Source organism: Puma concolor, chromosome D3 (genome assembly GCF_028749965.1).
Source record: "Puma concolor isolate L17-30 chromosome D3, mPumCon1.1.hap2, whole genome shotgun sequence".
Taxonomy (NCBI): domain Eukaryota; kingdom Metazoa; phylum Chordata; class Mammalia; order Carnivora; family Felidae; genus Puma; species Puma concolor.
In genome coordinates, this window is record NC_141678.1 from 79060701 (window position 1) to 79132789 (window position 72089).

General features: G+C 38.7%; 1 pseudogene; it reads left to right on the top strand.

Annotated features, from left to right (window-relative positions):
* Positions 1-9302: 9302 nt before the first annotated feature.
* On the top strand, positions 9303-40419 carry LOC112868154 (glutamate decarboxylase 1-like; annotated as a pseudogene).
* Positions 40420-72089: the final 31670 nt, after the last annotated feature.

Consider the following 72089-nt stretch of genomic DNA (forward strand, 5'->3'; position numbering starts at 1 on the left):
TGGTCTCATATTTCTTTTTTTCTTCTTTAATTTTTTTAGTGTTTATTTATTTTTGAGCAGGGAGAGGGGCAGAGAGAGAGGGAGACACAGAAAGCAGGCTGCAGGCTCCGAGCTGTCAGCACAGAGCCCGACACGGGGCTCGAACTCATGGATGGTGAGATCATGACCTGAGCTGAACCAACTAAGCCACCCAGGTGCCCCTCTGGTCTTATATTTCATTGCAACTTGTTTTGGCAAGGACAACCAATATTCTCTCTACTGCCAAATCCAACAGGCATTCCTTGCCCTTACAGTCTTACATGATTGGTTTTGGTTTTCTCTATATTTGCTTTAAACAATGAATTTTTTTTTTAGAAAAAAAAACTTAAAAAGAAGAAAACTACCTTTACTCACATGTTTATCATTTCTAACACTCTTCATTCTTTTGCATAGAGCCAAGTTTTTTAAAAAAAATCTTTTTATCATGTATATATAACCTGAAGAACATCCTTAATGTATCTTGCAGGACTATCAACAAATCCCCCTTTGTTTGTGATGGAGAAAGTGACATACAATTCTAGGTTTTAGTGCCTGCTTGTTTTCTTTCCGTACTTTAAAGAAACCTTTTCAAAAAAAAAAAAATAAAATTAAATAAATAAATAAATAAGAAGTCTTTTCATTGCTTTCTGACTTACACGATTTTCTGATGAGAAGTCTAGTCGTTATTAACATCAGTCCCCTGTACATAACGAATTTTTGCTTGGCTGTTGTAAATTTTTTAAATAACTGCTTTCAACAATTTGATATATGTTTTCTGGCATGGTTTTCTTTCTGTTTGTTCACCTTGGGGTTTGTTGAGCATTCTGGGATCTGTGGGTTTATAATGTTCATCGAATTTGGAATTTTTATAGCCATTATCTCTTCAAATATTTTCCTGTATCTCTTCTTTCTGGAACTCCAGTTAAGGATATGTTAAATTGCATTATTTTGCTGCACATATCATTAGAATTTAGGTCATCTTTTCTTCAGCATTTTTTTATCCTTTTGATTCAGCTTGGATAGTTTTTATTGACCTTGCTTCAAATTCATTAGTCTCGTCTTTTTTTTTCCTATAAGCTCTAATATTCTATTAGGCTGAGCTAGTGAACTTTTTATTCCAGATATCTTAGTTTTTCAGCCCTAGAAGTTCTATTTAACTTAGTTTTATTATTTCCATTTAGCTTTTTGTTATGTGCATGTCTTCTTTAAATTCTTGAATGTATTTGTAGCAGATATGTTTTAAAGTCCTTACCTGCTAATTTCATTATCTCTGTCATTTCTGGTTCTACTTGCTGATTTTTTTTCTAGGTTGCAAGTCACATTTTTTAAATACTTCTTTGTATATTTTGTCATTTTTATTGAATGCTGGACATTGTGAATTTTTTATTTTGAATATAGATGTCATCCTTCAAAGAGTGTCAAGTTTTGGGAAGTAGTTAACCTACCTGTGGGTCAGAGTTACTTTCAAGTCTTGTTTTTAAGCATTGTTAGGTCTCGAGTAGCCTCTTATTCTGGGGCTATTTTTTTTTTTTTTTTTAATTTTTTTTTTTCAACGTTTATTTATTTTTGGGACAGAGAGAGACAGAGCATGAACGGGGGAGGGGCAGAGAGAGAGGGAGACACAGAATCGGAAACAGGCTCCAGGCTCTGAGCCATCAGCCCAGAGCCTGACGCGGGGCTCGAACTCCCAGACCGCGAGATCGTGACCTGGCTGAAGTCGGACGCTTAACCGACTGCGCCACCCAGGCGCCCCCCTGGGGCTATTTTTTAAAGTAAGTAAGTCATACTCTGTCCAATCTAATAGGCAACAATTTTATAATTTTAATGATTAAAATACTGATAATGTATTATCAATTAATTTGTCAATTATTAAAATTTAAAGAATGTATTAAAGGCACATTTATGTGTCCTTCCTTGATTTCTTTTGAGATTGACAATTTTTTTTTTCATCTGCTTAATGTCCATTTTTTATTTTTTCCTTTTGTTTCTTGTTTGCAATCTTCATCACATCTTCATTTCCAACTTTGGTGATTTGACCTGGCTGGGAGGGACGGATTGATTCCAGGTCATATAACCTGATAAATACTGATAACCCTCAGTTCCTAAAAATACCGAAAAATTAATTGCTTTAATTATCAATTGTTCTATATATTTTTCATTCAGTTACTGGATTAAGTCGTCTCTAAATCACAATTATTTGTAATGAAGTAGATACTATTTAGCTGTTTTTTGGTTTACATCATTGGGATAACTTGAGATTTGCCTTGATTTTCCAAGACTCCTGTGAGTCAATTAGCACAGATGTTATTTATAGATCTGGTTCAAGCTAGGTTGTACTAAAACCTGTGAAATTCAACTTGGAATTATTTGTCCCTATTAAGTCCATATCCTAACGGCATTCTTCATAATGCAGGCTTTGAGAAAACGTGGGAAATTTTGAGGGAAAAAATACAAATTACATGTAGCAACAAATAGAATGTAGAGATACAAATGGCAATTCATTCCCTCAATGTAGAGAGACATTTAGAAATGCCTCAACTAAGGCAGATAATTGAAAGAATTAACGTTGAAAGCAAAGAATGAATACTGCTTTACATATTAATATTTTACATTCAGGGAAAAACATACATTACCTGAAAACAATTTCAGATTCTGATAACAACACACGGTCTATTTAGAAAGCCACCAGGTGGAAAGGAATAGTATGTTATGTTGTTTTAGAGAAATGAAGAGATTAAGGTTGGAAGATCTAGTTTTTGGCCTGGGGCCAAAACTCTGCTGTGACAGTTGCTGGTTGTACTTTTTGGGCAAACCCTTTTAAGTTTTCCATAGGTTTCTACGCTGTGGATATTTTGCTAGAATTATACATCTGTCTAAAGCAAATGGTGATTTGCAAAAACGAAACGAAACTCTTTTTTTCAACTTTAAAGATACGCTAATAAAAGAAAGCTATCCTGTAGTCTAGACACAATAACTACAAAGGAAAATGTATGGTTTCAAGTATGTTCTGTGATTTTTATCGTTTCTCCTTTCAATGTGTACAAACAAGAAGTTTGCAAGTGCTTGTGGGAAAATTAAGCTGAAATGGGAGATCAAAGAATCACATGAATGTAAAGACCAGATAATGCATGAGTGATTTTCTCTCTATACTTTGTGTATTTAGAATATCATGCTTCCTGGTATTGTCAGAAACAATTTCCCAAAGATGAAAAGAAATTTTCCCAGAAGAGAGCAGTGACTTATGAAAACACATGAAGTTAAACCTGACAAAGTAAACACATATCAATATGTCTCCGGGTGTTTATCGAGTTATCATGTCTTTGTGTTCCACGGCTTTAGCTATTTACTGTATCTTCAAATTTATCTCTACTTTTGAACCCATATAAACCAGAAATTGTGTGGAAAGAAAGGCTAATACATATGATCTAGGTGAAAGTGACAAATTAACCCTTCTTTGGATTTTTATAAATGTGTAAATAATTGAATGATATTAAGCACTGTGGAGGCATATAAGGAATTGAATGCTACTTTTTCTCATCTTCAAAGTTTACACAGTCTAAGAACTAGAGTATCCACATAGGTAAAGTTAAAAAAATAATAAAACACCAGATAACAATTGTCACAGTCTTCTATGTTTTACATGTTGAAATACCAAACATTTTTTATATCATCATCCAAATATATTTTTTTCAATTTTAGTAGTTAATAAATGCATAAATGTGGGCAAGGCATGTAACTTTTTGTGCTTCCGTTTCCTTATCTGAAAAATAGTGCTACAGTATCTGCACATGACCTAGATTGTTAATTCTCCCCAACATCCATCTCATCTTTGTTTTCGTAATGGTCAACGTCCTATGCTCTGCTCACCTCTTTCCTGCCTTATGTACAAAGTGCTAACAAGGAAGATGTCCATCCAGCAGGAGACTATAATTTCTACCCTAACTTCCACCTTTATGTGGCCATGGCAGCTCTCTGGTCACATGACTAAGTTCTGACCAATAGGACCTACACAAATTCTACATTGCACCTCAAGTGACAGTCTAATTTCTCTTACTTCCCTTCTCCAATCCCTTGGTGTAGAATTCAGATACAGTGCTAGCAAGCTAACTTTGTGGATGAAAAGTGGGCAAAAGCAATAATTTTCCCCTGTGCTGTCCAGTTAAGTGGCAACCAGCCACAGGTGGCTGTTCAGCACTTAAAATGTGGATCGAAGAAATGAATTTTTAATTTTGTTTGGCCTTAATTAAATTTAAAAATTGATACTCTAGTTATTGAAGAACTTTTAAGTATGTTTGAAAACATACATAAATTAATCTACCATTCTCAACTGAAACTTCCATGAAATCTAAGAATAGACCAAGTATTTCCCAATTAACATGTAATTAAAACACCCATTTAACATCTAATTGAGATTTGATGCATGTTTGAATTATAGTATTTTGGATATAATAGGTTAAACTGAATGAATTTTTAAAGTTAATTTCACCTGTTTCTTTTTGTTTTTTAAAACTATGATTAACAGAAAATTAAAAATTATACATGTGCCTCACATATGTTTCTATGAGAGAGCACTGATCTAGGCAATGGAAAAACCGCAAGATAGAAGGAAGTCAGGTCTTTGGACAACTTCATGGACAGGGTAAAACAATAGCTCTGAGCCATTTACCCATTTGGACTCTAGCAATAAATCTTCTAATTGGCTTAAGTCACTACTATTTTGGTTTCTATGAAAGCAGCCATATACTGTGTTAATTAATAAACTACTTCATAGAGTTTGGGGAGGATTAAATGAGCTAATCCTCATTAGAGGCTTAGAATAGATCATGCCACATGTTAAAGGTTCAATGCCTATAAATTATTACCGTTATTATATCTCTCAATTTCAATGAAATTTTCCACCCCCTTATAACTCTATATCATTTTATGTATTTATACAATATAGTGCCATCATCATTCAAATTCATGCATTTAAATTAGAATTCATATTGAAAAATTTGTCAGAAGGCATATGCTTCTGTTCTATAATCTGTTCATCTCAAAGATGATAAATAGCTCTTACTCAGTTTTACTAATATACTTAATAGTTCAACCACCAACCCGTCACCATTGTTTCTACAACCATAAGGAAGCACAGTCATGTCACAGTACATCTCAAACCATTCTCTGGTTTTCTGTTGCTCTAAGGATAAGCACTAAACACATTCATGTGCCCTTCCCACCTCCCCCAGGATTACTTCTCCCTGTTCATTTTTTGGGCCGTCCCATACTCTGGTTTTGCCTTATTTCTTCAGTTGGCATCTCAACATCTTGTGCATTTGTTTGACGCTTCCTTGAGTGTGTTCTCTTCCCTCATCACCTAGTTACATGATACTTACCCTTCATATTTCAGCTCACATATCATCCTCTTTAGAGAGTCTTAGATGGCCTTCTAAGTCTTCTGCTAAATATGCAGAGAGCACCTTGGTGGCACCTTCCTGTACCATCCTGTCCCATGCCTCTTCTAGAATCTATGATTATAATCTTTACCATAAATGTAGCACTTTTCCCATTATTAAAATATGATACTGTTTTCTGTCCATTACCCACTTTTCTCTTAAGTTGTAACTTCCTTAAGGGCAATACTGAATGTACATTTTGTATTTCCCCTCCCACATCAAGATGGAACTTTTTTTTTTTTTAATTTTTTTTTTTTTCAATGTTTATTTATTTTTGGGACAAAGAGAGACAGAGCATGAACGGGGGAGGGGCAGAGAGAGAGGGAGACACAGAATCAGAAACAGGCTCCAGGCTCTGAGCCATCAGCCCAGAGCCTGACGCGGGGCTCGAACTCACGGACCGTGAGATCGTGACCTGGCTGAAGTCGGACGCTTAACCGACTGCGCCACCCAGGCGCCCCAAGATGGAACTTTTTAATTATTATTATTATTATTTTAAATATAAGCTCTATGCCCAATGTAGGGCTTGAACGCATGACTCTGAGATCAAGAGTCGCTTGCTCCACCCACTGAGCCAGCCAGGTTCCCCAAGATAAAACTCCTAATAAACACATTAAACTGCCAAATAAACTATACAAAGTTGACCAATATTTGGTGTGATGATTCAGATAAAAATAAAGATCACTTCAGCTCAATGGTGGAGATAAGAAAATATATTTTTTTAGTGTTTATTTGTTTATTGAGAGAGAGAGAGAGAGGGAGGGAGCATATGCACAAGCAGGGGAGGGGCAGAGAGAAAGGGAGAGAATCCCAAGCAGGCTCTGTGCTGTCCATGGATTTAAAGGCAGGGCTCGATCCCATGAACCATGAGATCATGACCTGAGCCGAAATCAAGAGTCAGATGTTTAACCAACTGAGGCACCAGGTGCCCCAAGAAAATATTTATGGAGCTACTGAGATGTGAGTTGGACTTGCTAAGATAGAATTCAGGATAGGGGTTAAGAGAGTGGATTTAGAACAAGAATGGCTAGGATTGAATCCCGGCTCTGCCAGTTAGCTGTGTGATTCTTGGCAAATAATGTGACTTATCGGTGCTTTAGGTTCTTCATCTGTAAAATGGAGAAAGGAAAGAGCAGCAGTATCTTACAAGGTTTCAGGGAGAATTAGATGAGTCAATACAAACTTAGCTTAGAAGAGAGCTTAGAAGAGAGTATCAAGTACGTACTAAGTACTTGATAAATATGTGTCAAATGTGACCTTTGGATTAGAAGAAAGGGAGAAGGAAGGCATTTAAAACAGGTGACAGTTCACAAACCATAACACAGGGGCTTAAGAAAAGAGACTGACCTTCCTTTTGAGGTGCAGACAATTTCTGTAAATGAGTAGCAGGAGGTAAGGCAAAGAAAGGGTCAATGAAGGACTTGATAATATAATGGTTGGGAGGTCAGCGCACATTTCTGATCAGAGCAGTGGCATTCTTAAGATTGTTTCGTGTTTGTTTTTGCCTGTCAGCATTGCCAGAGGAAAGAGACATAAATAATTGTTGGAAGCACTTAAGAGGCCTTATCTCTTTTGATATCTTAAAGCCATGAGGAGGTATTAGTACGATGCCCACTTTATTGACGGTGAAACAGAGCAAGACAATAAGAACGTCAAAATCACAGGACTTCTATGAGGATTCAACGTATGAAAAATATTTAGCTCCATACAAAATACAGCAAGGGTCTGGTGAAAGAAATCTATAGGCTTTGATATCAGGATTGCTGTCAGTCAGAAGAGGGGAGTATCGCCCTCCTTTTCCTCCTTTTAGTCCTGTATCATGTCGTGTAATATAAGAAAGCTTTCACATGCTTTGTCAAGAAAAATTGTGAGTTTTTTTTTTTTTTTTAACGTTTTTATTTATTTTTGGGACAGAGAGAGACAGAGCATGAACGGGGGAGGGGCAGAGAGAGAGGGAGACACAGAATCGGAAACAGGCTCCAGGCTCTGAGCCATCAGCCCAGAGCCTGACGCGGGGCTCGAACTCCCAGACCGCCAGATCGTGACCTGGCTGAAGTCGGACGCTTAACCGACTGCGCCACCCAGGCGCCCCAAAATTGTGAGTTTTAATTTCTATGTGCCTGTGTTGTACAGACATATAAAATTAGTGGGAGGTGAAACAAACAACAACATGAATCTCCCACGTTGGGGAGGGCCAGTTCTATGCTCCTATGCTCAGCAGATCTATAAACGAAGACCTAATTGCCAAGAGCGAGGACGTGAAAGGAAAAAAAAATGAGTGATAGCTAGAGAGCACTTCATGGCTCGAAACCCATTTCCTCAGAACAGGGATTGTTTGAGTCTTTTTGAACATAGCGTACCGGTGGTTATTATGTGCGAGAGAGGACGGAGGAGGTGGCGAACTTCGGCGGGTGACCTTGGACTATGAGGGCTGTCTCACAGTGCAACCCCTGGGGCGCGCGTGGGTGGGTTTATTGACAGAGATGAGTGCCAGTTCAGGAGTCATGAGAAGGGTTCGTCTTTACAAGATGATGCCACAGTCTTCCTTAGTGGATGTCGCAACCCTATTAGAGCCAAGAAACTCTGCAGATGGTTGAAAGAAATGGAAGAGCAGCTCCTTGGGATTTATTTATTTTTTTATTTTCCCATTTCTATGCCACCTCTACAATCATCAGTTGATTCCTCTGGAAAGCAATGAAAGGAGGAAATGGTTTTCAAATCATCACACTTCTTTATTCTTGTTTGTTACAGCCTCTAAGTGAACTTCTTAATGAGGGAAAAGTTACAATAACTGGTTCAAGTTGGATTGGAAGTTGTAAATGGCTTTTAATAAGCCACAGTGTTTATTTCCATTATTAGAATAAATTAAGTCTTACTACTCTTTTTATAAATTGCACCCAAATGCCTAGGATAGAAACCAAGGTATGCCAGGTGATTTTCTTATGTGAATCATCAGTGTTTTCCTGCTTTTTCCTTAACATGCTCAAACTTGCTTAACAATGAAAAATAATGTTGACCAGCACATTATTCAAGAGCTGTAAATCCCACGGGATAATTGAACATTTGATAAATTCTGGAGGAAATGTGTTCTTGGAAATGGGGCTCAGATGTGATGATCATTACGTATTTTTGGATTGTTTAAAATGTTAAAAGTTTTGGGGGGACCTGGTGGCTCAGTCAGTTAAATGCTGACTTCAGCTCAGGTCATGATCTCGTGGTTCATGAGTTCAAGCCCCACAACAGGCTCTGTGCTGACAGCTCAGAGCCCGGAGCGTGCTTCAGATTCTGTGTCTCCCTCTCTCTCTGCCCCTCCCTTGCTCACTCTTTCTCTCTCTCTCTGAAAAACAAACATTAAAAAAGTTTTTTTTAATGAAATACAATGTTAACATTTTCAATCCAAAGGCAAAAAAGTAATACCTGTGTTAAAAGGGTGTGAATTGCATCATTAATATGACCATGCGTATTTTTCATTTTCTACCCTGTAATGTGGAGTACCTAATACTTTACCCTGAAGATAAAAGTTGTAATTGTCAAAAGGGAAGTTGAAACCCATTCCTTTTTTGACATGAAATCATACTTTAAAAAAGCCACAATGTTTAAACACAAATACACAACCATCATCTTTCATTTAATTCTCTAAACAAAAAAGAGCATTGTATCCCTGCCCTTTTTACAAATAATGAAATTGCCTCAGATTTCTGTGCCACCAATAAAAAGACTTTAAAAGAGTCTATATTATAAATTACAGCAGCTACACAACTTTAATGGTCAAGTTCTTCTCCATCACCTAAAAGCACCCTCTGGCTCCACATACTCTTTTAAAGCAGATACTATTTTTTTTCAAACAACATGGAGTGTGGAGATACCCTGGCAAGTAAGTTAAAATTTTGTGACAAGAAATGGGGATTCAATGGGAATTATTAACTGAAAGAGTGGGATTGGGGTGTTACTTACCAAAAAGTGCAGACTGTCAAACAAGTCTTACTTATCTTATATGATTATTAATAATGCATATTAATCATATACACGTATTTTCACAAAAATACATTAGCAATCTTTGTCTTACTTAACTATTTAAAACATTTTGTTTTGGGGCGCCTGGGTGGCGCAGTCGGTTAAGCGGCCGACTTCAGCCAGGTCACGATCTCGCGGTCCGTGAGTTCGAGCCCCGCATCGGGCTATGGGCTGATGGCTCGGAGCCTGGAGCCTGTTTCAGATTCTGTGTCTCCCTCTCTCTCTGCCCCTCCCCCGTTCATGCTCTGTCTCTCTCTGTCCCAAAAATAAATAAACGTTGAAAAAAAAAATTAAAACATTTTGTTTTGTTGAAATTTTGTTATTTTTTGTTATTAAATACAAATTTAACCGAGTTTTAGGTTGTAGATTCAATGTGTGTTGAGCTATTAATGGAGTCTAATTCTTATGTCAAATCTTTTGGTTTTTACATAGTTTCTTTATAAACATTTGTAATACTATTCCATGTATAGAATCTTTTTAAGTTCACTTTTTCTTGTGGTTTATGTTTCCTCTAATTCTTTGAAAGGAGTTATGTTTCTAAAACTTTGATTACTTTAGAATTTATTTATATTAATATGTATTATTCACCGTGTATAGCAGTGAACCTTTCGAAAAGCAATTTTCCTCTAGAAAAAATATTTTGCAAACAATTAACCTAATATGTGTCTACCGGGCCAACGTGTAATATGAAAATTTGTTTTTAGGTACACTGCATGCTTTGCAAATTGTCTCATGTTTCTGTCATTGCTGTCTTATACAGTTTTTTCATGATCAGGATTTTATTCTTTATGGAAAAAGCCATAATAGAACATTTTTATCTATCATACATAAACACATAAAAATGTTTAAACATTATATCAATGCTTAAAAACTAAACTGAATTATTTTTGCTGCAGTATTCAAAACTTCAGTCTGAAATATTTGGGGAGAGCTTATTTTATTTTAAGAAAAATCCATTAGAACTGGAAGAAATTAATACTACTAAGCTTATAAAAGCAAAACTATAAAATTTAGCTAGAAACCATTTTCTGATTACGTCATGTTTTCTCCACATCTAGCTACAAGTAAACAGCTTGATATTATGAATTCTAGTCTATACTTTCTTTTTTCTTCCACATTGTCCAGAACATTAAAAGATACCTAAGAATGGCTTGTTTGCTTGATTGGATGTTTGGTTCAATATTTTTATTGAAGAGAACCTCAGGACATACTATTTTTAAATTTAATCTTTAAAGGATAACTTAATGGTCTTTGGATTCAAACATCTGTCTATCAATTCTAGTTCCACTATATAAGCTCTTTTTTTTTTTGTTAATCATAATAGCATTTCTATCATAACCCTATGTTATGAGGACTGAATAGAATAATATATGTGAGATTTCTGGGCCATCATATGAGTTCAAAAAGTATCAATTATTACTACTACTTAACTTCTTTAAATCTGTTTATCTGTGGGGCCCCTGGGTGGCTCAGTGGGTTAAGCATCCAACTTCAGCTCAGGTCATGATCTCATGGTTCGTGGGTTCGAGCCCCGCGTCGGGCTCTGTGCTGACAGCTCAGAGCCTGGAGCCTGCTTCAATTCTGTGTCTCCCTCTGTCCCTCCCCCACCTGTGCTTTGTCTCTTCTCTCTGTCTCTCAAAAATAAGTAAAATTTAAAAAGATTAAATAAATCTGTTTATCCACATACTGAGAAAAATGTGCTTATATTGTAGGACTATTGTGAGGATTGAAATGTGTGCAAGGCACATAGGGCTCTTAATATATAGTAGACATTGTTACATACAGTTAAAAATGTTAATAGCAGGGGCGCCTGGGTGGCTCAGTCGGTTAAGCCTCCGACTTCGGCTCAGGTCATGATCTAGCGGTCCGTGAGTTCGAGCCCCGCGTCGGGCTCTGTGCTGACAGCTCAGAACCTGGAGCATGTTTCAGATTCTGTGTCTCCCTCTCTCTGACCCTCCCCTGTTCATGCTCTCTCTCTGTCTCAAAAATAAATAAATGTTAAAAAAAAAATTTAAAAAAATGTTAATAGCAGGATCTTATTATGAAATAAGAATCATTACTTACAACTAAACCATGAGAGGTCTTAAGTACTAAATTCCTAATCCTGTACACTAAATCGATATGAAACTAACAATCACAAATTGTATCATTGGTTCTCTATATGGTTATAAAAGAGCCTCACATGATTTCAGTAGTATTTCTGCTTCTCCCCAGTTTATAGCTACCTACCAGAGATCATGTGTGAATATAAATAAGAATTTCAATCGTTAAGCATTTCTTGGAAGCGTCTGTGTGGCTACAGATAAAAGCAGTAAATACATATTTTCAGCATGTTTTAATAATCAAAAACCATTTAATTTTTTAACTTAAAGAACAGCTGAGAAAAAAATCTGGTCGTGCTTTTCAATCAACTGAGAAAAATGTGACAGAAGGGGCTCACACTGAGGAAGTAATGATTAATTTATCAAATGCTTATGCTTCAGGTATGGATGTCATTAACAAATGTTATGTTTCATTTTTTAATAAAAATGTTATGTCATTTACATATTTATTGAAACCATTGTAAGGTCCTTAAGATTTGATGCTTTAACTTACTTTTAAAAGTGCAACTACCTGGGGCACCTGGGTGGCTCAGTCAGTTGAGTGACCGACTTCGGCTCAGGTCATGATCCTGAGGCTCCTAAGTTCAAGCCCCGCGAGGGGCTGCTCCGAGCCTGGAGCCTGCTTCAGATTCTGTGTCCGCATCTCTCTCTGCCCCTCCCCTGCTCTCTCCCTCTCAAAAATAAATAAACATTAAACAATATTCAAAAAGTGCAATTACCAGTTCATTTGTTTGACAAGGCAACGATAAGGTCCATCTAGGGGATCTTGAAGGTTCAATTACTCCAATGGTGTGGATCTAAAATGACTTTTTTGGGGCGCCTGGGTGGCGCAGTCGGTTAAGCGACCGACTTCAGCCAGGTCACGATCTCGCGGTCCGGGAGTTCGAGCCCCGCGTCGGGCTCTGGGCTGATGGCTCAGAGCCTGGAGCCTGTTTCCGATTCTGTGTCTCCCTCTCTCTCTCTGCCCCTCCCCCGTTCATGCTCTGTCTCTCTCTGTCCCAAAAATAAATAAATGTTAAAAAAAAAAATAAATAAATAAAATGACTTTTTTTTTTTTTTTTTTTTTTTTTTTTGGTGAAAATTGTTATCCAGTGAAACTTGGAATGAAGATTCTGAGTAAGATTTGAACACATGCTACTTGTTACTTCACATGGCCTTTTAATGTCTTTAATGTCCAATGATCAAAACTCTACGCCCATGGTGATTTTCCTTGGCATTCTAGTTACTGACCTGGCTTTTCATCTCTTTTTTTGCTCTAGGTTTGTTGCCATCCAAGGATGGTAAAGATTTAACTCAATGTTTTCTGCTGCAAGTGGTAAATATTCTTCTGCATTACATCAAAAAAATGTTTGATGCTAAGAGTAAAATGCTAGGCTTTCATCATCCTCACCAACTCTTGAAGGTTCGGATGGGCTTAACCTAGAGCTGTCTGGCCACCCTGAATCTTTGGAGCAGTTACTTGTTGACTGCACGGATACCTTAAAATATGGTGTTAAAACAGGTAATTTTCAAATCAATGCACCTGAACTGGAGACTGAATGAATGGCCTTGAGTTTTTGTGTGTGTTGGAAAATGGTCCCATTTTACTCATTTTTACTTAAAACATTCATCTAGTTTGTTTTCAAATTGGTGTTATCACATATAAACTGTTTAGTAGTTAACAAAGAAAAGTAAATACAGTGGTTTGGGCTTGAAGCATTATATTCCAATGGCAATTAAACATACAATTTTAACTTACTTATTTTCATTTGCCCATATTCATTATTAATGCCCAATTGACTATCCTTCTACATCAATAAAATATATAGCAATAAAATTATATATATATATATATATATATATATATATATATATATATATAATCCTATATGTTAGATATATATGTAGAGATATATATCTACATCCTATATGTTAGAAATTATGTTTTCTGATTAATTTATTGTAACTTTATTCTTAACCACTTAACACAATGATATGTCCCGGGGCTAACAATGTTTGACTAGGCTCTATGGACCCCTTTCTCTAAAATCTTAAATGTATACTAAATAACGTATTTGAAACAACACAATCTTTGGAAAGAGACACACACAAAAAAGCGTCCAAATACAACCTGTATCGCTGGGTTTATTACTCACTTCTTATTATGTGATCTTTGAAAATACTTCATGTGTTAATAATTGAAAGTTATTTGTGTATACTGACTTGCCTTGTATTTGATAGAGGTTAAACAGATACTTAAAATAATGTATTTTTGACATCACAGAAACTTTAAGCATCACGCATGTTTTATCTTCAGACCAAACTGATCAAGCGTGCCAAGAAACAAAAATAATTTCTATTTGAGAATGCTCATTTCTGCATTAATTTTAATAACAAAAATAAAAAGGTGCCTCATTTTCACATTTATCTTGTAGAACCTGGATTTTCTTTGACAGAACACTATGCAGTATTGCCATTTAAAGTCCTGGGAGGGGCACCTTGGTGTCAGTCAGTTAAGTTTCTGGCTCTTGATCTTGGCTCAGGTCATGATCTCATGGTTGTTAGATCAAGCCCTGCATCTGGTTCTGTGCTGGGCATGGAAGCTGCATAAGATTCTCTCTCTCTTCCTCGCCCCTCCCTGACTCGTGCGCATACATGTGCTCTCTCTCTCAAAAAAATTAATTAACAATTTTAAAAACTATACAAAAAAAAATCCTAAGAAAGTCATGGATGATTTCTCACAGAATTTTAGTTATTACAAAAAGACATACCACATGGGGAGCCTTGGTGGCTCAGTCAGTTAAGCGATTGACTTTGGCTCAGGCCATGATCTTGTGGTTTACAAGTTCAAGCCCCGCATGGGGCTCTGAGCTGTCAGCACAGAGCCTGGAGCCTGCTTCGGATTCTGTGTCTCCTTCTCTCCCTGCCCTCCCCTGCTTGCGCTCTCTCTCTCTCTCTCTCTCTCTCTCTCAAAATTAAATAAAAACATTTTAAAAAATGCAAAAACAATAAAAAGACATAACACAAAATAATATGCTCAATATGATTTCAATTATATTTAATTGTATTTTAAACTGTGTGAAACTGAACATATATACATGCACATGCATAAAACTACCTGTTCACAATAAATACGTTCTTAAGTTATATCTTCCAAGTGTTATAAATATTGTAAGTGTTTGGATAGCTAAGTAGATATTTTCTCTGCATATATGCATAAAAATTACTGTCCTGTATGTAATGTTTTCTGTTCTATCCATTTCTGTAACGTGTAATATATTTACAACTGGAAAAATATTAAATAAGACAAAAAGAAAGCTTCCTAGGATTGTGAAATAAAAGGCATGTGTCAAGACTGAGTTCAACTGTGTAAATGTGAAGTTGAAATAATTTTTAGTTAGAAATAAACATAGCAAAAGGAAGTTCTGAAAAATAGCAAGGCAATTGAAGCACCGTGACAGCTTTAAATCAAGTTCTTCATCCTTCCCTTACCCAGCAAGGCAAAGGCAGAGGAATCTCCAGGGACCCATTCTCCCCGTGTTTGCATTTCCCAGTATCAAGCACAGAGGGAAAAGCAAAGATACTAAAAAAGGGAAAAGTCAATAGTAAAAAGAAACATTTCGTAACACAGCCCAACTTCCAAACCTTCCATTCCTTCCAATTTAATGAACATTTATTAAGCCCCTACTTTTAAAACTAACTACGCGGGCATAGGGGCTCCGCAAGTAGGGGTAAGTGACTAGAGGGGAAGGAGACTCACAAAGAGTTGTGATGCTGGTCATTGTTAAGACACGTTGTCAAAGAAGTGCAAAGAACAATCTATTTTAGAGCTCAGGAGGAGATTAATTTGTTTTAATGTGTATTTATTTTGCGGGAGAGAAAAAGAGAAAGAGAAAGAGTGCGGGAGGTCAGGGAGAGAGGGAGAGAGAGAATCCCAAGCACACTCCACACTGTCAGCACAGAGTTCAACGTGGGGCTCATTCCCACGAACCGTGAGATCATGACCTGAGTCAAAATCTAGAGTCCCATGAGTAACTGACTGAGCCACCCAGGTTCCCCAGGAAGAGATTAAGTTAAACTGAATTGAATATAGAATGTTCAATTTGGTATCTAATGTTTGATGTCCTTTTTTTATATATAAGTTTATTTGTTTTTGAGAGAGACAGAGACAGCACGAGTGGGGAGTTGTGCAGACAGAGAGGGAGAAAGAGAGAGCCCCAAGCAGGCTCCGCCCTGTCAGCACAGAGCCCAACGTGAGGCTCGAACTCACGAAACTGTGAGACCATGACCTGAGCTGAAAACAAGAGTCAGGTGCTTGCTTAACCGACTCAGCCACCCAGGCGCCCCCTGATGTTCTTTATTAATACAAATCTTCAAAAATTCTTTGTAAAAAGGACCTGATATTTTGTCCAAAAACACTGAAGCAGCTTTTGAGAAAAAAATTATTTAATCTTTCGGGTGGCGCCTTCCCCACTCACTGGGGTAGTTTTTTGCATCCCGCCCTTGGTCTTTCTACTTCAGACACAGGATAGGTTCCTCACCCTCAAGCTTACCAGCTCGTTCTCAATTCAATGACTTGACTTCTCCCAAGCTGCTCTTCATACCTGTATTGGGTCTCATTCACTCTTTGGAAGCAAACTTTTGATCTGACCTGAAAGATCACTTCCTCCAAGAAGCCTTCCCTAGAGATTAGCTTGCCTGCTCTCCTGATTGTCTTAGGCTCCCTAGGAATGGTCTTAAAACATCCTGATCTCTTCTTCTGTGCTTTCTACAATTGCAGTTAAACACATTTGTGTCATTTATTTGATGAATACCTTTTTCTTCCACTGGTCAGTAAGATCCACACGGTAGTGCCTTGTTTACTACTGTGTCCCCAAAGCTGAGCACTGTCCCTGCATGTGATAGTTCTCAGCAATATTTATTGAATGAAATAATTAGTTTATGTGTGCTCGATCGATGAATACCTGTTAACTGAGAAACTGCTCTGAAATTGAACCACTCTTTAGCCCTATGTTTTTATTTTGGCTCATTTGTAATTTTGTCTTTTTTCTAGGCCATCCTCGCTTTTTCAACCAGCTGTCCAGTGGGCTAGATGTGGTCGGACTTGCTGGGGCATGGTTGACAGCCACTGCCAATACCAACACGTGAGCATTCTCCAGGGCCTAAGGAGTGTGAGAGCCGGAGACGTGCGTAAGGAAGAGTGAAGATCGAGGTTGTACATTTTGCTGGATACGATGCTTGCCGTAACAAATACAAGTAGTTGGTACCCTGAGGGAAACGCAAAGAAGCTGCTGTCCATTCCCCGGGTAATATGTTTGAGAGTTGCTCAGTCCTCTGGACAGCCTCTAGAAACTCTCAGGATCTGAGTTCCCCGGTAAGTAGTACAGGTCAGTTGGTCAGCCTGGGTTACTAGTGTGCAGACCATGAGTGAGTTCAGTTCTGGGGTTGGAATCATTGACACGCTACCCCAAACAGCCCATAGCACATGTAGCCAGATACACACCCAAGTATTTGGGAAGTTGCCTGAATATAAATTAGAACCTGAATCTGATCAAAGCCTGAAGAAAGTAAACTTTTAAAGGAAATCTAAATCCAGCTCCAACGTGATTCGTTAAAAATTCGATCTTTGGGGCGCCTGGGTGGCTCAGTTGGTTAGGCGTCCGGCTTCGGTTCAGGTCATGGCCTCACAGTCCATGGGTTCGAGCCCCACATCTGGCTCTGCGCTGACAGCTCAGAGCCTGGAGTCTGCATTGGATTCTGTGTCTCCCTCTCTCTCTGTCCCTCCCCCACTGGCGCTGTCTCTCTTTCTCTCAAAAATAAGCGTTAAAAGAAATTGGACCTTTGCCACAACAAAACTATTGTCCATACAAACATTAGATCTACTGCTAATGTGTTCTGAAGGGAAGTTAATTTTAGGGGAATATTTTTCAAGGTTAAAAGGATAGGGAAATGATTGGGTATGAAATTGAAAGGAATAGTCTGTGTCAAATGTTAATATAATTTAACTAGCAATCAAAAGGGAGAGCTGGTAGGAATTTAAACTTTAAAACCAAGAACTAAATGTTTATGAGGAGAGACTGCTTCGGTATGTGGAACAACTAAGGCTTGCTTTAACTGTTTAGTTATCATTTGGGTTTTAATGGTGCATAGTTAGGGGTAGTAATCAGCATTTTGTAGATATGAAATGCAAACATAAATGGCTTACACAAATGACTGCTATTTTTAATTTTCATTGCTTGATTATGGTCCTTAAAACATGCATAGGGTAATATGCTACTTAAAAAAAATTTATTGCTTGGGGCGCCTGGGTGGCTCAGTTGGTTAAGCGTCTGACTCTTGATTTTGACCCAGGTCATGATTTCACCATTTGTGAGTTCGAGCCCCACATCAGGCTCTGTGCTGACAGCACTGAGCCTGCTTGGGATTCTCTCTCTCTCTCTCTCTCTCTCTCTTTCTCTCTCTGCTCCTCCCCCACTCGTATGTGTGCACACTCTCTCTCAGAATAAATAAACTTTAAAAAGAGCAACTTTATCTTTTGAGAGAATGTTTCTTTGTTATGTAGATTATTACATAAACTCAATTTATACATTTTCCTCCATTGTTTAGAATCCCATTGTTGTGAGACTTAATCATTCTCTAAGTGAAGAAAATAGAGATTCTTGATGGAAGCAGAAAAAGAGTAGAAAGAACACATGAGAGGTGGAAGGAGAGAGGTTAACAATAAGGGGAGAGAAAGGATTTCAGACAGCCTTCTTTACCTTCAGGGTGTCTTCATTTTTAATGAATGAAGATCTTTTACCCTAATCTGGGATAGCATAAAGCCTGTGAGGTGGAAATAAGGAGAACCCGATTTCAGTCCTAATTCTACCACCTACAATGCTGGGAGGTTTAGTGCGTCTCTGTTGTCTGAAAATAATAATGCCCTACTCCATTGAGCCGAGGTAGGATCAGAAAGGCAATGTGCGTGTGTGTTGAAATTGGCATAACAAATGCTGGCAGAAATGAAGCCTTGTTGAAATCCCAGTGTGTGAGATTTGCTTCTTGTTTCTCTTAGAACTAGAATCTTAATTCCCATAGGCAATGTGTTTCCTTACTGGGTCTCTGTGCACAGCCCCTGGGCAAGAGCCTGTGTGTTACTACTTTTTTTTAGGCCGGGCCATCTGAGAAGAGGGGTTGAGGGAAGACGAAGGGAATCAGCATGGGACTGAAGAGCAACGTGAGGGAAATTATAGACCTGGCTACCCCTTAAGTATCAGCAGAAGCGAATGCTTCATCTCCTGGGGGGGGGGGGAGGGGGGGTAGTGCCCTTATAAATGACTGCTTCAAAGGGCAGTCCATCTGTAGGGAACAGAGGAAAGAAAAGATTGTCAACCAGGTCTCTTATGGCCAAAGGACTGCACTGTGGGATGTTAACTTCCCCATGGTTGGGCATTCTTGGGACTCCCAGAAGATTCCATGACTTGTCATGCATGCCTGGATGCAAAAAGAGACCCCGGGGCTGGAAGTCATTGCCTGCCTTGCAGGTGGGAGGCGATTCTCTGTTGGGCTGTGGGTGTATCTGAGTGAAAGTGGTCACAGCAATGGCTGGGCCTGAATATTCTCCAAAGGCTTTAGAGACAGAGCAAGCTGAGACCATCTGAAATGGCACATAAATGGAGTCTGAGACTGGTAGCTCTCTATAAGAACACCTACAAGGGTCTTTAAAAGGTGTTTGAGGACAAAGAAAAGAATTCCTTGGAAATAACTGAAGCTACTCTTTGATTTCAGAACCAACATAAGTACCTCATTGCTTACTGTATATGGTATGTATAGAGAAAAACTTACAGCTTTCTTTTTGTGGAAGGGACTCTAATATCAGTGTGACTCAGAGAAGAGTCCCCATCGCCATGCTCTCTGAATTCTTGTTCATGGGGCCATATTGTTCTTGCCTTGAACTATCTACTTGCTTCGAGCTGTTACTGAAAACAGAATAGTTTTTAGCCCCCCCCCCCCCTTTTTTTGGTGTGCTTGCCCAAAGTACAATTCTTAGGTAGAAAATCTTTTCCCAGAAAAGATTTCCCCAGAAAATCTTTTTGAGAAAAGGCTTTTTTCTATTTCATGTTCTGCAAAACACTGTAGCTCTAGATCTCTTTTTAACTTGCCATAGATATCTATCTATCTATCTATCTATCTATCTATCTATCTATCTATAAGTGGGCATTTTCTGGCTCTAACAGTAATGTGTATATTCAAAATTCCTTTTAGTGGGAGAGAAATTCCCAGCTACTGCACAATACAATGGAATCCATGATCCTTTCTTTGTAGCACTAATATACTCTTAATCTGGAAGGGGCAATTTGAAGCATACAAATTGTAACTATTTCTTGTACAGTCTGCTATAGAATACAAAAAATTGTATATAACCTTATCTAGCACATGACTTTATCCTTTTCCATTTTATACAATTCACAGTCGAATTTCTATATATGTAATATAGGGTTACATATGAAATAGCTCCGGTATTTACTATCATGGAGACGATTTTTCTTAAGAAAATGTATGGAATTATTGGCTGGGGAGAAACAGAAGCAGATGGAATATTTGCACCTGGTAAGAAAAAGCAAGACATCATTTTTCTGAGCTAAATGAAACATATATTCAGAGACGCTCAAAGTATATTTGAACTAATGCTATTATTTTTAAGAGATTCGTAAGTCATTGTGTTAGCTACAGTTGCCAGCAAAATTTCCACAAATCTAAAAGTTATGAATTGTGTGATATTTCTCTCAACACTTTCAAGGAAAGATATTTTTGAAATCACGTCAGTGATTTGGCAACACTTTAGTTTCAGAAAGCACTCAAGTTGTCATGATTTTAGTGACCATTTCTGATTTTTGAAATTGGGTTAACAATCACTATTTCTCTTCTAGGAGGAAGTATCTCTAACCTGTATGGTATATTAGTAGCTCGTTATAAGCAATATCCAGAGATAAAAAGACAAGTCATGACCACACTTCCGTGTTGTGTGTTATTTGTTTCTGAACAAGTAAGTATCAAGTCTAGATTCTTCCATCTTTTAAGAATCTTCTGAGGTAAACTGTAAAGTTATTGAAAGATGGAGAATATTAGCTTCGCTCTAACATTATAGAGATTCAGTAATCTCTGTATCTGTGTCTGCCTATTGATATTGGAAAGACTAAAAAACAACTTTCTGTCAACATAGGCTCTAGCCTATAGCAGTACAGATAATTCAAGATTAAAATTTAATTTCAAAATATGAGAAACTAACAAAAATGTGATTATAAATATAAAGCATTCTGCTATCTTTACCAAAAAAAAAAAAAAATCAAACTATGAACATTTTAAAGACTTGATTTGGGGCGCCTGGGTGGCGCAGTCGGTTAAGCGTCCGACTTCAGCCAGGTCATGATCTCGCGGTCCGTGAGTTCAAGCCCCGCGTCAGGCTCTGGGCTGATGGCTCGGAGCCTGGAGCCTGTTTCCGATTCTGTGTCTCCCTCTCTCTCTGCCCCTCCCCCGTTCATGCTCTGTCTCTCTCTGTCCCAAAAATAAATAAACGTTGGAAAAAAAAAAAAAAAGACTTCATTTAGTGATTCCCTGTATCATTGAATGAAGAGAACAAGAATGTGATTGATATCTTATTTTTCCAGTGAGGGTCAAAGGAATTAGTAAAAAAGAAAGGCTCATTTTTGTAGACCAGGACCTCAGCCAAATGTTTCAGATATTGACAATGTATCCACTGATGTCTCCTTTGGTTTTAATGTTCCAATCTTGTGCTCCTTTAAAAACAAATTGATTCATCCCTTTAATAAATCTGGTTGCTTTTTTCTTTTCTGCCTAGCAACAGCTGTGAGATTAAAATGTAATAGCAGTCGCACTTTGAGAATTCTACCTAAAAGGACCTGGAAACGCAGGGTTTTCTTTGAAATGTTTCTGTGTTTGCAATATGCTTCTATGACCAAATTCAAACTGGCATTGTATATATGCATATTATCGAGTTGGAGACCACTGATGCATATTTAATGATATTACTATAAAACTTCATGTCACTTAAGATGCTTGTTTGCAAATGTCTTTTTCATCATTTGACATATAATTTTTATATATAATGAGTAAATATGCCGAAACTCCACAATGTAGATTAAAAAAAAATCCATTTCCTATTTAATTGGTGCATCCTCTGTTGAGATGAAGCTGAGTTAGGGGTTTACGTTTGCGCATTTTGTTTCCTTTCATATGTCTAGCCTTTTCCTGGCAGCTAAAAACAACCAGGTCCGAGTTTGTGTCTGAGCTGCTGATACCTTACATCAGGCAGAATGATACAGGGAAATAGCAGTTACCTAGAAGGCAAGAAATTATAAAGTTGGTGTCAAAGTCAAAATCAAGAGTTGCAGGCATCAGAAGAATCCAGGCATTTCTCCAAGCCTCACGCCTTACAAAAAGGTCTGTAATGCAACAGTTACAGCTATCTGGAACACATAAGGTTTTTATTACTGGAGAATATTAACACCAGATCTACATCGGACATGATTTTTTATGTATATGGAGAACTAGCATATTCAAACTCCCACTGCATGTAAAGTGTGTTCTGTCCTCGTGCCTTCTCAAAGAGGCGTCACAACCTTCTTCACCTGAAAAACTGTCACGACCAGGGTCTGGAAATACGCCTTGAGACCTGTACGTGTGTATATACGTGTATATGTGCACAAACTCATTCAAAGCTATGTGTATAAGCCCCCAAATGCTCTAGTGTAAATGATCATTTAATGCAGAGAAGTTAATGACTTTCCTATTTCCATTTTTGCCCAAGGGTCATTATTCAGTAAAAAAAGCTGAAGCTATTCTTGGTATTGGAACTGACAACGTAATTGAAGTAAAATGTGATGAAAGATATGTTTCTAACACGTTTTCAAAAATTTTTTATTGTCATTATGCTTCACAGATTAAACAATAATCTATAGGTTTCCTATTCCAATTTTTAGCAAGAATACTCCCCCAGGTTAGTTTTAACAAATTTTAACTGCAGCAATTATGAAAGAAGCACCAAAGTCATCTTATCCTACTCTTAAAATTTCTTTACTAAATATAGTCTATACAAGTGGGACTGTCACATATCTTCCCTGTTTTAAGTATATTGAATTATGTGTACTATAAATAAACATAAAAATATAATAATGTTTGTAGATAAAAATTCAACTGCCTTAGCAATCTACAAAGCAAAAATACATTTACATTTTCTTTGAATACCACCTTAAAACATAAATAATATTATAAATATTGCATATATTCTGGATGATCATTTTTATGCATGTCAAACTTATTCATACATCAATTCTATGTTGTGTTCTGTAACTTGCTTTAATTTTTTTTTTTTTGTTTGTTTTGGGAATGTCTTAGAAATCTTAAAAAAAATTTTTTTTTAATTTTTATATATTTTTGAGAGAGAGAGAGAGAAAGAGAGAGCGAGCAAGCGAGCTAGCGAGCACAAGCGGGGAGGGACACAGAGAGAAGGAGACACAGAATCCGAAGCAGGCTTCAGGCTCTGAGCTGTCAGCACAGAGCCCGATGCGGGGCTCGAGCTCACAAACCATGAGACCATGACCTGAACTGAAGTCGGGCACTTAAATAACTGAGCCACCCAGGTGCCCCTGTCTTAGAAATCTTATCCCTTTCCTTATTCTCTTTTCAATAACTTTGGAGTTTTCCATTTTATGTATGTAACATAATTTTATAAATCTTATTTTTAAAGAAATTGAAGGGTTTCCCCCTAGATTTTAATATGTAAGAACAGTGATTAAATTGATATGATTATATAAATATATTTGAGAGTCTGTGTTTGAATATCTCACATGAATTCCTAGAAACTAAATTATTGGTTCAAAGAACATCTGCATTTACAATTTCATAAAATTTTTCATTTGCTTTTAAAACATTTTAGAGTCAATTGATACTCTTATCTGCATATTATCAATGTGAATATTATCAATACCTTTATAATTGAAAATTCTGATAGACAAAAATGTTTTGTTGTTTGAAACAATGGCTATTTTTTTTTAAAAATTTAATGTTTATTTATTTTTTGAGAGAGACAGAGACAGAGTGCAAGCAGGGGAGGGGCAGAGCAGGGGGCGGGGACAGAGGATACAAATCAGGCCCTGTGCTAACAGCAGAGAGCCTGATGTGGGGCTTGAACCCACAAGCATGAGATCATGACATGAGCTGAAGTCGGATGCCCAACCAACTGAGTCACCCAGGTGCCCCCGCCAAGCATTCTTGAATTCACCGTGATATTTAACATTGGTTTTTTGGGACTGAACATTTACCGAATATCTGTTTACTCACATATAAATACCTCACTAAAAACTAATTATTTTAGCCTTGCATATCATTTATTCTTCTTGTTGGTAGAATGGGTTTATTTGCTCATAATAAATCGACATATATTTGTATTTTTAAGGGGAAAGATGATTCCAGCTGAGTTAGAGAAAAATATATTACAAGCTAAGAAAAAGACCACAAATGTACCAAGTGTTTGAAAAGAGTCCAGACCTCTATCAATATTCAACCTACAATTTAAAACATCATTTTGAAGAAATAGTTAAACCTGACTAAAAATTTGTTTTTAGCGTTTATTTATGATTGACAGAGAGACACAGAGCGTGAGCAGGGGAGGGGTAGAGAGAGGGAGAGACACAGAATCTGAGGTCGGCTCTAGGCTCTGAGCTGTCAGCACAGAGCCCGACATGGGGCTCGAACTCACGAACTGTGAGATCATGACCTGAGACGAAGTCAGTTGCTCAACCGAGTGAGCCACCCAGGCACCCCTAAAGCTGACTTTAAATCAAAAGAAGGTTTAGCCCATTACTCTAAATAAACATTTTTAAATTAATACCTACTAAGGAAATCACAATTTTTTAAAAGTTTACTTATTTATTTATTTTTGAGAGAACAAGTGGGGGAGGGGCAGAGAGAGAGAGAGGGAGACAGAGAATCCCAAGCAGGCTCCCCACTGTCAACAAAGAACCTGACACAGGGCTCCAACTCATCAACTGTGAGATCATGACCTGAGCAAAAATCAAGAATTGGATTCTTAAACAACTGACCCACCTAGGCATCCTAAGGAAATCACAATTTTTGATGCTATTAACTTCGTTCAATGATTTGGGGCAAACCTTTCTTTGGCTTTGATAAGAGATGGACAAATTTAAAGTGACACGGTATGTTAGATTTGTTCATTTTTCTGTGGTCTTGCCAAATTTGATGCCAACTTTTCTTTATCTGTCTCTGGAAATTATACAGAAGGTGTTGGAACTCATTAGAAACCTAAAACTTTACTATGTCACGAATAGACAAATGATAATTCATAAGAGGAAATTTTAAAGTGCATTGTTCTTATAAGTAACATAATGATAGCCAAGTTTATAATTATCTAACATAGCAATTAGAGCTTCATCAACGTTTGAAATAAATTTAACATGGGAAAATGCCACTGATGCTATTTAAAAAGAAATAATTCATATAAGAACACATATCCTTTGTATCTGTAGGCAGCTTGCGGGGGGGGAGGGGGTGGATTGCTGTTGTTCAGAAACCGCTCCCATAAACTCAGTGGCATTGAAAGGTGAGACCCATGCCATTTTTTGTGAAAATCAAAATAACATATGCAGGATTCTGTTCTCTTTCATTAGACTCTAAGCACTAATTGGAGCTGTTTTATCACCTAGGGCCAACTCTGCGACCTGGAATCCACATAAACTCATGGGCGTCCCCCTTCAGTGCTCTGCTATCCTGATCCGGGAAAAAGTAAATGCTTTCTATTTTTAAGTAGAGCTATCGTGGATATCTTGGTAATGACTAGCTTCGCTGTGAATGTTTAAAACCAAAATAATTATGGCCTCACCGAATTAACACAGTGCAGCACAATTTGCCCTACTAAAGAAAACGGATCCTTCCTCCTTAATCTTTAAGTAGCAGCCACCGGGTAGTGGAGGTGCCACAAAACCAAAGAGTTGTAAACACAGGTGGTAACCCAGTGTGTGGATAAGATCTGGGCCGACACAATGGACAGTGATGATGTCTACAGAGGACTTGATCATTCATGCCCCACTTATTAAAAATGCCATGAACAAACAAAATATCTCTTAGGGATCAAATTTGGCCCACGGGCCCATTTGGCATCTCGGATTATAGGGCCAGAAATATGGCTCATTTTAAATGTAGAGAACGATGAATAACTGCAATATATTTTCAGCATAGAAAGCACAAATTTATGGGTTGCATGACATGATTTTCTGCTTATATGTTTTTGCATTTTATCTCCATCAATAGTAAATGCAAGGCTACACAAAGAGATAAGCCCATGATCTCCTCCAAGGAGAGATACAATTATAAAATTCAACCTGGGAATCCTTGTCTCCATGTAGTTGTCAGAAATGCAAATGCATTTTATGTAGTTTCATTTATAACTTTGTTTTCTTTCTCCCTGACTCACAAGCAATTCAAAGAGTTTGGATTAAAAAACAAAAAAAGTGTCTGTGTTCCTATTACAAACCGCCTTCACTAGCACGCCTCACTTTTTATTTTTTTTTAATTTATTTTTATTTGTTTTTCAAAAGTATTTAAATTCCAGTAAGTTAACATACAGTGTAATATTATTTTCAATTAGTGTGCAATATAGTGATTCAACACTTCATACAACAGCCGGTGCTTATCACAAATGTGGCCCATCACCTATTTAACCCGTCCCTCCCATCACCTATTTAACCCGTCCCTCCCCCCCCCACTTCCTCTCTGGTAACCGTCAGTTTTTCTCTATAGTTAAGTCTGTTTCTTGGTTTGCCTCTCTCTCAAGCATAAAAAAGGATGAAATCTTGCCATTTGCAACGACAGAGACGGAACTAGAGAGTATTATGCTAAGCAAAGAAGTCAGTCAGAGAAAGACAAATTTCACTCATATGTGGAATTTAAGAAACTCCCTCACCCTTGAGTACTCAGCGCTCACTTTATCTCTTCGGAGAGAATCTTTACTGTCTCCTAGTCTGGAAGGTTCTCAGCAACGCAGACTGGAACTTTTAGCTCTGCTTTAGATTCTGTTCAGCTGGCCACATGGCAGCAATATTCCTTCAATATCCCATCAATAAAATGGCAGCTCACCCATGTTTGAAGCCTGCAGATTAACAGGCTACTCACTCCTGAGTGTCCAGTACCCGGAAATTCTAGTTTGCCTTGCATATGTCTTCTTTAAGAAGTGTCTGAGTTTGCTCCCCCTTCCTACCGCTAACAGGTGTGTTTTCAACGTTCAGATTTCTGATACCTTTATGTTTAGGACTCAAATACCAGTATTTTTCAGTCTTCCCCGATTTCTCCACCCATAGTGAGTATGTTGAAATAATCCATTTTATTCTATTATTACATGTTGTGTGTTCCTCAGAGAAGTCAAGTTGTTGTTTTCTTGTTTTATACTTCTTTTTTGCCTTTTCCTGAAGATAGATAGATGGTCGCTAGAGGTAGAGCAGAACCCCCAAACTACTCAAACTACCCCCAGACTTACTGTTTTTAAGGTCATTGCTGGAAAATAAGCCTATTTTAGTGTAGCTTTAAATTAAGAGGGACATTTGATTTTTATCTTTTAAACCATTTGAGTGTCTCAGGTTGTACATAACGCCATTTTGACTCATGCCTTAATGAGCAGTGTAAACCAAGTATATTCAGTATTAATGAATACATTTTCTGATGCTGAAAAGGCACCTATAGACACTATAAGTATATATATTTTCCTGTAATTGTACACGAAATACAATTAAAACTAATTTCCAATATCTTTTACTTCATTGTTGAAGGGGAAGGCAATGCCATTTGTTTTGAAATGAAGTGCTAATCATGTCAGTCTCTTTCATTCATAAGGACATTTTCACGGTGCAAAATTGAAACCCATTCAGTGGCTTCTCATTGCTTTTTGGATGGGATTAAAATCCCTGACATGATCCCCAAGGCCTGGGTGGTACATACCCTTCTCTGCTCTCCCATTCACCTTCTGCTTTCCTCTGCCTTTTGCCCTTGAGATCATTTGACTTGCCCTTACTTCCAAGAAGGAGTCATGTAGCCATGCAGCTTCTCACATATGACCTTGGCATGAGTTTTTCCTTCTGTCTATCGGGGTCTGGTTCTGCTTATGTCTCCCACACCCTCCCCCAACATCTTTCTTGTTTAGCTCTTACTGAACTCAAAAATGACTTTTACCCAGAAGACTTCACTTCCTCGACCTTCAGACTAAGTGAAATCCTTGATCCTTAGAATATTAGAATATTAGAATATTCTCTTATAACACCCTGAAACTCCTCCATAGCATTTATCCTGGGTACAACTTCACATTCACATATGCCCCATTGTGTTTAGTACCTAACTCTGCCCTTACCCCACCCAACCTCATGCAACCCAGATTGTAAAGTCAGCGGGGTAGAGGATTTTCACCTTTGCTTACCTCACACCCACTGACCCGGCAGCGCGTGTCAGATTGTAGGTAAATATGACTAACTATAGCTTAATCGTCACATCAGAATAGATAAAACTTAAATATTGATTATATGGTTTTAAAGTTTTTTAAATATTTTTTCCCATATTGTTCATATAAATCTATAAAGTATTTTTTTAACTTTTTTTTTTTTTTTTTTTTTGAGACAGAGAGAGACAGAGCATGAACAGGGGAGGGGCAGAGAGAGGGAGACACAGAATCGGAAGCAGGCTCCAGGCTCTGAGCCATCAGCCCAGAGCCCGACGCGGGGCTCGAACTCACGGACTGCGAGATCATGACCTGAGCTGAAGTCGGACGCTCAACCGACTGAGCCACCCAGGCGTCCCTAAATCTATAAAGTATTTGAAATAGTTTCCAACTCTTGCCAAACATAACATTGAAAGGGGAGTTTGAAGTAGACTAGAGAGAAAATATTTACATGTGTAAATAGGACACTTAAGATATAAAAACACAATGTACTCTTTTTTAAGGTATCATTTCTATTCCTTTTCCCCCAAATACTTCAATTTTTACCATCACATTGTGCTCCTTTCCCTAGATCCACAAGCCTATTCTAAGGAAAAAAAAACAGAAAACAAAAAAAGTGTGAGATTTCTCCTTTGAAGTTGGGTTTCCACCAACTTCCAGAGAAATTGCCCTTTTGTCAGATCCCAGATTCATCACTATTTGGATATATGACCTTAAAAATTGCTTAATATGTTAAAGTATCAGTTTCCTCAATCTATAAAATTGATACAACAATAGGACCCATGCTATGAGTTTTCTGTGAGGCTCAAATGATGTGATATTTGTGAAGTGCCCAGTATGTAACAAACACATAATAAATCTATTGTTATTTGCTTCTTGCACAAAAGTTACGCTTGATGTGCCTTTAAACGGTCCCCTGTCAGTGCACACAGATTTAGCCTCGCTTGTGCTGTTACAACACACACCCTTTGAGAAAAGCCTCTCTTTGCTGGGTGACGGGAAACATTTCTTTGCTCTAGTGATTACTTTTTAACCATCCGAAGCAAATGTGTCTCCATCCTTCAACACTGAAGAGGAACATTTTCAACATCTTTTATGTGAGAAGCACAAAATTAAGTGAGTGGATTACTTTATTCTCTACCTACCGAGACTAACAGGGCAGTGTGCTGACTGGCACCTATCGGCTGATTCATGGGATAGTTTCGTTCAAGTGAACGAGGCCCTCAATTCTCATTCAGACGTAATAATAGGAAATAATCTCAAAAGAGCAAAACATCGAGGCCTTTGAGAAAAGTTCAAGAAAAATGGATAAATGTTGTGTTAATCCAATTATACCACTTGTTGTTCCAGATAAACCCAAAGAACAACAGGATATACCAAAATCCTAGAACAGTAACATATTTGTTTAATATAAAATAAACAAAATCCTATTTAAAAGTGCACACACTGAGTAACGTATAGAATTGTTGGGTCACTGTCTTCTACACCTGAAACCAATAGAACACTGTATGTTAAGTATACTGGAGTCAAGACACAAAAACTTAATACAATTTAAAAAATAAAATTAAAAAAACGAAGGTAACACAGAGTACATGTAATTGAAATAAATAATGGTGGTTTCTTACTGAGAGGTATATAACCTACGTGTCGACATATTATTCCTTTTTTCGGGTCTTCTGGAAGCATGCAACGAGATGCACGCTGCTTATCTTTTCCAGATAAACTCTACAATGTTGACTTTGACACTGGGGATAAAACTATTCAGTGTGGCTGACATGTTGATGTCTTTAAGCGATGGTTGATGTGGAAAGCAAAGGTAGGAGTTTGTCATACCTTGTATTAGGTCCTGTTCATTTGGATGAAGAGTATAGACTATTCCTTTTTTTTTTTTTTAGAGTTCTATTTGGGTGTCTTTTCCAAAGTTTTATATTTTTCCACACATCTCTCAAGAAAAGCGCTATATTTCTAACTGCAGATGACAAGCTTGGCTTCTCAGGTATAAATTCTAATGGGGGTGGAAAAAAATTTGGTATGTTCCATCATTATTATACGCTCTACCAAACCATGGGAATAAAAATCTATCAGGAATATAAACTTGTCCACAACTTAAAAAAAAAAAAAAACTTTTTTTTCCCCCTCTACTAATTGGAAGTGTTAATAGTCAAGTAAACTTGAAGTCAATATAGATTCTTAGAGGTGAACCCTTATTTATCACACAGACGTACACTCTACCTTATAGTCAAGGTCAGCAGATAGTCTCTCCAAAGATGATAACAACAGCAGGACGTGTTCTGTGCCTTTCTCCTGCCCTTTGTTTATAAGCTTTAATTTAAATAATTGGCATGCTTTTAGAAGCTATTTCTATCATTCCAGTCCCAGTGCCCCATAGAAAGATGGACACTGGGTTCTGTGTAGGTGAAAGCTTTGACGTGAACTACCATCATCTATAATATCTTACCAACCCCTTCGACCTAATTTGAAGGTTTGGTTTTGGTTTTCGGTCAGAAATATACCACCACAAAACCAGAGACACCACTTTTTGTACAAGTCACCCGGCAATGACCTGACGTCTAGTCAACACTCTGACTCAAGATTACCAGTAACTCGGGGAGACACTCGGTCATTAGTTCGTCTTGGGAGTTTCACCAATAATTTTTATTATTCAAAGATATGCATTCTGTAAGTTCTTTTCCTGAAGATTTTTAAATAGCCAATTTGGAAATTTTGTTAAACTTGCTTTAAAAAATATTCCAAGGTCAAATTTTAACAAACACAAAGCTCCAAATTTTGTGTCGATCTCCCAGGCACCAATAATCCAAATATCACTCAATCTGATTCGGTAAAGATTTTATTTATATAAATATTTTCATGAACTTCCTGAACTCTGTAAGAGGTTGCCAGTTCTGCGATAGCTTAGCTGTCAGTCACAGCAAATACGGTGGCTTAGCTTAAATGGGCATATACACGTAGATATTTGCTATCAGGTCTATTCTTGAAGTCACAAATGCTCAGTATGTATCACAACTTTAAAAAAATGATACATTTAAGGGATTATGCAAAGGATCATACAGTGTATCTATTCCTTTATAAAGTAAAGAAGTGGCATTCAAACTTTTTAACACAATCCACGCTAAGAAATACATTTTATGTTGTGGCCCAATAACATGTTCACAGACACATAATTAAAACAAGTTTCGGAAAAACACCTTCTCATATATGAAATCCTCTAATGTTTTCTATTTCACTCTATCTCGTTGAAAGAAAAGCTGGTGTGACCCACTTAACTGGTTCTATTACCCACAAATGGCCTAAGACGTGCAGTTCAAAAGGCACAGATAAGCTCCTTTGGCCTGGATGGAGCCAGACCATCGGAGAATTGTGTACTTGAACCATCTCCTTTGGCCCTCTATAAAATAGACGTGCCCAATGAATTTTTAATAACCGTATTTATTTACTTCATCCCTCCTGTAAACACAAGGTTTCCCGGTCAGAGGAAGATCAACTGTTTACTTAGAGAATATCTCAGTGTCAGGTTCCCACACCCTGTTTCCACCTCAGGACAACATGGTGAGGCCATGGCACATCACCCTACAGGTGCAAAGGAGATTTATTTCCCAGGAGAGGGATTCTGCAATCAGGCAACTGGAATCGTACACGTGAGCTGGCATACCCACTCTGAGAGAGAGGAAGGGAGGGAGAGAGAGAAAGGAAAGGAAAGAGAGTTTATGTCTACTCCTGAATGTTATGGAATCTTCTTTCCGTGTTGGAAAGAAAGTGTCTATCCCATTCAGCCCCAGAACGAAAGCATTTGACTCCTGGAGAGATAAGAAAGCTTTTATTACCCTTTCAATGGGAGCAGATGATTATATAAAACTCAGTATACACTGGAATGGAAATGCTTTTCCAATAGGAAAACATGTCTCACACTGGAAATCAAGTTCAGGAAATATCCGTGGCAGGTTTGAAAGGGACGAGTTGACTTGCAAGTCTGAAAAATTCTGTTTTGTCCTCCTTTGCTCTAATTACACAATGGATACTTCACTGATGGTAGAAAGAGGAACCATAGTTAATGAAATTCATATTTTGTATAAGTAAAATTAATTACATAAAACTGTGATAATTTATAAAAGTAAGAAGAAAATCATAATAATACAAGATTCTACAGACGTTGACTATATGTGCAAAAGCAAATATAATGTGAAAGCTTCTTTTTACATGGATTTTCTACATGGGTTGAACTGGTTTTGGATTCATAAAATCAATGTGTTTTGGCCAGGAGAATGTTATCGGGAGATTAATTGTCCAAAAGCCCCATCTGCTTCTCTTAAATTCATAATTACATCTGCCCTGGGGCTGTTTTCCAAAGTTTTTTCCCAGCCAGTGACTGAGCATGTCAGGGATTCTAAGGCATTCATTCCATTCCTGAGAAGCACAAGACTCTTCCGACAGCTGACTTAGTGCAAGGCCTCCCGGTGGCCTTTCTGGATTTTCTTACTGTCTTCCACACAGGTATTTTCACTAGTCAGATCCTAGCACCTTTAATCTCTTCATGATGTCTGCATTTTGGAGAACATGGGCTAACAGAATCCAATCAAACTTAAACTAGAAGTGCCATTGTCTTTTATTATTATTATTATTATTAGTTTAATGTTTATTCACTTTTTGAGAGACAGAGACATAGTGTGAGCAGGGCAGGGGCAGAGAGAGAGAGGGAGACACAGAATCCCAAGCAGGCTCCAGGCTCTGTGCTGACAGCAGAGAGCCCAACGTGGGGCTTGAACTCACAAACCGTGAGACATGACCTGAGCCAAAGTCAGATACTTAACCAACTGAGCCACCCAGGCGCTCCTGCCATTGTCTCTAATATTCAATCTTTGCAGATTTTTTTTTACAGAACTTAAAGATGCATTTGCAATATGGACACATACCATGATATTTTTTAATGTCCATTCAATATGCATGATTGCCACCAAAAGTTCTAAATGGAAAATTCTTGGAGATTAGTAAACACTATGGCAACCACTTCCGTGATCCTGGGCCCATTTCTTCAGAATCAAAAGTAGGAGGGGCACCTGGGTGTCTCAGTCAATTGAGCATCTGACTTCGGCTCGGGTCATGATCTCATGGCTCATGGGTTCGCGCCCTGCGTCAGGCTCAGAGCCTGGAGTCTGCTTCCGATTCTGTGTGTGTGTCTCTCTCTGCCCCTCCCCTGCTCATGCTCTCTCTCTCTCTCCAAAATAATAAGCAAACATAAAAAACAATTTTAGGGGCGCCTGGGTGGCTCAGTGGCTTAAGCGTCCGACTTCAGCTCAGCTCAGGTCATGATCTCACGGTTCGTGAGTTCCAGCCCCGCATCGGGCTCTGTGCTGACAGCTGGAGCCTGGAGCTTGCTTCGGATTCTGTCTCCCTCTCTCTCTGCCCCTCCTCTGCTTGTGCTCTGTCTCTATCTCTCTCAAAAATAAACATTAAAAAATTTTTAATTTTTTTGAAAAGTAGGAACATTCTTCATCAATAATTTCTATTAACTTTTCTGCAAGCTTTTCTTCTCTCCTTTTGAACTGTTTATAGCTTCCCCCTGAACCAAATTGCCCTCCGCGAAAAATCTCTTGCATAATAGCAGATGATGAAGTGGTTATCACAAGAAATTAGCCCATTGATACTTAATCATTCCTATTCTTACACATTTCAAATGCTAACAATGTCTTTTCCAAATGAATGTTTGCTTAAAATTGTGAGAGTTGTTGGTTCTAACTACATATTCATATAATTAAATTTTGTACATATATGTGTATATATAAATATACATATTATACATATGTACATATTACACACAATATACATATATATTTCCTGTAGAGAAAGGCACTGAAGGCATCGAAAAGGACAAGGAGTGAAAGAAACAAATTCTGCGGGAAGCAAGTTTTGGTTTCAACATAAAGTGTGGCCTCTTGGGGCTCTTAGCACCCCTCTTACTCAGTTGTGTTTACCTTGCACTTGCATCGAGAGTCCCAGAGCTCCCACATACCATAGGACCAGTGGGGTTCTGTGCTCATGGGACATTGCAAATACTGTGTGTGAAGGGGATGGCAGACACGGAAGTTCCATGTGTCTCCTTAGCTCACATGCACGACCCATTGTCTCCTAGGGACCCTTGACTTACTTTACTTTCAAATACAAGTCCAAGGTAAAATGTTAAAGAATTTCAGGACAGCAATGGCGGAGAATGAAATTAAGCACCAAACCCTTCTGGAGCGTAGGGCCTGGGTGACTGCACAGGTTGTAGGCCCATGAAGCCAGCTCTGATTCCAAAGGCTTATGTGTTGAGAATCCGCTAGAATAACTGTGAATGCATACACTCAACTTGGGCAGTAGGTGTAAGGGCCAAAGCAAAGAGATGAGTGAGGAAGCAATTTGAATAATGTGGGAGAGAATGACCGGGCCGGCAGAGCGGCACTGGGTAGGTTAAGGTTTATTAGATTCTAATTACATTTTGAAGGTAAACATAATGAAATTTGCCAAAACATTAGATGTGGGGTATGAGAAAAAGGGGATGATCAAATATATGAGAGCTTTAATGCTTTGGGTCTTAGTAACTGGGAGATCAAATTGACATATTATCGAGACTGGGAAGACTTTGGGAAGAACAAATTTGCGTAGAAAGATCAGGAGTTGACATGTCATTTTGAGATGTTCATTAGTCATCTCAGTGGAGATTTGAATAAGCCGTTGAATATATATGTCTGAGGTTCAGAGATAAGGTCTCAGATGAAAACAAGTGGGAGAGTCACCCCCTGTATAGTGCTTAGTGCCACGAGACAAGCGGAAGTAACCACAGGCAAGCAGGTGGATGGAGACACAGACTGAGCAAGGTTTCTGTGCCTCGACTGCTCACTATATAGGGTTCTTCTAAGAGTAAGTTAAAACAAGTGTATAAAGCACTAAACTACATGCCTGGGATGGAGCAGAAGTTCAACAGCTGTTGACTTTTTTTGAGTTTGTTTATTCTGAGAGAGAGAAAGAGAGAGAGAGAGAATGAGCAGGGGAGGGGCAGAGAGAGAGAGGGAGAGAGGATCCCAAGCAGGCTCCACAATGTCAGCACAGAGCCAGATGAGGGGCTTTGTCTCACGAACGTGAGATCATGACCTGAGCCGAAGTCAGATGCTTAACCGACTGAGCCACCCAGGTGCCCCTGTTAATTTTTAAATACATTCTGCCTGTAAGTATGCCAAGGGCTTTATTTGTAGTATTTTCCCATTCCTTATTACATTACATATCATTTTTTTAATAAATTTTTTTTAACGTTTATTTATTTTTGAGACAGAGAGAGACAGAGCATGAACGGGGGAGGGTCAGAGAGAGGGTGACACAGAATCTGAAACAGGCTCCAGGCTCTGAGCTGTCAGCACAGAGCCCGATGCGAGGCTCGAACTCACGGACCGCGAGATCATGGCCTGAGCCGAAGTCGGCCGCCTAACTGACTGAGCCACCCAGGCGCCCCTACATATCATTTTTTAAAATTTGCTCTACATAGTAGACAGATGAAAATTACATGTCAAAATATTTAGAGAACACTTGTAGATCTAGGCAACTGAAGTGTAGAAAGCTAAGTAACTGGCCTTAAGTTCATGGACGGTAGGGCATCAAAGTGGGATGATGATCTGGAAATAAAAAGGAAGCGATAATGGAGGACACCTACTGGTAGTAAGATGATAATCACATTATTTATTTAAATAAGTACATTTAATTAATGTAAATCAATTTCAATGTAACTTAAAGGGATTTACATGAATGGAAACTTTATTTTGATTTTTTTTAAATTACAGGGAACCTGTGGCTTTAAGGCACAGATCAACTGACACATGGAACTTGCAAAATACTTCTGTAAGGTTTTAAAGAAAAAAGATAACTTTAAGCTCGTGTTTGATGCAGAGGTAAAGATGCCTTTTTTAAAGTTTTTGATAGTTGAATGGATTTATACTTTGCTTGCTGAGTATTCTTACCTGAATCTTACCTGAGATCATTTTAAAAGTATACTTAGCAATTATCATAAGTATGTTGTTTTATCTAAATGGAAATCATTTAGGTTTTAAAACCTTTCTCATATAAGTTCTATGTCTTACAAGCCAAGGGTCCAAAAGACTTATCTGGTGATTATATTCAATATTTTCATTTTTAGGACAATTAAAACTATTTGGTTATAATTGCTTTTCTGATTTCTCTGGCACAGAATAAGAGTAATGTAATTGTTCCTAGCTTTTTTCTTGTATGTTACAATACGCAGTTGGGTTTCTGGACAATAGATGATATGAGAGAAAGTGGACTTTAAATTATGATAATCTTTGGTAGATCATTATCAAGACACTAAGGGGACGTTAATGAAAAAACAGATTTTTGCCAGCATTATGGCCATTTTCCTCTCTAAGTCCTAATCAACCATCCATTGGCTTTAAGTCATGTGAGTAAGAGCAAATGTTTAGAAACAAACGTGCTTGGTCTGTCTTCAAAATTGTCTCCCTCTGACAAAACTATGATCTTAATTTCTGTGAGTCTCTTGCAGTCTTACGTGGAAATTGGAAGCAAAGAAGTCTGTTTGTTTTTAATACTACACATCCTCTAATAGTTTATTTCCTCTCCAAAATAAGCTTAAATTTAAGTCAAGTATTCTTATGTTTTTAATCTATGTGAAAGGCGTCCAGACATTGAAGCCGGAAAACTTGAATTCATCTTGAAGGGCTAGCAGAGGTTAATTACATCTGTTAAAGATTTTGGAAACGAAAAGCCTCCTATCTGTCCCCACAGCCACTGCTTTAGTGAAGTCTTCTCCATTCTCTCCTGACTTACTATAACAGTCTAGGATTCTAATATCTAATATTCCTCTCTCTTCACTTGTTCTCTCCTCTAATCCACTGTCCACATCGCAACCCAAAGGATCTTTCTCAAATATGAAACTGGAACTATCATTGTTTAGTTAAAATCTTTTGAGGAATGGTCATGGAACAGATGACTGAAGATCTCTGAGAGAACTGATAGACCAGGTGAGAATGATCTAACTAGATAGGAAAATCATCTAGAATTGTGGTATGAGGGCTTTTTGAAAAAGAGAGCAAGAATCTGAGAGAGACTGGGCACTCTGTGAGGACAGTGACGATTTCTGTTGTCTCTGTCTAGTGCCTGATGTCTACTGGGCCCTTAAAAACTATTTTTAAATATATTAACAATGAAATTCATTAAAATACCCCTGAAATACTTAAGGAATTAAGTAGAATTTTAAGGATATTTATAAAATCTTTATGTTTGGTTTAGCCTGAGTTCACCAATGTCTGCTTCTGGTATTTCCCACCAAGACTTAAACACATCCCAGAAGGTTTTGAAAGAGATCAAGAACTCCAAAAGGTAAATGTGTGTGTGTGTGTGTGTGTGTGTGTGTGTGTGTGTGTTGCTTTTAATTTTAATAATGCCTTTTAAATAATGTGTCTGCCTCCTTAGTTTGATTGGTTAGTATAAGTGGTCATGTGGTCCCAAGCCACTGATTTAATACTTGTATAGAGATGAGCTTAATCTCAACATATCAGCCATTTTGCAAATTAATCCAGTCATAATTTATATAATTGAAAAATATTAATTAAGTTCTCAATATGCAACAGGCTGAGTTTCCTACCCTTTGCTTAATCCATTCATCGGTTAATGTATGTCAGGTGTTCTAATAGGAGTTAGAGGTATAAAACGAAATGGACAGAATCCCCATCCTAAATTGGCTAGAAAGCTTAGTAGGAGAAAAGACAAGAATAAAAATAATAACAATTCCTAACAGCAACAGAAGAGGTAGTTGGAGAAGTATTACAAAATTTGAGATACTTCTCATAAGGTCATCTGAGCAAGAATGTAACATTTTAGTAGAGAACGATGAACGATAATAGCTGAAAAAACAAATCCAAACGAATATCATAACAAGGGGGATTTTGTTCTTTACTTTAATGATATATGTTAAAATGAAGACGATCACCATTATATGTAACTTACCACATATATTTGTTGTAAGTTTTCAACCCATCTTAAGCAGACATCACATAAGCATGTTTTATTTTGAGTTATACTAACATCACAACCACTTCTCCTGGGTTAATGTGAGGTGCCCTAGGATAAACTGAACACTATCTGATATCAGGGTTTAAGGGCTTCAACTTTAAAAAAAAAAGATGCTTATTTCTGTTCAGAGAGAAAGCACGTGCAAGTGGGGGAAGGGCAGAGAGAGAGGGAGAGAGATAATCCTCTAAAGATTTTTCTTTAATGTTTATTTATTTTTGAGAAAGAGACAGAGCACGAGTGGGAGTGGGGCAGAGAGGGAGGGAGACATGGAATCTGAAGCAGGCTCCAGCTCTGAGCTGTCAGCACAGAGCCCGACGTAGGGCTCGAACTCACAAAGCGCGGGATCGTGACCTGAGCTGAAGTCGGACACTTAACCGACTGAGCCCCCCCAGGCATGCAGAGAGAGAGAGAGAGAGAGAGAGTCTTAAACAGGCCCCGTGCTCATCTTGGAGCCCAACGTGGGGCTCAATCCCATGACCACGAGATCCTGACCTGAGCTGAAATCAAGTCTGGTGCTCAATAGACTGAGCCACCCAGGCACCCCAAGACCTTCAACTTTTTATATCATCAAAATTCCCCTGGGTTTGTGGGTTGTCAATTAAGCATCTGACTTTGGTTAAGGTCATGATCTCACTGTTCATGGGCTTGAACCCTGCGTCGGGCTCTCCGCTGTCATCAGGGAACCCTATTCAGATCCTCTGTCTCCTTCTCTGTCTGCCCCTCTCCTGCTCCCTGTCTCTCAAAATTAAATATTTAAAAAGAGAACTCACGGGACTTGTAAGCCCTAAGTGAAATTAAATATTTTTTTGGTTTTGTTTTTTGCTTCTCATATACCCCTTATTTAAATATTTTAGTTTGAGGCAGGTATTAAGCGAAGCTCTTCATTCTTGCTTTTCTAGATATGTGTGATCTTCCACTCGGGCAATTACTACTGATCGAGAACTAGTGAGGCACGTATTTACACAGACTTGCAAGTGGGCTCCTGAGGTACACACAGCTCGTTTAGCAGACAGGTGACCCTCCTAGGGCTCTGTACATGTTCCTGGATGGAAGGCAAGGAGGAGACCATGAGACGATTCTTTAAATTATTGCAGGCAATCACTAATATCTATTATTTTATGATCATCTTGCTTGATTAAAATATTAAATAGGGAAGGACATTACACGAACTGTCTGATTATATATATATAATATATATATATAAATATATATATATAAATTATATATGATTATATATATTATATATATATTATATATATATAATTATATATATAATATATATATAATATATAATATAATAATACCAAACATATATATATATATATATATATATATATATATATATATATGTTTGCCTCTGCACTGCCAGTATATTAGACTTATGGGGAGGTTAAGTCACGGATGGCATCTGTAGCATTTCAAAAGTAAACTGTGTGCGGAAGCCGAAGTTACTAGCAGAGGGGCAGGTTAAGTAGTTAGAGAATGCCCTCTTCTGACTTTCCCGACTGTCAGTGCTACTTTGCCCTATAATAACAACGTAAGAGTGTATTAATGTGGTCCACCGCCACACGCATGCTATCGTCTGAGGAGCCATACAAGACAATGACACTGACAGAATTTGTTTCCGTGCAATTTACGAAGAAACTATGCTTTGCTGCAAAACAGTGACCTTGCAGAAAAACTCGAGACGTGGTACAATCCTTCAAATGATGAAAGTCATAATACCAAAATATGCTACTATTTTTCCGTTTCCTACTTCATCTCACCTCTTTCTCAGGTACTTCTATTCGAATTGCCATATAAATGTAAGCAAAAATGTCACACCACCTTTTTTAATGCATTCTAGCACACATCATTTTATGAGTTTGGTCATTGTGAATCACGGAGTAATGAGAGTCACAATATGAATATAGAACATGTTAGAGTTTTGTTTTTTGTTTTTTTCTGTGCTAAGCCTCTTCTTAAAAATTATCCCTGATAGTTTAAATTGCCTGCAGTTTACTTGGAACTAATGATAGTCATGTAGCCATCTAGAATGTGGGAGGGCGTATACTTATAAAACCACCTTTTAATAATATTTACATTTACACACAGATTGCTCCAAAGACGGTTGATAGAGAAAGGCACAGCCATGATAAGCTACCAGCCATGCGGAGACAAAGTAAATTTTTTTCGAATGGTCTTTTCCAACCCTGCCACCAGACGAGCAGATGTTGACTATCTTATTGATGCCATTGAAAGGCTTGGAAAGGATTTATGAGACTTCAGTGTGAGCTTGAATACAAGTGTTAACAGCAACTTTAAAAAAATCTTTTGCTGAAGATAACAAGAAAGGAATACCACAAATGTATCCTCTCTTTTAGAACTTTTGATTCTCTTTTATCCTTTGCTACTAAGATGATGAAAGGGAAGCCGGTTCACTGAAGATCACAGATGACTGATAGATAGATAGATAGATAGATACATTCAAGTTTGTTGATATATTTGTATTTTCATTAGTTCAGTCAAAACTATTGAAATTCTCTTGGGGTGTTTACAGCACACTAGTAAGTAAGAAAGACAAAAGAAATCCCTCCTCTTGTAAAGAAAGACATTCCATTGTGGACATTCCGTACCTTAGCATGTATTTACATGCTTGAAGTAATTGGATAAAGCCTTCCTGAATGGAAGTCATTTTCAATATCATGTGGTAGTATTCTGTCTCTGTAAAAAATAAAATGAAACATACCATGTTTCTTTCCCCTTTTCAAACAAATCAGGTGAATAAAATGGTCTCTATTTTGGAGCCGAGAGTCAGGAATGACAGAGGCTGAGATATCTCCCTTTTGATCCTTGCCTTTTTATTTAGAAGGGACTGTGGGTCTACCATGTTTCTGTGCAATAATTTAATTCATTTTTTTTACGCAACACCATTTAAAAAAAATATTTATTTTTGAGAGAGCGCAAAGAGGGGAGGGGCAGAGAGAGGGGGGCAGAGGATCTGAAGAGGGCTCTGCGCTGACAAGCTGAGAGCAGCAAGCTAATGTGGGGCTTGAACTCACGAACTGAGAGATCATGACCTGAGCTGAAGTCGGACGCTCAACCAACTGAGCCACCCAGGTGTCCCTCTGCAACACCATTTTTAATGTCTTTAAAGATCAATTGCAGCTCATCTTTTACAGTTCTCCAAAAGTGTATCAGCCATATTTCATAAAATGGAATCAGGCAGCTCCATATTGATGATATCATTAGCGTTTTTCAGCTCCATTTTTGAGATAATAATAGCTAACATTAATTGAGCACTTACTGTATATCAGATGGTATGCTACGCATTTCAACTTGCCCAGTCTCATTTAGTTCTCCATTAATGCTATGGTTTAAGTGATTTATTATCTCCAATTCACAAATGAGAAGACAGAGATTTAAAGAGTTTAAATAATGTGTTTAACATCATGCTGCTGCTAAGTAATGAAACCAAAATTTGAAGCTAGGTAGTAGGTCTCTTCTCAAGTGTGCGTGACGAAGAATCTGGCAAATGCCTTGCTGCAATTAACATTCACTACCGACCAGTCGAACGCTTTGTCAAATCACTTGACTTAAGCAGTTCTCTTTGCTCTTCTCTGAAGGAATAATAATGATGCCCGTGCTACAGGTTTTCATCAGAATAAAATGGTTATGTTAAATATTTTTTAAAATCGTGTTAGATTTTTTCTTTTACAAAGTGTACATGTATCAAACCACCGTGATGTACACTTGAAATATCTTATGATTTTGTCAATCATACCACAATAAAGCTGAAAAAATAAAAAGATTTTCTCAATATAGAAAGAAAAATCAAAAGATTCTGTAACTTCAAAGGAAGCTGAAAACTTAAAACTTCATATCACGTACTGGGAAAAGTGGAGGAAAATACAGGGTTGAATCTGGAGAAAAATATAAAGAGGGAAAAAGCTTAATGTTGTATATATGTAACTCCTTCTTTATAGCCTGTTGACAGTTTGCTTTCCTCCAGTAGACAAAGAAGAAGCTGGACCCAGTAAGAGACCCATAGCCTTGGTTGCGTATAGGCTCGGTGCATAATTAATGTTTGCATGGCATATCTGATTTTTTACTATGTCAAATAGAACCAGAGATTTAAAAATATATACTAAGTAAAAATAAAGTTCCATAACATTGTTTGTCTCTTCATTAATCATTCAGGGTTTCAATCAAATACTGTCATGTTTCTTTATTACAGAGGACATTGTACCCTTCTGGTTTCCAAGCTGTGTAGTGTTCATGCAAGTGAAATGTGTAAGAACTTCTATATTTTAGAAATAAAAACACATGAATTGAGATAGATATTCTTTTCAATTGTTTTTCTACCAAATAAATAAGACAATTCAGTCCAAAGTTTTTCTCAGAGGAAACATAAAATTGATTATGCTACAAACTTTGATAGGCTGTGTCTTTGTGACATATAGGGGATGGCAGTTTAATTATCTAAGTGCAATGTATCCCTTGATAAGAATTACTGCTCTAGACAGGAGGGTTTGTTCCAAATGTGATCTGGTTTGTCAGGCTTGGAAACATAAATCTGCTTCTTCCCTATGCATTATGCATGATTGCCTATCATTACATAAAGGTTATCAAAGAGAGATTCAACTTTTCCTTATCAAAAGTGTACCTCAAATTTCTTTGTCCCTGTATTCACGATTGTAGACACTGGTTTTGTTTCTTTTTAATTTTTTTTAAATGTTTATTTATTTTTGAGAGAGAGAGAGAGAGAGAGAGAGAGAGTAAGCTGAGGAGCTGTCAGCACAGAGCCTGACATGGGGCTGGAACTCACAAACTGTGAGATCTTGACCTGAGCCGAAGTCGGATGCTTAACTGACTAAGCCACCCAGGTGCCCCTGGTTTTATTTCTTAATAAACACTTGAAAATAAGAACATAGTAAATCATAATACTATTTCAATATAATATGCACATCGTGCAGGTTATATGAAAAGTTAGAACAGTGCTTTCTTCTAATATCAATTCTATGAACTAAGCAAATATCTTTTGTAGAGTTTCTAGAAATCTACAGTCTGATTTATTCAGTAGTGCCCTGTTAATAACAACTAACCTAGTAAGAATTGTTCTATCTATTATTTTGAGGTATGCAGCATTTTTGATGATTTGGATATCTATTTTACACCGTGTTGAAAACTTGTGACATTTAAATTAAAGAAAGGATGACATTCATTAACCTATGTCACCCCCAACCTCCTTGACCTTGGATTATTTTTTATTTTATGGCCTATCAAAATTATTTTAGTCACAGAACACTTAACCATTTTTCCCACAGCTATGTTCCCTCAAACAAGCATCTGGCATTAGCCTTGAATTACATGAAATAATGTGTGACTTTGCCTTCCATAACTTACAGAAATTTTATAGAAAGAGCCCCTTTCTTGCTGCTAAGAGATTTAGTTGAACATGAAATTTGTTTTTTTATTTATTATTTATTTATTTATTTAATGTTTATTTTTGAGAGAGAGACAGAGAGACAGAGAGAGAGAGACAGAGAGACAGAGAGAAGCAGAGACAGAGACAGAGTGCGAGCGGGGGAGGTACAGAGACAGAGGGAGACACAGAATCCAAAGCAGGCTCCAGGCTCTAAGCTGTCAGCATAGAGCTAGACACAGGGCTTGAACTCAGGGACCATGAAGTTATGACCTGAGCCAAAGTCTGACACTCAACCAACTGAGCCACCCAGGAAACCCTAACATGAAATCCTTAAAGGAATATTACCAAGTTGATTTTTTGAACTTTTACCAAACATAATATATTTTCAACACAATGAATGACATTCATTTAACCAACAGAGATGCCTACCAGAGAGACTGTTTCTCTAGAATTTAGGGTACAGTGGGGTAGACCAAAAAAAGAAGTTAATGTATTTCTTACAGTTGCGTTTTCTTTTTTTTTTTTTTTTTAAATTTTTTTTTTTTCAACATTTATTTATTTTTGGGACAGAGAGAGACAGAGCATGAACGGGGGAGGGGCAGAGAGAGAGGGAGACACAGAATCGGAAACAGGCTCCAGGCTCTGAGCCATCAGCCCAGAGCCTGACGCGGGGCTCGAACTCACGGACCGCGAGATCGTGACCTGGCTGAAGTCGGACGCTTAACCGACTGCGCCACCCAGGCGCCCCTTTTTTTTTTTTTTTTTTTTTTTTTTTTTTTTTAAATTTTACAGTTGCGTTTTCAATTCAAACTGCTGCTACAGAATTGTGCATAACATATAGGCATTTATTCTGATGCCAGTTTCAAGGATGTGTTAGAGGAGGCACAAGCCTTGAGCTCAGAACCCTAAAGACTATTGCAATAACCTAAGGAAGGTTAAGGGCCTATCAGTGCCAACCAATAGGGAATTAAGAGCTATTTAGGAAGTAAAATGGCCAAAATGCGTTGGGAAGAGAAAAGTTCAAAGAGCCTGAAAGGTTCAAACGTTCAAAGAAAAGCTCAAAGTTCAAAAGTTTAATTTCTAGCTTGAGAGACAGCGTAGATCTTAGTAGCACAGAAATCCAGAAGGGAGAGCCTTATTAGTGTGATGTCAGTGGTCTATTTATCTTGCATACCGTAAACAAACCAGAACTTACCGATTTAGAGAGCTTAGCTCTCTAGAAAATACCACATAAACTGTGTACCTGAGTATAAAGTGGAGATGGTTCATGACTGAACAAGCTCCCTTCTGTGTAATTAATGTAGAAGCATGCATTACTTAGAGACTTTGTATGTTAGTGTAGGTCACAAAGCATCCTGAACCAGCATGAAGGGATCTAGGGAACCATCTGACAATTCCATACCTCTTCCTACTCTGTGCTTCACAATTACTTCCGTCCTCAAGATTCTTAGCACAGCTTCACACTGGACAAGATCTCGGGTTCCTTTGAGTCTCATTTGACAGTCGGATCCCTTGATTTATTTCGGTGATGATCTGGACCAGGAAACTGAGAAGGAATATTTGAAGACTCTGGTCTAGTTAACTCTTACCTATTTCCAGGCAAGGCCCGCAGGTGTGGGCCTGGAACAGGGAAAAAGCACGGAAGCCCTAGGTTAAGTATGAACAATCTCTGTTGCTGAATCAGGTTGCTCGATACCCTTGCCTTCTTCCGCTTTCTGTCTGCCCTTTGTTTCAGCCCAGTTGGTCCTTTAATGACCTTTGATGAAGGGTCAAGGCTTTGGAGTGTTTTTCCCCCTCCCCCCCTCAAATGTTTGAGTTTGACATTAGTCCTCCATCTAGGTCACAGCTTTTAGTGTTCATTCTGATCAACGAGTCCCTTGCTTTTCCTCATGGACTGTTGTAAGACCCTTACCCCCCAGCCCATGATGTGGAGTGAGGAGTGTGGAGGACCAACCCCAGCCAGTATCTGTGCCTCATCTGTCACCTTCGTCGTTCGCTTTCATTTGGATGGTGCCTGACGCTTTCCCTCAAAAGTGCACCTATCCTGCAAGATTCAACCCAAGGTACTTCCTCCTAAGTCTTTCCCCTAGTCCAAAGCCCAGTATGGAATGTGACTACAATCTCAACAAATATTTTACAAGAATATCAGAACTTATTCCTCCAATCCCATGTGAGAGGTCTTATCTCTAGCTCCCCATTATAGTTTTCCTTTCACAAATAGTTAATGGACATTAAATCTTTTTGATCTTCACTCCCATGTGGGATGTCTTCTCACCTAGAAAACAATTTTGCAAGAAGCTTCCTTGATATGGTGATGATAGCAGCTATGCCAATGTTGTTTAAATTACAAATAGGAATAATGGATATCCCATTAAGACATACCTATATATTCTCAAATCAGTGAACCATTTCTAAAGAACACAGATATGCCTTAAATTCTGCACCTCATTGGGTATCATAGTCTTATGATCTCTTGACTTCCACCCAGCATTCTAAAATTTCTTGTTAACAGTACCTTTTAATTTTCTTTAAAATTAAGTTTGGTACAACTAACTGCAAACCTTGCCATGTTTTTAATTATAAAATAATGAAATTAGCTTTGGTAAATAAAGTATAACAGAACTGTAGGCTACAGTTCCTTGAGAAGCTGTGTATATTTTTGCTATTTTTACTTTTATTTTTTTTTAATCTAATTGAGTTCTACAACTGCCTGTTTAAATCACTGGTAAATTACATTATGCAAATCCTATGAGACTACATCGAAATAAAAAGGTTTTGTATAGCAAAGGAAACCAGCAAAATATAAAGGCAACCTACTGAATGGGAGAAGATACCTGCAAATGATGTATCTGATAAGAAGTTACTATTCAAAACATATAAAGAACTTGTGCAACTCAACACCAAAAAACCTAAACAATCTGATTAAAAAATAGGCAGAGGACCTGGATAGACATTTTTCCAAAGAAGACACACAAATGGCCAGCAGACACATGAAAAGATGCTCAACATCACTCATGATCAGGGAAGCGCAAATCAAAACCACAATGAAGTATCACCTTACACCTGTAAGAACAGCTAAAATAAAAAATACAAGCAACAACAAGTGTTGGCAAGGATGTGGAGAAAAAGGAACCCTTGTGCATTGTTGGTGGGAATGTAAATTGGTATAACCACTGTTGAAAACAGTACGGAGGCTACTTAAAAAAATTAAAAATAGAAATACCATATGATCCTGTAAATCCACTATTGGGTATTTACCTAAAGAAATGGAAACACTAATTCAAAAAGATACATGCGCCCCTATATTTACTGTAGCATTATTGATAATAGCCAAGATATGGAAGCAACCTGAGGGTCTGTCGATAGATGAATGGATAAGGAAGATGTGGTGTGTATAATCGCAGTGGAATATTATGTAGCCATAACAAAGATGAGATTGTGGGGCGCCCGGGTGGCTCAGCTCGTTAAGCGTCTGACTCTCGATCCCAACTTGGGTCTTGACCTCAGGGTTGTGAGTTCAAGCCCCACATCAGGCTTCACATCCATCTTAAGTGGGCCTGAAGCCTACTTGAAAAAACAAAAAACAAAGATGAGATCATGCCATTTGAAACAGCATCGATTGACCTGGAGGGTATTATGCTAAGTGAAGTAAGTCAGACTGAGAAAGTCAAATACCATGTGATTTCACTGATATGTGGAGTCTATAAAAACAGAACACCAAATGAATAAAACAAAAAGCAGAATCAGACCCATAAATACAAAGAACAAACTGGTAGTTGCTGCAAAGAAGGAGGCTGAGGGTTGGGCAAAATTGGTGAAGGAGAGTGAGAGATACAGGCTTCCGGTTAGGGAATGAATAAGTCATGGGGATAAAAGGCACAGCAAAAGGAATATAGTCAAGGATATTGAAATAGCAATGTATGATGTATGGGGACAGACGGTAGCAACACTTGCGGAGAACAGAGCATAACGTGAACTTACGGAATCGCTGAGTTTTACACCAGGAACTAATGTAACATTGTGTGTCAACTATATGCAAATTTTAAAAAATCCTTTGTAACCATTTGATGAAAATGTGATAAGGGCTAACAGTAACACCTAATCTTTGATAGCTGTTTTCCAGTTTAAAATCACCTTGGCATAATTTATTGTATTGTAGCTCATCCTGTTTTCTAAAGAAGGCACGGTCGCAAACTCTAAAGAGGTTAAGAGCATGGATGCCGAAACCAGATTGCCTGGGACCAAATCCTAGCTCTGCCCCTTATGAGCAAGGCAAATCAGGCAAGTTCCCTGCTGTTCACTTTCCCCATCTCTATACTAAGTACTAACGGTACTTCCTCACAGGTTGTATGAGAATTAAATTAATTAGTTTGCATATGTTGCATTCTTTAAATACTTCCTGGAATGTCATAAGCCCTCAAAACATGTTAATATTATTGATACCACAAACACAGGCTTTACAGGTGGGTTTTTTTGTTTGTTCTTTTAGGTAGGTTTCACACTCACTATTTTGCTTCAAATCTCATAGTCTTTCTAGTTCGCCATTCTGCCTTTCCACGTGCAAAGATTTGGGTTAAAGGCATGATGTGGAACAAATAGTCTATAGTTGGGCTTGGAAGCCTAGTGGAAACTTGACAGATGGCAATGTCAGGAAAGGTATGACCTGGAACAGTCTAAAGAAGAAAGATGTAAAGATTATAAATCTGTTACTTAAGTGAAAGGTAGTTCAAATAATTCAACAACACCCCTAAAATTGAAACACTTCTCATCGTACTCTGGTGCAAAGAACACCACCTTTCTGATAAAACGACCTGACTTTATCAGAAAATGTAACATTAATCTAGAAGGAAGACCTATTTCCTTATCTGGGGAAGAAATTTTACATGCATTTCAGCCTGAACTATCCTTGATCCATGGTCAGTTTGCCTGTCTGTCTCTTCCGTTAGCATGCATCATGAGCTTAGCGTCTAACAGCTGAGATAACAGCAAGAAGAAAGGCTAGTTTTGAGGATTCTACACCCGATGCGTACCAATATAAAGAGATGTATGAGATATTTATGAGAGATTCAGGGATTTTTGAGACAGCAGGCACAACACTTGGATCAAAACAATCAATGCTACATTGGCTGAGGTTGGTCCTCTATTCCCAGGCAGGCTATATAATCTCGGCTACGGAGACTTCGCATGTATTTGGAGCTTGTACTTGGAACCGACCCGTGATTTCAAATTTTCTCTTGGCAACCCTGTAGTCCTGTCTGAGAGCATTTTGCCACCGCGGTCCCTTGGGAGTATTTCATGCCAGAGTTAATCTTTCACAGATAGTAAACACAGTATTTCCAAGTTTCAGCTCCCTTATTGACATTCCTCAAGCCATTTAAAGGTAAATAGGAATAGAAGTGAAGTCATCTCCAAATTATCCTTGGCTTAGTCAAGAGCTAGAGGTATGACATAATTCGTAGTTTATGTTAATTCCCTTTGCCCAGATCACATATCTCAGGAAATAATTGGCATAATTAGAAGTGCAACAACCTCATTCAACACAGTTAACTTTAGCATATGCACTCTATTTCAGTGATTTATGGGTAACTTTGAAAATCAACATTACTCAGCCCCTCTCAAATCCTCTGGATTGATTTTTGTATAATTATAGCAAATGCATTCAGTAACTGCGTGATAAATTAAAATTTCCTCGGAACAGATGACTTATGATAATTCAACAGTTCCGGATTTTTGTTACAAGGACTGTATTGAAAATGTAAATGCCCCCAGGAAATAAGATGACAAAACTGTGAAAATGCTATATATAGAGTTGTTTTATAGCCTTGTTAAACGTGGTCTCTACTTTTTCCCTCGATTTCCAAAATGAAGAACATTTCTGTGGTTTGGTTTTTCTCTTATGTGAGAGGAATAGTTTTGTATCCTTTTTCTTTTCATTTTGTGCTCACCTTTCACCTCCTAACTCCAAGACCATTAAAGATAGAGACTTCCTGGTTGAGTATTGTGAGACAGCGTTCAGGCTAGAGCAAGTTTTCCTTCTGCTTTGATTTGTTCTGGGGTGGTCTTAGTTAGGCGTAAGAAATATTATAATAGGCTGCTATGGGGGAATAGTTGACTCCAGGCTCCCCTCATTCATTCGAGCTGGCTTCCTCTGTCTTGCATTGTCAGTGAGGTAAGGTTAATGCCCTCTCCTTGACATGACTTCATTTATTGGTAAATCCATAATTCTGTATTCTTGCATTCATTCAGCCCTTACACACATCTCTTGGAACTTCAGAAATTTCAGGGGCTTTCCCCACACCATGTTAGTGATGCTGGACTCTCTAAGAGAATTGAAACATAATAAGATATGCCACAACTTTTGTGTGTTTTTTTTTTTTTTTGGCCTTTCCCTACACCGGTTTGGGATTTTTCTGCTCTCTGCATTCACCATCCTACTTTTGCAAGAGAAGAATATAGACATTGTTCTGGGAATGCAAAATAGAGCAGGCATGTTGGAAAACACTTTGGCATTTTTGTAGAAAGTGAAGCATGGACGTACCGTAAGACCTAGCAAATTCCACTCCTAGGTATTTATCGCACAGGCATAAAAACTTATATTCTTATAAATCCCGCATGCAAATATTTCTTTATAACAGCTTTATTTCTTTAGTTCGCCAAAAATTAGAAACAACCCAAACTCCCTTCAACCAGTAGATGGGCAAACATACTCCGTTGTCCATTCTCAGCAAGAAAGAGGAACCAACTATTGACTCCATTCATAACACAGTTGACTCTCAAATCCATTTTGCTAAGTGAAAGGAGTTATATACGAATTGTAGAAAAAGGCAGAATTACAGAGACAGAGGTCAGATGTACGGTTCCCAGAGCAGAAGGTTGGGGGAGGGCTTGTCGCTAAAGAGGCAGCAGCATGAAGGAATTTGGGGGTGATGGCACTATTCTGTATCAGGACTATAGTGGTGGATACATTACTCCATGCCTTTGTCAAAACCCATAGAACTGTATACCACAAAAAGTAAAATTTAAAAGAGCCTATATTTTACAACCAGAACCACATGAATAATTTCTACTTTGGCAGAAGATCTGAACATCTACTTTGACAGATGATCTGAATACGAAAATAACAGTGAGCCCCAAGAACTTAGGAGAAATCGGTGTTGAAAAGGATCCCATTTAATGGGCTTCTGAGTGATTCTACTCAGGCAAAGGAAAATAGAGAAGTTTATATCAGGTTTCTCTCCTTAATTTCAAATGACTGATCCCTCACTGGGTCTTTTACACTTGTTGCCATGACAACAGAGATGTGGAAAAAGAGAAAGTACTAACCATGGTCCTTTAGAAATTACATGTTTGATAGGATGATGTAACTAATAAAACATGATAGTGCAACATATTGCTTCATAGGCTCAGCCTGGGTTTTCTTTTGATGCAGGCTGTCTTCCTAACCATCCCATCAATTTTTATGATCTCAAACCCTGGTGAATCACTTGCCCTTGATCCAGTGATCCTCACAGGCTATGGTTTCTTTAGACCACATAAGTCCCTGCAGTCTCTTCCACTAAAGAAGCTACCCTGGTCCCCTGTACACAATTTTTACTGGTTTGATAGTTTTCCTGAAGCTTCTTCATCTGCAGCAGAAGAGAAAGTCATTGCCCGACTGGCCTGTGGACACAGACAATCCACAGCGTTATGACTTCTAACTCTGTCTTCTCTTCATAGATCTATCCCCACTTTGGGTGTTGATAACACATAGGAAATCTTTTCCCAATAATGTCTCATTTAATAATAGAGATTTCTTATGTTTAGCCAGACTATTAGCTCCACAAGGACAGGGACTATCTCTCAAAGACCACTTTGTAACCAGCGCTGATGACATGAATGCCAAGAATACAATTGATACATGTTTTACTGACTGCTAACACTGAATACATTACATTGAAATGGTATGTTTGGCAAACTGGCTCTCACACTGGACAGCAAACTCTTCTGGGTCAGGGATCATATCCTATTCTAGTCCTGGAAAATAATGGGACTACATTGACGCCTAGTATATCAATGAGTGTCAGGCACTCAGATGGGCACAGGTAATACTTCAAGACTTTGAGAGCACTATAGGGCGGTAGAGTTTGGGATTGTTTTCCATATTTGTTTATACCACATGTGTCATGTCTCATCCCCTGTTCACAGTAGAGAAGTGATAGAGGAGTGTAGAATAATTTAACACAAAGAGCATATAAACCACAGACGTATAAAAACTGCATTAAAACCAGGAGTTATTTCTTTCATTAACCATCAGATATGGCCCTAAACAAATCATGGAATGTCCTGAATTCCAAGGTCTTGGGTGGGTGTATCATAGGGAAGCAAAATCAGAATTTGTAAATATAATGACTTTATCTGATTATTTGCTACGCATTATCTTGCCAAGGTTGTTGTGGCATTCTCCTCAATCATAAAGCGGTTTTCTTCAGTGCGCTGTTAGAGAAAGATTACTTGCCTGAAATGTAGTGCTTTGGGTGTTTGAACCTTGTTTTATTTCTGGGAGTTCTTTTACTCTGGGTCATGACCCCTACATGTTGGCCCCATCCAGGGATTCTCCAGGGGAGCTTTTTAAAATAATAAAAAAATGCATGAATCTACCAGAGACAAAATAAATCAGAATTTCTGAGGTTGTGATCAGAATATTGGTCATCGTCGTTGTTTTTTAAGCATTTCTAGTGATTCTAAAAGTTAAAGTGGAATCACTGGTTTATAAGCCAATAAAGTTAAATAGAAAAGTCTGACCTCCCTGAGTTCTATCTCCAGAACAGCCACCAAGAAATTGGCTAGTTGCTTGAGAGAATGAATGTACACATTTATCAGATACAGTATCTTACTCTACCATATTTGATGAGAGATCAAATATTTACTCTGAACCTAAATAAAGTACCCAATTGCCCAAAAGAGCTCATTATCTAAGCACTGAATATGTTAACACTATGATCTGTGATGTTTGGATACAGGTTTTAAGCAGAAAAATATATGTTTGTTCAAGAAAGTCTTATGAGATTGAGAGAAACAGTTATTCATCCTGGAATGCAAATTGTGAAATCTTATTTCACTCATCTCTTTTCCCTAAATTAAACAGAAGCATGTCTTTTGTAAAACTATAGAATTCAAGCAAAAATCTTTTTTTTTTTTTAATTTTTTTTTTGCAACGTTTATTTATTTTTGGGACAGAGAGAGACAGAGCATGAATGGGTGAGGGGCAGAGAGAGAGGGAGACACAGAATCGGAAACAGGCTCCAGGCTCTGAGCCATCAGCCCAGAGCCCGACGCGGGGCTCGAACTCACGGACCACGAGATCGTGACCTGGCTGAAGTCGGACGCTTAACCGACTGCGCCACCCAGGCGCCCCAAGCAAAAATCTTTTTAACGATACCTAAAGGTCTCAAAAAAATGACTTCTAGGTCAGTTAAAGGGATGGCAGATGGCCTATTTTGTTTCTCCCTCATCTACTCATGTGTATCAAGTAAACTGAGAAAACTTAGAACCAGCTGCTTAATAAGAAATAAAAAAAAGACTGATTTAATTAAGTGCAGGAAAAGAGTAAGAATGCGACAACACTCCTCATCCTCTCTGTAAGGCCATTCGCCAGGTAACAGAAGATCATGGGGGTGCGGAAGAGGAAAAAAAAAGTTAGAGAGGGAGGGAGGCAAACCATAAGAAACTCTTAAAAACTGATAATAAACTGAGGGTTGATGGGGGGTGGGAGGGAGAGGAAAGTGGGTGATGGGCATTGAGGAGGGCACCAAAAAAACCACATCCTAAAGTAAAAAAAAAAAAAAGGTGCCTCAGGGTTGTTTTTCTCTCCTGCTAGAGGGAGAGCAAACAATAAAAGAAAATGATGCCTCCTAGACTACAGCTCAGCTTTAAATCTGGGAAGAGCTGAAGGAATGGTGTGCGCTCTCCCGGGATTATCCAACAGAAAATATGGCATCACTACCTATAGCACTTGGTGTTCTGGCTAAGACGGAAAACATTATTTATTTATTTGTGTTTTTTTAATGTTTATCCTTTTTATTTATTTATTCTTTTTAAGAGAGAGAAAGAGACAGAGTGTGAGCAGGGGAGGGGCAGAGAGAGAGGGAAACAACAGAATCTGAAGCAGGTTCCAGGCTCTGAGCCGTCAGCACAGAGCCCGACGCGGGGCTCAAACCCATGGACTGGGGGATCATGTCTTGAGCTGAAGTTGTACGCTTAACCAACTGAGCCATCCAGGCGCTTGTGAAAACATTTTTTAAATGGTCCTCACATTCATTTCTCCTTTGGGAAACAACAGCGGCTTGTTACTCATGGACTCATTTTATCCATTAGGTGTCACTGGCTGTACGTGGCAGGGTGGGAGTGACAGCTATTTTCAGGGGCTTACATTACCTTTGGATCAACTCCTTTACTGCACTTAGAAAAATAACAGTATAATTTTTTTTTAATTTTTAAAATGTATTTATTTATTAACATTTATTTATTTTTGAGACAGAGAGAGACAGAGCATGAATGGGGGAGGGTCAGAGAGAGGGAGACAGAGAATATGAAACAGGCTCCAGGCTCTGAGCTGTCAGCACAGAGCCCGAAGCGGGGCTCGAACTCACGGACCGCAAGATCATGACCTGAGCCGAAGTCGGCCGCTTAACCGACTGAGCCACCCAGGCGCCCCTGAAAGTTATTTATTTTGTGAGAGATAAAGAGAGAGGACACAAGCAAAGGAAGGGGCAGAGAGAGAGGGAGAGAGAGAGAATCCCAAGCAGGCTTTGCACCGTCAGCACGGAGCCCGATGTGGGGCTCAACTCACGAACTGGGAGATCGTGACCTGAGCTGAAACCAAGAGTTGGATGCTTAACCGACTGAGCCACCGAGGAGCCCAAAAATAACAGTATAATTTAAAAGAACACATTTTTTTGCGGATTTTTTATTCTGACCCATATAAATTAATATGAGTCTCTAAATAGCTTGAATAAAAACATACTTAATATCTTACTGTAAATATTTTCATTTTACTAGTTTTGGACTATATGCCTTTACCATTCATCTGGAAATTTCCTTCATATAGGCTAAAAGCTGTTCTTCTCATCTTTCATGGCAGGAGACTTTGCAGTGTCTCCATAAGTATGTTAGTAAGCAAGTAATTTAATTTTCATAAACTCAGGTTTTGGACGTACACTAAAGAACAGGTAACATTTTAAGAGTGTAAGAATTTGAGTTTCAATTTGTCCTTTTCTGAACATACTTCTCACAAAGTGCTGATTCTTGGAGTTTTATGTCTTCAATCCTTAAAGCTTTATATTTTGCCAAATTCTCCCCTGTATCCATTGGGATAGGTAACAAACAATCTCAAAGCCTTAGTGGCTTATTATAACAAAGTTTTATTTCTTGTTTATACCACATGTCCATTGCAGATCATCAGGGTGCTTGGTCTCCAATGTCTTATTCTAGGCCCTGGGCTGACAGAATAACCATTGTCTCTAATGTTGTTGGTCACCATGGTAGCAGAAAAGAGACAAATCATGCATGGGCTCTTAAAGTTCCCTGGCAGAGTTGTCCATCACTTCTGTTCAGATTTGTGGGCCAAAACAAGTTACGTAGCTATGCCTCATCTCAAAAAGGGCAGATCAACACAAAATTAACATCTGTCTGGAAAGCAAAGACCTGGAAATATTTGGTCAATAGCACTAATTGCTATCCCATCTTACTTTCTCATTACCTGATTGGACTCTATTTCCTTTCTATGGACAAAATATGCTCACCCTATCTCCAGGATGTTAAGTCAAACAACAACAACAACAACAGCAGCAGCAGAAGCAACAACAACAACCTCCAGTTTCATTACAGGATCAAGATCAAAGTTCAGGATTTGTTGGGTAAAGTGTGATAATTTCTACTTGAAGAAGTGATAAGCCCAAGCCTGTAAACAAGAACCAGATGTGGCATGTCTTAATTCAAAGACTAATAACATCCAAAGACCCGTCATCTGTCCTGAACAAACCCAATCCACATTGGCTGGAATAAAGATAGGATTACCACTGTGACACTCCCTTTCTGAAACAGGAAAAGGACACACTTAGCTGTATTAGTACATAGCAATTCTAAAATTTCACTGTGAAAATGTCTGGAGCACCTTCTATCATGAGGGCAGGGAATATCCCTAAGTTAGGTCTCCATTTGATTCATTGCCCTGACTCCTCTCCCTACTGTTCTCAAGACTCCTTGGCTCTGCCATTTGGTGGCTTTTATTTTTCCATTCCCTACCTTACTGGACCTGAACCGCAAACTGCAGAATATGACCTCCTTGCAGATGAGTGGTTTTCTCAGCCCACTTCCTGTCTATAGATGCTTGACAACCCAGGGCTAATGTAATTGCCAGGTAATCACATTTCATCTATAATGCAAGTAGTGTATCTCTCTCGAAAACGTACTAGGCTTCTTGAATGTTCGATTCCCACAGTTCACAGTGTGAGCAGCTTCATCCACTTATCTTCTCCAGACCTCCAGAGATGTGATCTATTCCTCTGTATTCTCGCCTCAGTACTTCCTCTAGATCTATGTGTCTCTATCTCTCTTTTGACTTAGTTGTAAGTACCTGAGAGCTGTCCGTCCTCCATGGGAAAGCTGTCCCATTAGTCTCTTTCCCCTGAGCTAGTTTGACCAGTTTAAAGAATTTACCAGAAACTACTTTATTCCATTCTTTGATTTCAACTAAATACTATTAGAGGAAACTTGCTAGAAAAACGTCCTTCTGTTTTCAAAGCATAAAGAATGAGTCTGAATTTCTGGAGAAACCTGGAATGTGCATAACCCGTCTCCATAGAAAGGCCAAAACTCTAAAATCAGAGTTTGATAAAAGAAATATTTATATGAAAACTCCAATCTCCAAAACAACTCAATTTCTATGTTGCTGACATGTTCAATATTTATTTTAAAAAATGAAATTCTCTCGTCAAATGAAGTATCCTCCAGACATAAATAAGTAAAACAAACCTCTAGCAAAATGATCAATAAAACCATAGAAGTACAAGTCAACACCGGACATGAAACAGGGCCTCAAACATAGATTCTACAGAGATTTTCAAAATCATAAAGAACAAGAAAAACGATGCTAGTAATTTTGGAAGTTATATTACCACAATTTCCTCAAGAAGAAATGGAATAATAGAAGAAAGTGAAAACATTAAGGACTTGATTTAGTAGCTCTGTTGCACTGTGAATAGAGATACATCAGGCCCTGGTGGCTTTATGGATGGGTTTCACACCCTTCAAGGAACAGACAATCCCAACTTTATACAAACTACTTTACCATAGAATGAGAAAAGTAGGGCAGTTCTCAGTTCACTTTACACGTGTATTCTAATTATTTTAATAAAACCAGGCAGGAGTAGTATAATAAAATCACATCTTCTACCAAACATCTATGTGAACACCGACGTGTATGTCCTAAACCAAATGCCATCAAATCATATTTGGCAGTGTATGCACATTTATTTATTTATTTGACATTTTTGTTTCATTTTTTTGAGAGACAAAGACAGAGCGCCAGTTGGGGAGGGGCAGAGAGAGAGGAAGACACAGAATCTGAAGCAGGCTTCAGGCTCTGAGCTGTCAGCACAGAGCCCGACGTGGGGCTCGAACCCACCAACTGTGAGATTGTGACCTGAGCTGAAGTCAGCCGCTTAACTGACTGAGCCACCCAGGTGCCCTTGCAGTGTATGTACATCTAAAAAAGAAGACTCGGTATCTTAAAACAGAATGCTCTGTTAATCTTTAAATTCAAAGCAATTTTGATCAACGCCTTGCAGGTGTTTTTTGTGTGTTTTTCAAAACATCACAGCCTGATCTCAAACTTCTTATAGGAATAAAGAACCAAGAATAATTGAAGTCAGTTTGAAGTACAAAGAAGAACTTGCCCTACAAAACTTGCTGCAAAACTGTAGTAATTCAGACACTGGAGTAATGGATCAGGGGTAGATCAATAAATCGCCAGGTGAGTAGAACTGAAATTGAGAATTCATACAGGATGGGCAAGAGGATGCACACCAATTCAGGGCAAGCAGGATGGGCAAGCAGGATGCACACCAATTCAGCATTGATACTTTCCTTCTTGAGAGGGAGAGTAGTGAGATGGGAAATAGTTCAAACGGCAGTTCAACAAGATACGGGCAGTTATGTTTCTTTAAGTATTCTTAAGCAAATATGAACAAAATAGTAAGTTTGCTTATCTACAGGATGGGTGAGTGGATATTTGTTAAATCATCTTTTATGGGATTGAAATATTTCATAACTGGGGCGCTGGGTGACTCAGTCAGTTAAGCATCTGACTCTTGGTTTGGGCTCAGGTCATGATCTCGCCGTTTCGTGGGTTCGAACCCCGGGTGAGGCTCCACATTGACAGTGTGTGGAGCCTGCTTGGGATTCTCTCTTTCCTTCTCTCTCTGCGCCTCCCCGACTCATACTGTCTCTGTCTCTCTCAAAATAAATAAATAAATAAACCTTTAAAAACGTGGAAAAAAAGTATTTCATAACTTAAAAATTCATTTTGATATAGTTGACAGCATTAAGTTGACAGAAAACTTGACTTCCAGTCCCTCCTCAGCCTTTAACTGTCTCTACAACTTACCTGTCTAACTATTAGGTTTCTCATTTATAAAGCCACCAGGATAGATATGTGGTTTAAGGTCAGGCACACGGTCCGTGCCCTTGACTGCCAAATGGTAACATCCCTGGCTGCTCGAACCCATGTAACTCCCAGGGATTTCAACGTGCTTTAAATTTTAGCGGGATTTATCAGTCAGTCTGCATTTGTCAAGGAGGTGACAGCAGTGGTGAACCCCTCCTTAGCCTCCTCCCCCCGCCCCCCCCCCCAAGGCGATTATGATGATATCACCAGTGTAATGTGCTAACTGGCTCCCAATGTTTATCATTTCCAATCCAACCTCACTTGCTTATGGCAAATGCCCATAAATTCAAATATCCCTGTGGGAAAACAGTACATGTGTCCTGGGTTCCATCCAACAGAAGGTAAACAGAGCCTGGAAAGACTCCAGTTTTGAACTGAAAAGGCGTTGGTGAGTTTTTCAGGGCACACGCGTCCCTGCGATCTCTCCTACTTCCGGGACACAAGCCTTCCTTATCTGATACAGAAGATGCGGACACAGACACAGACAACCTTACTTAATCCCCTCTGCTCTTCACCTCCAGCGTTTGCTTGACTGACTCACCTGCAGGACTGCTAAGCGGGACTTGAAGGTAAGAAACAAAACTCCTTCAGTGATTTCCTTGGTAAGAGTAGTGATCGCTTGCTTAGAACCTGCAGGCGGTTCTCAAAGCTGTCAATTAGCATTATCTGGAAAAAGGGGGCGCAAAGCAGACTGAGACGGTATCTCCATGGAAAGGGTGAGGACAACACGACCATTCTCTTCTTACATCCTTCCCACTAATGCATTCCGGCAATGGGACTTCAGAATAATCTTTCCAGTTTGTACCCCGACCCACGCCTTGATAGCCTCTGGCCTGCACAGGACCCCTCCACCTTCAGCCCCCACACCCCACAGAAGTCAGGGGTCCTGCACAAACCACTCCCGGTTGGCTTCGCTCACAGTGTTACCTGAGGCCTAAATCGGCCTCACCGGGGCTGGCGCTCAGGTGAGCCCATTCTATGCGCTCACTGCGATGGTAAACTCAGCCCTGATTCAAATGTTGCATTCAAACCGCAGTCCTCGTACGTGAATTTGAATTCCTCAAGGCCTTGCAGGTATGAGAAAAATGGATTATGTCATCCTCATTTAAAGAGGGCTGAGTTTTGTTTGGACAGACACTGAGTTACTGGAGTTGCCTTTGTTTGATCCTGTCAGGCTTGGTTTTACTCAGCATCGTGGAAGATGCATTTCAGTTTTTAACTTAAGCTGGCCTTTCTAATGCCCGTGGGCCTCGGCAAGGCCCTTCCTGCGCCTGGAGCTCCAGTCCTGGTTAGTCCCAGGGCAGTTCCTCTGCCGAGACTCTGGGCGCCTTCCCAGCTCCTGCAGAGCAGGTGGGAGCCCAGGCGCACCCACACTCAGGCTTCTAGACCTTTCTGCAGGGCGGCCTCTTCCCCGATACACTGCCCGATGCCTCCCAGCAACTCCAGAACTTCAGCTGACTCTCAGTTCACAGAGACCTTGTCCATTTGGGCTCTGCCTCGGGCCCCATTGCGGCCACCGGCTCCTTGCAGCAAGGGTCACGGCTGTTCCTGGTTCTCGTCTCTCAAGGATCAGGTCTGTCACTGCCTTTGTTCCGTGCGAGGGAACCGCTGCCCCAGACTGTTGCTGTCCCGTTTTATAGTTAACTTGTGACCGGAGGACGAGCTCAGTACTAGTTGCTCCGTCAGGCCTGAGAGTAGAGACACCGGTCTTTATTTTTTTCTGGGATGATCTTTAAAAATGGCCAAATCAGTATATTTTCATGAAAGTGCCAGCAGATGTCAGCAAAAGGCAAGGCAGTGATATATGAATTTTGTATTGGGATGTCAAATATTTCAGTATCAAAAGTCAGGGTTTAGTCCGACATCTCAATTTTCTAAACGTAGTGATGCCACCTATAATTTCCTCTTGTTGGGCAGGGGCGTGGGATGGAGAGGTGTGGAGAGAGGAAGAATCTGAGCTCCCAGGGTAGCTGTGGTTCTGCCAGTCAATCAGGTTCTGAACTATCCCATGGCCCCGGAAAGCCAAACACAGAACGTCTTCCCCAAGAAACCTTACACCTTGAAGGAGCCACTCTGACCAGAGTTTCCCTCAGCTTGACTAAACTTTGCACACGTTTCTTCCTGACTTGTGGCCCTGACCTTCCTTTCTTAGACCACTTACTTTGGAAAACTTGTAAATGTAAATTCCTTCTCTGGTCCCTTTGAGATGTAAATCTTGCCAGTTTTAGAGCCCAAGAATGTCTTTCTCAAGGGCTTGGAAGCCATGTCTTGGAAATGTACACATCAAGTATGATCACGTCCCTACCTCCCAGTTTCTGTGGGGTGGGGGTTAGGCTAACTTTGGTGGGCTCTTTGCTCCGAGTTTTAAAACGACTTCCTATCATGAAGACATGAGAATATTTATTTTTCCTGTAGGTGAGGCCAGTTAGCAAACACAGATGCCCTGTCATCTTCTCATTCCAATTCTTAAAGAACTTTGTTTCAGTGGAGAGGGGTTCAGACACTTCTGGCCTCTCCTCGCTATTGGAATAACCTTGAATAATGTCTTCCTTCTGTGTTTATCTTTGTCTGGTGCAATTTTTGCCTTGACATTCCAAACCAGAATTTATTTAAAACTCTCTAAGCTATGCTTTGCAGTTTTAAAAAGTATGTTCATCAGTCTACTTACTATTATGCAAATAATAGACCTTCAAATATAGGCTCAGGGTTTTTTAAATGTGAAGTACTTACGTGTGAGGGAATGCATGAGTTTTTTGTTCTGACAAAAATAATTCGTATGACTGTAATGACAGTTACACATATCTGTGAATATACTAAGAATCATTGAATTGTACATGTTAAAAGAGTGAATTGTAGGGAATGTGAATTATACCTCAATAAAGCTGTTATAAAAATAAAGAATGGCAGGAAGCTTCTAGGGAGTATGGTACTTGTCGGCTAAATTGACGTCAAAAAGAAAGACAAAAAAAGAATTCTCCCGGTGTTAAGAAGGTCACAGTTTGTGTTTCTCTTTCACACATTAAAGAATTCCTCTTTTAGATGTTTCCTATGTTGTAGAAACAGTGTTCAGCTGGGGAGCCTGGGTGGCACAGTCGGTTAAGCGTCCGACTTCAGCTCAGGTCACGATCTCGCGGTGAGTGAGTTCGAGCCCCGCGTCAGGCTCTGGGCTGAGCCATCACCGATCACCAGACACCATCACCAGACACCGATTCTGTGTCTCCCTCTCTCTCTGCCCCTCCCCCGTTCATGCTCTGTCTCTCTCTGTTCCAAAAGAAAATAAATAAACGTTGAAAAAAAGAAATTTAAAAAAAAAAGAAAGAAACAGTGTTCAGCTAATTGTGCCATCCATAAAACACAGATTATGGTGAAATCTGAGGATAACTAAACTTGATCATGCTAAGGAGGTCAGCTTACAAAGCATTCCAAAATACACTGTATTTTTAAAAATTACAAAAAAAAAATCATAGCTTTAAGCAGTTTTCTAAAAGGTCCTCAAACTCCCAAGAACTACTGATCCACCGGGACAAAAATCATATTTCCCTTAGTAATTGCTCTATGTATATGACTTAAAAACATATATTTGCTAAAATCTAGCTAAGTGAATTTTGTTGACGCTGTGCAGGAAAGCAGTATTAATACACACTGTGAATCTAGCGGTATAAATCACTTGTTAGATAACACAAGACTTTGTAATAACCACTTTATACAATAAGATTCTTTCATGTATGAAAAAGTCAAAATGTAGCTCTTTTCTAGAATATATTTGTTAAAAGCAAACTGGAAAAAAGAGCTAAAGTTATGCAGGGTAGCCCATGCAAATAGTTGTTCCTTTAAATTTTCTCTTTGGAATCAACGTTTTAATAGTTGGTTATATATCAGTTTTCACTAGACCCTGCATACCGCAAAGGTAATGTTTGTGTGACTTTATTTTATTTTGAGCTTGATAGCATTCTAAAATAATTTAAGTACCTTAAATCGTATCGTACTTATGTTATAACTGTAAGTGAAGACACTGTTCCTGCTATGTTTTTAAATTACAAGTTTTATATACACGTATGTATATATGTATATACATATACACATATATACATATGTATATATGTATATACATATACACATATATACATATGTATATACACACAGACATATACTCTAAATTAGATACATATTTCTATTAAAACTTGAAAAAAATTTTTTAACGTTTATTTATTTTTGAGAGAGAGAGAGAGACAGAGCGCAAGCTGGGGAGGGGCAGAGAGAGGGAAACACAGAATCCGAAGCAGGTTCCAGGCTCTGAGCTGTCAGCATAGAGCCCGATGTAGGGCTCAAACCCACAAACTAGGGGATCATGACTTGAGCCGAAGTCAGACACTTAACTGACTGAGCCACCCAGGTGCCCCATATTTCTATGAAAACTTTTCATGGACTCATTAGTCTGTGATATGATCACGAGGAATAAAAGGTGGCTAAATTGTTCTTTAGACAATTTTCTGTTTAAAATTTTTGAAAAATAATTATTAAAGTAATGTTTTATTGCAGAATGTTGAAGTGTAAAAACATTATATATACATAAATAATTATAAAGTCATTATTTTGTATACAGGATACTCGTATAATAAATATAAAATCTCAGATTTTAAGATTTTAACTTCTCTCTATAAACGCCTCAGCAACACATAAAATCATACCTGATAACAATAAAAAAGAACTTCCTTAATAATTCAAGAAAGCTTAATGTTCATCTGGTACCAGAGTTTGATTTTGAACACATTTTTTTAAATTAGTTAAAAATTATTTAACATCCTGTTTGAAGAAATAAAACTAAAGTGTTCTCTTTTTACAGTGCTGAGTTCTATTCTAAATGTCATGGAAAGACAAGATACTTGTGCTCGAGAGCTGTTAACCAGGTTAGTGGGTAGTTACGACTAAAAAATTGGTGCTTAATTCCACTTGGATGAAAATGACCTTCTATTAATATAAAGCAAACCATTTTGTAAATATATCAAAATAATGCTTGTGGGAATAAAAACATCAAGTAATGGGTTATTATTTAAATTTTTGATATGGGCTATTATTTGAATTTTTAATAGTCATTCAGTGTAACCAGCTTTTAAAAGCATCATTTATTTAAAATTTCAACAGCTATAATAAGATTTCAAAATTTCAAAAGCTCATTCAATTAGAGAAAGTTTCTTTTAATTTTTTGATGTTGTACCAGACGACTGAAGTTTTCAGAGCAGGTGGTAAGTAACTCTTTAAGCAAATGGAGAGAATTCAACTCCCTCATAAACACTGAAAATCTAGAGGGTTTTTTTTTGTAATGCTTATTTATTTTTGAGAGAGAGAGTGAGAGGCAGAGAGGGGCAGCGAGCGAGGGGAAGAGGGAGGGGGGACAGGAGATCTAAGGCAGACTCTGCTGTCAGCACAGAGCCCAAAATGGGTCTCGAACTCACAAACCGTGAGATCGTGACCTGAGTTGAAGTTGGACGCTTAGCCATCTGAACCACCCAGACACCCCTAAAAATCTAGATTTAACTGACTTCCAAAAGTTATTTTACACTATGTGCTAAAATATGAAATAGGTATAATATTAAATATGAGAGTAAGGTTGTTATTTATATAGAAAGGAAGAACAAAAAGAAGGAATGCTATGTAAGCTTAGATTCGTGGATGTTTCTACTATTAGCCTGTACTTTTTCATATAAAACTGAAAATAATCTGTTAGGTTATTTATTTTATTTTATTTATTTATTTATTTATTTTATTTATTTTTGGGACAGAGAGAGACAGAGCATGAACGGGGGAGGGGCAGAGAGAGAGGGAGACACAGAATCGGAAACAGGCTCCAGGCTCTGAGCCATCAGCCCAGAGCCCGACGCGGGGCTTGAACCCACGGACCGCGAGATCGTGACTTGGCTGAAGTCGGACGCTTAACTGACTGCGCCACCCAGGCGCCCCTGTTAGGTTATTTAAAAATTCTGATTTCTGTGTAAGTTGGAGTGATATGTAACCAATAGTTTGCACTCACACTTTCTGGTGTGATAACGACACTCAACTGTAAATAGTTGAATTGTTCCCCATAGTTGGGCATTATATCCAGCCACTCTTTCTATTTATATTTACCCAGACGGGTTTTAACCTGAGTGTTGAATATCAGCATGGCTAAAATTTACATGGAACACTAAAGTCTGGAACACTCCAAATGCTGCATTAGTGCGTTTCAGATTTTGTTTTTGTTGTTTGAAATGTGTGTATGCTAATTTCAGTTTCAAAGAAATTTAGAATTCAGTTTGACTCACAAATAATCCAACATGCTTATTATCAAGTATCTCTACTCCTCCTCTGTCAAGTCTCGTGTAGCCTGATCAATCATAAGCACTGTTTCGGTTGCTAGAACCCTCACAGACAGAGAAACCTAGAAATATCTAGGTTAAATATCCATTAAATTAATTAAACAAGGAGGCCATTAGACTGAGCTGGCTAAATGCAGCCGTGGTCTATGTAAGCAAACCAAAATCTAAACTGTAAATGCCTCAGGGCTACAAATTCAAAACCCAAGGACAACCAATCACAAATAGCCAACTAGGCTTTAAGCCATAGGCCATCAATGACTTCCTTACTTTGCTTCTGCCTTTTCTCTATAAAAGTCTCTCTGTGAAAGTTCTCTCTAGAAGTCTCCCCTGGGTGGAGTGCTCCTAACCACTTCTGGTTTGGCATTCCCCAATTGTAATGGAATTTTGCTCAAATAAACTCTTAAATTTTTTTTTACCATACGTCTTTTAACAAATCCTAACATCCAGTTTTAATCAAAGCCCTCCCTGTCAGCATCTAGAGATTCTGGCTATCTTGGTCTCTGGCTTTGTTAGTATCACTGATTTGTTTGAACAAAGCCTGTATACCATTTTATTCTTGGTTACTCTTTGTTCACTCATTCATTTTCATTTATCAGTTTGGGGAGCAAATCCTCTTTTGTTTCTTGGATTTTTAGATTATCAGACCCTCGAAGCTTTCACTGTTCTTCCATTTGAAACACATTTCCTTCTTTGGCATTCTTCAGCATCAACACCAACACCTCCAATCATTATCTGTGTGTATATAGGACAAAGCTTTAAATGAGGTACAATCTACTTTCCAAATTTTGCACTGAGGACAATGGCAACCTCTGCCTCAATTACAGGTAAAGTTAGTTTTGCAATCTTTCGTGTATATTAAATAGAGTTCAAACTAACATCTGCAAATTTTCAAATTTCTCAGTGCTGATTTCTCTCATGAAGAAAGCATACTGCACTGTTCTCAGAAGTATTTTTCTGCCTCTACATTAATTAAAAGGTTTGGTTGAGGACAATCCTTGCAATGACCGTGATGTTTGGAGAGACTTTATGAAATTCATTGGTGGCATAGAGGTGGACACCCACTGAACAAAGGGTCCGGTTTCATTTATACTAACACTCATTCTTTGTATGTCACTTTGCCTAAATGTCTTTGGTGTTTCTATAGAGCACAGGATAAGCATTCTTACTGAGAGCATTTTGATATCTCAGCCTCCATTGACCTGTCCCCACGAGGGGCTATGACTTCTTTTTAATCTTATACTTTTATTTTTCCTACCCAAATGGTACAAATTTCTTGAGCATTTCACTTAAAAATATTCAATAACGAACTCTTAAAATGCCACAAGATCTATTTCTTCACATGGAGGGTAGCTATAAGCTTGTGTTCTAGCCGTGGAAATTCAGTGAACTGTATACTTACACTGTGTGCACTTTTTTGTATGTCTGTTTACCTCTATTTTTAAAAAGTTAAGGAAAAAACACCACCACTCTAGGTTACTATGTGGTAGTTTATACCAGACTAATACTCCTGTGCACCTACCAAAAACAATTAGAAACCGTGAGTAAAAGACAAAGAAAATGCCATCTCTTTGAAGGCATTGAAGAGCTGCCGAAGCAGCCAGACCCCGAGGAATCTCGTTACGTTAGAGTAAAATTAGGATTCCACTTCTGTCCCAGGAGCATTTGGTGACTCTTGGAATAGATGGGAGCAGCTAAGAAGTCATCAGGGTTTTGAGCAGTCACACTGAGCTAACGTGCAAGAGCTGCATTCGGGACTGGCGTGGCTTTCGTCCATGTTGGGGGAGTCGAGCTTCTGGAGCAAACGGAGGCAACAAAGACGTGCCCCTGACACTTGGAGGTTTTCCCCTCGGGGCAATTGCTCTTCAGACAATAGGTTAAAAAACCAAGCTGATGGTGGGGAAATGGCAAGATACATACGTGTATTTCTACTCTGTCTGCCAAGAAGGTCTGGAAAGTGATAACCCAGCAGCACTGGGTACACCTAATACCCAGATCTTGATATCTAAATACCATTCTCCAATACGAGGAAGCAGGGATTCTTGGAAAAGCGGCCAGTTCTAGGGTTAGGGCAGGGAAAATACAACAGGAACCTGGTACATCTTGTGGTGCCGGAAACTAAGCAGATAGATTAAAAAACAAAACAAAACAAAACAAAAAAGCCATGTCTGTTGAAAGGGCACAGAGACACAGTAACTCACTTGAAGGGCTTCCCGGTGGCCAAAACTGAGGTAGTTTGAATATTAAATAATGATAGCATTAAATTTTAGCCTATAGAATAACATAGATCTGCATGAACCTCTTCTGATATAAATGGATAACCGAATGACAATTAAATGGGGAAAGAAAAGACTTTGACTTACATTCGAACAAAAATGAAGAAAATAGAAAGTCATTATTAAACAAACACCACAAGAGCTCCTGCAGACAACGTCAGTGGATGCTGAAATTAGTGGACAAAAGTATGATGGAAAAACAGAATATTTCCACAGTCTCGAAATATTTTCCCCATGTACTTATTAATTACAAAGAAAAAAATGTGAAGAAACCTGGCACATACCACCTTAATCACGTGATCGAGATGAACCTCACCCAGTAATAAGATATACCAACAACACATGATGCGCTGAAAAGGCACATCACACATTATTCAAATGTGCCCAGAAGATGAAAAACGATGAAGGACTGAACATCTGCCAGATATTGAAAGAAACCGAGGAAACATGACACTCAAGCGCATTGAGGGTTCTTGGACATTACTGAAAAAGTGGGAAAACCTTCAGGTCTGAAGGTTAGTAACAGTTTTGTAACAATGTTAATTTCATGGTTTTGCTAATTACACTATGTTTACATAAGATATTAACATTGGGGGAGCTTCAGGAAAGAGGAGAACTCTGTATCATTTTTGTAAGCTTTCTATAAGTCCAAAACTATTTCTAAATAAAAAATTAAAAAAATTAATGTCACAGGATGTTTTGTCAAGCAATTTATTCATGAGAGTTTTGACTCTTATGTTTAGAAATATCTGGGGCGCCTGGGTGGCTCAGTCTGTTAGGCGTCCAACTTTGGCTCAGGTCATGATCTCACGGCGTCAGAGTTCCAGCCCCACATCAGGCTCTGAGCTGTCAGCACAAATCCTAGAGCCTGCTTTGGATTCGGATTCTGTGATTCTGTCTCTCTCTGTCCCTCCCCCATTTACTCTCTGTCTCTCTCAAAGAAAAATAAGCAAACATTAAAAAAAAGAATATTTAGAAACATCTTATGCTCTAGTGTTCTAAAGCAAAGGTCAGCCAACCTCTACTAGATGGTAGATATTTCGGTAAAACAAGAAATTTGATATGTACTTTAATATAGTTAAATAATGAATTCTCTATTCCTTCCAACTGGCTTCCTACTTTATATTATGCTATTTTATACCCTATTTACCTTATTTAAATTACACTGCTTAATATTGTAATCCCTTATGTTCTTTCATAGTAAATTAAATTACAGCCTGAGACATAAATTGGATTATGGTTGTTTATCCTTAGAAAAGTGGGAAGTGTGACACATTTTATTATATTTTAATATTATAATAACAAAAACATTAATTTAGTTTATGTTGCTTTTCCTTCCAAGAAAATGAAACTAAAGTGTATCAATTATTTACAAGAGAGGATTTATTTAGAGTGCCTAAGGGTACTATAATAAGGGTATTTAATTTATATTTTAACAGTTTTGAAGAATGATCTAAAGATCTGAGAAGACCCATGTTTGAACTACACAAGCATGAATGTTTTTCAAGCCATTCAGGCAGTGCTAGGCAGCATATAATTTTTGCAGGTCCAGAAACAGACGCTGAGCATGTGCTGAGTCTGCCTGGGAGGTGGGGGGAAGAACCTGTAGGGATGTGCAGAGGCGGCCAACAAAGGGCACAAGCCGGCCACCACTGTGAGTGAACGGACTTGAATCCCACTGGGATATCACGGAAGTCCACAATTATCGGTTGTGGGCTGCTCTGAAGAATGGTCACTCCCCAGAACTCTGGCTCACTGTATGCACAGCAAAGCAGGCTCCAACAGCAGGATAAAGCCCCCATGCAAAGAGATGCGGGCGCCGGCAATAAGGAGTCAGGCCAGGGCGTGCCGAAGTGTGAGGGGGCGTAGGTAGGACGCGGACAACATCTACCGCCATTTATTAAACTGATGCGCCTACACCAGCTTTTGATGCCTGGGAAATTGTCGATGCTATTTTTCCTCCTCTTTTGCTCTTTGGGGCAGGGTAGAGAGCAGAATATTTTTATTTCCTTCTTCTTCCCCATTTTCCTCTCCTCCTTCTTCCTCTTCTCTTCCCTTTTCTATTCCTTCTCCTCCCCTTCCTCCTCCTGCTCCTCCTTTTCCTCCGCTTCCTCCTTCTCCTCCACTTTGTCCTCTTCCTCCTCTTCCCCTTCTTTTTAGTTCCTGTAAATTTAATTGTCAAAAAAGGTGATCACACAGCAGCAAGGAGACATGTTTTCCATGGCACATGACATTGCTGTGCACTTGCAGCTTATCTCCAAAGCTTCATTATATCTTTCCTTAGTCGAGAAAGTACTTGTTTGTTGGAGAGGACTGCCCACGTTAGCTATGAGGCTATCCATTTATGGCAGCACAATGCTGAGGAACGCTTCAGGGCTGTCCTGCAGAGAACACATCTTGCAGGAATCTGAGAGATGGCAGACGTGATCTTTAGCAGCACAGTCTCCAGGCTGGGCTTGAACCTGAACCTACACACCTTGCTCCCTGGAGCTCATTACTGTTTCTCGTTGTGAGTGATATGGTGGAACACAGTTTGTTCCAGATGCTGCTGGTGTCTGTAGGTCCCATTTAGTTCTTCACCGTATTTAACCTATGAGTACACCAGGAAGAAGATACATCACAGGCTAACTCACTTTGAACCATTAACCTAGATGGATGGCAGAAAAGAGAATTCCTTCTTCGTTTCAGAAAACAGCGTAATAACGGTTTGACCACTGAATGTAGGGCCCCATGATATTGAACTTAGATAAGGTAGGCTTAGATAAAGCGTGAGTTTTCCTCTGAAATAAAGGAAAAGAGACCTTGGAGCTGTGTTGTGTTTCTGCCTCTAGAAGACGAAAGAGGAGAAGAAAGGGAGAGAGGAGAAAAGAGAGAAGGGTCCAAGAGAATGGGGGAACCGGTAACCTAACAGCAGGCTGCAGCCTCAGGAAGAGCATATCCACTGAGAAGTTGCTTGTGGTGGAGACTAACCAATGACTTTACGGGTGTAGTAATATTTTACATGCAATTTAAAACTGTCTTCATCTGTGATGCAATTATTCACTCTGACCCAAAGTACGTTCAGTAAAAAAATCTAATACAGACAAAAACTTTGGCCGGTAGAATTTGGGACATGAAGACAAAATAATCACAGTCTGTATTTCCAGGAAAAATTCCGCTTAATAACATAAATGTCAAATATTCTATGAAATAACTGGTGTAGACTCTTTTAAAGGTCAATGTTGTTGGGTGCCTGGGTGGCTCAACTGGGTAGGCGTCCAACTCTTAATTTTGGCTCAGGTCATGATCCCATGAATCATGGGATTGAACCCTGCGTCCAGCTCTGTGCCGACAGCGCGGGACCTGCTTGGGGTCCTCTCTCTCCTTCCCTTTCTGCCCCTTTCCCGCTCACTCTCTGTCTCTCTCTCTCTCTCTCAAAATAAATAAATAAACCTAAAAAAAAGTCAATGTTAAAATAAGAAGGGAGATCAGAAGGAGAGGAGGACTTCTTTTCATTATTTCTCCACAGGAGGGAAACACCTCCAAAAGTATTGCTTTGAGGCAATTGTGCTAGCAAAGGATTTTATAAATTTTGGGGGAGGGAGCGATTGTGGCAGCAAATGACTGAGACATTGGGGACAAGACCCAGAGCAAGTTTCCAAGCACTCTGACCTGTACATTTTCAAAACAGGATATCTGGTTGACATGAGCAAGAAAAAAAGATTCCTCGCGTTTCCCCAAGAAAAAATGAGTGGTCATTTCTCAGTGGCTGGCGTTATCTTAGGGCCATGTAGAATTCCCCAGTTGAGGTATCTAGGTAAAATTCTATTAGGTTAGGGGGGGATTCCAGATAGTTCAGGAACAGGCGGTATTTCAATGGCACGAGAGACTAAATAAATCAATGTGCTGTAAACTCTCTGTCCTACATTTAGAAATGTAATAACTAAATATATTGTGCAAATTTTAATTGGATCTTTAAATAAATAAAATAAACCAACTAAAAAAGACATTTTGGGGGCAATCAGGGTGTGTTTAATATAGCCTCCATGTTCTATGATGTCACTGAACTAATATCAATTTTATTAGGTGTGATAACAGTATTGTAGTTATGTAAGAAAATGTTTTTATCATTAAGAGATGTGCATGCTGAAATATTTAGGAGTAAAAAATAGCTTTACCAGAAGATGTCTGTGTGTGTGTGTGTGTGTGTGTGTGTGTGCGTGTGTGTTGTGATAAAGGAAATATGGAAAAAGGACAACAATTGGACATTCTAGGTAAGGGTGTCATGTATTCATAATACCATACTTTCTTCTTGACTGTAAGTTTGAAGATTTTCTTTTCTTTTCTTTTCTTTTTTTCATGTTTATTTTTGAGGTGGGGAGGGGCAGAGAGGGAGACACAGAATCTGAAGCAGGCTCTAGGCTCTGAGCTGTCAGCACAGAGCCCAATAAGGAACTCGAACTCACTAACTGCAAGATCATGACCTGAGCGAAAATTGGACATTTAACTGACTAAGCCACCCAAGCTCAAACCCCAGTTTAAAAATTTCAAAATGAAAGTGAGTGTGGAGAAAAGAGTCTTGAACTGATTCTTGTTTAAAAAAAAAAAAAAAAAACTGATTCTTGGGGCACCTGGGTGGCTCAGTTGGTTGAGCAGCCGACTTCAGCTCAGGTCATGATCTCACAGTCTGTGGGTTCGAGCCCCGCGTCAGGCTCTGCTTCTGATTCTGTGTCTCCCTCTCTCTCTGCCCCTCCCCTGCTCTCTCTCTCTCTCTCTCTCTCTCAAATAATAAACATTAAAAATAATACATACGTACATACAAACTGATTCTTGATTACCTCAAACATCAAAGACCAGATGAAGTCTGAGCCAGCAGAAAATGAGAAATAGCTTGGAAGGTATAGAGGAAAGTGCAAGAGTATGAGGTCATTGTTGCCAAGAGGGAAGAACGAGTCTAGAACAAGGGACCAGTACAAGTGTTCAGAGCTCCTAAGAGATCATGTAAGGCATGGGCTGAGGGATAGGCATTGGATTAAGTAACATGGCAGTCACTGCTCATAACATATAGCTCAAAACTCAGTTTCTAGTTTGAAAGAGGAAAAAAGGGAGATACAGTGAATTGAGTTTTTGAAAATGGAAATAACGTCATGATGGAAGCGAAGGAGAGACAAAGATGACTTAAGATCAGGACAACTGGTGTCCCTACGGAGAAGCACAGAATTGAAAAAGCCCAGAGAGGAGGAA